This window comes from Pieris brassicae, chromosome 1, assembly GCF_905147105.1.
Source record: "Pieris brassicae chromosome 1, ilPieBrab1.1, whole genome shotgun sequence".
In the NCBI taxonomy this organism is placed as follows: Eukaryota; Metazoa; Arthropoda; class Insecta; order Lepidoptera; family Pieridae; genus Pieris; species Pieris brassicae.
The window spans coordinates 8,391,194-8,442,790 of NC_059665.1; the positions used below are offsets into that span (position 1 = coordinate 8,391,194).

Here is a 51,597-nt window from a genome sequence, read left to right on the forward strand (position 1 = left end):
CTATAAGATACGGCAACCCATAAACACATAAAGGCGGTGCATGTGTTGAAGGAGGATGTCTACTACTAGTATTCCAGATCAGTGACAGATCACACTAACGAAATTCGTTACATCTCGTTTTTCTCACTTGGTTATATACTTTTGTCAACTGAACAAAGTTAAAATTGCTTTTAAATTAAAATTAGTTCCAAGTGCAGATGCCACAGACAGACATGACCCTTTTTGTTTCTAAACAGAATCATTAATTAAAGTACTCGTAAAGTAAAAGCCACTAGCACTAACTGGATCCAGATAAGCTGACACACGAGCTGCAATCTCGTTCTTCAATCGAAGGACTAATCTCATTCACCTGTAAGGTTCTGTACTCATTCCCTTACAGTGTTGTGAGTGAGTGAGTATTGAGTATAGAAATTAATGTTTTTTTCTCGATTTTGGATTATATATAAGACTACTTAACGTGTTTAAAGTCTCGTTCTGTAACACCTATGCAGATAGAATAAATAGTTTATTTAGAAATAATCTAAAAGGTATTTTAATGAGGCTATAAATAAGTTTAATGTCTATATCTTTTGTACTGATCTACGAAATGAATGTGCTACAACAGTGCTACGCGCTTCGTAGCAGCTTAAAGAAGATTAAAATTATTTTATGACAACATTTTCATTTAAACTACTCTATTATCTTTTGGAAATAAAGTTTAGGTAAGTATAAAAAATCTTCAAATAATTAAGAACATTTAAAAGTATAACTGAATATAATGATACAGTCATACTTTTCTTTCCTAATTTATATTTTATTGAGGTTATAACTTATCTTCTATGTATATAACTAATGTTTCAGAGATATTTTTTTATTGGTCAAAAATAAATTGGAAATATATTTTTTAATGTTTAATCAATAGCATCAAATGTAAACGCACCCTTAAAATGTAATACAAGTTGCAATTCTGTGACAGCTTTCACGGCCCATTTGTAGTTTCCTTGTAACGGAACGCAGCCAAACTGCAAGTCTTTGAGCCGTTTGAAAATCGAACTCCAGAGCGTCAATCAGCAAAATTGGAACGCTACAAAGAAGAACGCAGTCCATTTGCAATCTCAATTCGAAATTCGAGTTTCAAATTCAAATGAATGACCGTTGAAACACGAAGCGCCCCCTATTTCGTTTCTTTTTGGAATTTTTAAATATTAGGCCTTAATTATTCTTTTCATTTCTGATTTCCGTTTATAAGGCATTTGGCTATCTATAAAACTTCATATTTTTTCTATTAATACTGCAATATTTTAATGCATATCTATAATTTTAAATCTTTTCAGTTAACAAACACACACCCTTTTTTATTTATTTCAAAACATAAAATAATGCAAAGTTATAGAAAGTATAAGAAAATAAATATATACGTAAATTTAATACATAATATAAATTAAATTTATATATGTTGTTCCTGTTATGACAAATTCTTTTATGTATCATATGGTAACACAAAGAGAAATAAAACCCACGCAACAGTCACGCATTAACTGATAGAGTAATCCAAAATGATTTCATTCAAAGAAATTAATCACCGGACAATTCAGAACGAAGAAACCATTAAACAATCCTCATTTCTCGAACGCTTCCAAATAGAACCGCGAATGACATTTCAATTTATACTCTGTGGTAAGCGCGCTACGGCGGATTTGGCGCGCATTTTGACGTATGCGCCATATTTAATCACCTACAAAGCTTGCGTAGCTACATACGCATTCAGAACTAACAAAAGAAAAAAAGCAATCTCCTCAGATTGGCATTTGGGGGCCAGCGTACAAAAGAGACCTCTTTTTGGGGGAATATTGTTAGAAGATTGAAAAACGTTTTGTCGTCAACATGTTATTTGGTAATTTAGTGTTGCCCGGTTGAAATAACGAGGGTTCTGATTGCAAAGGAGTTTAGCATGTGTCTGATTGATTGCTTTTTGAGTTGCGTTTGAATACGCTTTAAGATTAATTAATTGAGTGTTGCCATGTTAGCGTTGGCATTCGTGAATAGGAATTCTTCTTCGAATGCTAGTAATACTTAGTATAAGAGGTTGACTGAGAACTTCTATATAATTTAGAAACCACTACTAATTATCTCTTTAAGAAGGGGTCTTTATAGATTTAGACCCCGGTACGGAGAGAATATATAAATAATTATGATAGATTTGTCGATAATGAGGTGGTGATTACAATTATTTAATTATATTTGAATTATCATAAAATATTTAACTTTCATTACATTTTATTCATATTTTATTTCCAATGTCCGTTATGAAATACAATTTTATTACTTTACCGAGTATCAGATAGTCAGTGAAATTGAAGTGTATTTTCGCGGCAAAAGGCGATGACATTTACTTTTTTTTCTCACTCGATGATTTTTCCGTTTCACCAGACTTGCGAATGACTGCGTTCTCATTTAAGCAATGGCATTTGACGGCTCGGTCTTTGTCATTCGAGAAAAAAAATAGAACGCTCCATTTTGATTGAAGTCCGCGCTTTGGGGCGAAATCTTTTGGGTTCAGCAAGGTGAATAGAATTATGAATATCTTTAGTATGCCCTTTTTTGTTATGATCATAAAATAAAATCTGTATATATGTATATTTATCTAATTGTTTATTCCCAATTATAAAGAAAAACCTAACCTAATAATATACACTACGTATACAATTTTCTTCATAATTATGCAAAACATTAAATATATTTCCATTTTCAATGTGTAGTATTTTAGATTGTTTTAATCTAGTTTTTGCAAACAAAATATAATATATCCAATGTCTCAATTATTGTTCTGTTCGAAAAGCTAAGCTGATAAGTATTTCTTTTCTATGCTTCATATGTTCTCACAACAATGGCAGTCTAGTAAAAAAAAACACATATAACACATATCATGTTCGATTGAAATTCCATTTTTTTAAATATATATTGTCACAATAATAGACAAATTTCAAAAGCGCAACTTTATTGGAAACCAAACATAATAGACAATATTTACATAACTCACACAACTGGAAACGAAACTTTATTAATCAAAAAGCGCGGGAAAAGAAAATCCAATAGACTGAAACTCATTAATATTTATTGAAAAAATGGTTCGCATCGAATGTTAAACAATTTCTCAGTGGTATGTCAAGTTGGGTGAAAGATATTATTACTTTAATTTACTCCGAAACATAAAAAAATTAAGCAAAACGAAACCTTATCTGAACGTATTACGACTGTATTTATTTATCGTAACTGTTATTGGTTGTTCATTGGATGGTTTTGATACAAACTTCCGTTGCCTTTGACTGAAAACCGTGTACTATTTTCAATCTTATATCCTTACAATTAGGTTTATTTATTAGAGAAAACGCAATGTAAATGTAAAAATAGCTTTGTTTGGTTATGATAATGGCATTTTTCATATTAAAAGTTATCCAAGAGATTCGTATTCCCTGTGGTATCGAACAGTGTGATTTGAAATCAGAATGGTTTGTAAGTCTATCATTTGTGACAATTTCCTATGGATTACGGTAGGAATTGTAATCGCGTTAAAATATTTAAATTTAACTTAAAGATTTATTTAGATTAATGTTAGCTTGATGGCCTTGGCGTGCTCTCATCTCAGAGGTCGTAGGTTCGAACCCGGCTGTGCGCCAATGCTCGTACGGTGAAGTAAAACAACGTGAGAAAACCGGCAAGCCTCAGACCCATAAAGTCGACGATGATGGGCACAGAAGACTGATCACCTACTTGAAATTAGAAAAAACGAATGATCATGAAGCAGATATAGAAACCTGAGGTCTAGACCTAACAAGTTGTAGCACCGCTGGCTTTTCATGACGATTTAATTTACACGTCAGGTAAAAGTCGTTCCTAGGCATTATAACTAATATTTCTCAATATTATTAAAGCTGAAACAAAGTACCTGTTTCAGTAATTCCATTTTGAATTAATATCACAGATAAGCATTTGTATGTGTTTCACAAAAATATTCAAAGAAATATTTGGATTCAGATTGACGATAAACATCTCCTGGGACATGGGTTTAATGGTAATTAATGGCTTGATTAGTCCTTATAATTACTTAAAATAAGTTTGCGCTGTTAAGACTTTCTTGATGCGGGTTCAAGCGAGATTTGAGACTAACGTTAGATTAAGTATGGATAAGTATTTTTAGAAATAACTGCAATATATAGTTTAATAACTTAATTTATGTGAAGTTTTAACGAAACTAACTACGACGGCTGTAATGAATACGAAATGTTAAGTTTAATATACCTAAGTTTAATTTCCATACCAATGCCGTCTGCGACTGACGTTGTGTTTATGCCCCCGAAACAGATCTATATTTAATACTTGTCAAATATAATCTTTTTTTTAACATACGGTTCCCTTTAGAGTAGCGACCTTAGGCCTTGAGGTTTAATTGCACAGGCGCTAATTAAAGATTTAAGATAGTACTGGTGACCCAAAGCTGGTGCTTACCTTGTATGACTAATTAGTACAACAATAGAGCAAGAAAACACATTAAACGTAAACTGCCAAAGCAACCAAACTTTTTAAATTTGTTTTAATATTCTATTTATCAACTTTTATTATCTTCATTTCAATCTTTACGTTATATAATTCCCATTACTGCAGGTTCACTCAGTACTCTTCCACCAGGTTACATCAGTCACCACAACAAGTGTTAACAGCGTAGAGATATTTCGATAACGTAGACATTAGAGATGTCAAATACTGTAATATAATAGTGGCTCTACAACCATTGGTTTTGGCCATGAACAAGAAAAGCCTTCTATAGGTATCTGATACACACCGTTAACTTTTTTGGACTTGAAGCATTCCTCACAATGTTATCCTTCACCGTACAATGTTTCGAATCTTCGGTGTTAGGAATGAAAGTTGCACGCTCAAACCATTTGCCAATACTGCTCATTACTATGTATCGGAGGACATATTTTTTTTACGAGCAATACAAATTTTAATTGATCAAAGACTATGAATGTAGTTTTTTTTTTGGTTAAATAAGTTAACGCCGTAGGTCCCCAATTAAAGACTAAGGTTTTACATTCGAAACATAATCTAATTAATATAATATATTTTTTTTTGTAACACTTATGTTTACTTCAATTGTCATACATTTAAGATGGAAGATTTTGTAAAATATGCCGTAGATTTAGTATGATGTGTTAAACTTTAATAAATAAATAAATTTACTAATATATGAACGTCAAAATACACTAATATCCGTAATTATAAAAAAATATTCAAACACTAGTATAAAATCATAAATTCTTTTTTAATTTGATGAAATCTACTTCAAAAGCAACGCAGTATTAAAATAAGGTTCTTTATCCTCACTAATCCAAGAGGGGAGGAGGCATGATACAAGATTTAAACGTTAAGAAGCGACGGACAAATTTGCGGGAGACAAGCATCTTAGCAAATATACTGTACGCTCGTGTACATAAGTTTATCTTATATATTTGGTTTATGTATACGTTAACATATTATTGAAGAAGTCTATCGCAAGAGTAAACGTTTTGATAGATATCTGATCTTACTAAAAATATCAATTGAAGGTATCTTCCAAAATAATTATTTTTCAACATAATAATTTTTAAAGATTTAAGGTTTAAACTATTCTATATTTTATTACTATCTGGTAACAATCTTTGACAAGACAACTAAAAATCTCACTTAATTTACATTTATTTTGTGTACACGACTGTACATCCATATTGTAACTTAGCTACACCTTTGAGATATTCTTCTTAAGAGCATGAATAAACTCTTATATTATAACGCGACTCGCTACATTGATATTTGTGGTCTAACAATGAACTATGTTCGATTGAACTAAAGATACTATTGACCCATTGGTCAATTGCCATTGCAACACTCTAAAATACCGCTGCCGTTCAGTTGAATAGTACCTGTCACTTAAAAACGTCGTTCAATGTGTATAGAGCGCTATTAGCATTTCCCACGATACAATTTTACGTAAACAATAAGTTACCACGAACTAGCTTTTCCTTTACCAAAATAATTTTTGATTCTAACTCCGAATATATTAAAGACTGGCCTCAGTGACAAGTAAGGCACATAGCGCGCATGGACAGGAACTGATATATGTAGACCCTGGCAGAACAAAAGACCGCGCGGCGACCAACTAGGTGGAGTGAAAACATCGTCACGGAGGTTGGTCCCAGTGGTTACAGAGTGGCCAGTTCAGGGCTCACTGGAGGGAAATGAAGGAGGCCTACGTCCAGAAATAAACCAAATAAAGAGGCTGATGATTATGATGATAATATATAAAGAAACAAAAGAATTTGACCAAACGAAAGAACTGTATAATATAAAATATATTTTTACCAAATATCAAGACGTTCCAATCCACGTATAGCTCTTAAATGAAAGCTTTGGAATAAAGTTGCGTCACGAGCCGTCCTCTAATTAACTGCGAGAGGTTTGCGCCATCTCTGAGTTATTGCTAAACTTTCTTATCGAAATGTTTTACCTGGGACTGTACATACTTTGAAGTTGTATATTCAATGGGAACACGTAAGAGGAAGATTCAGCGTTGTCGTTTTACAACATTAGAATTTAGATAGTTTTACGAAATGTAACCCAAAATTTTCAGTATTATATGTGTTAGATAGAAAAGACGATGTTGGGGAATTAAATGAATGCTAAAGGAAGAAAGACAAGGAGTTGAGCAGTTGTGGCATGATGACTTGACCAAGTAAATATGTTGTAGAAGCTGTTCGTTTATGATTTTAAAAATAAAATACACGAATATAAAACATGTTTAATTTTCTCCTTCCTCTAGACAAACTTCATTACTGAAGGTTGTGCTAGTCTTGAAACGCCCTAAGCATTACATCAACTTGCTGCCAGCACCACATCTCGAATGCCTCTACACTTTTTCGGTCCGCTGCTCAAAGTGCTCCATATAATATGGAAAATACCAAAGTTCTGACGAGACGGCTCTTGGTAGCATTCGAAACATTTCTGTTTTGATATATTCTGGTCAGTTTTCTTCATTGCTGCTGTAGCCACATCCTCCCTAGGTACCTATGAGTCATTCCAAATAAACAAAATTTGTCTACAAATTCAAGATCTCAAGAACGTGTGAAGAGTCCAACCCAATCCACCAACATTACGAGTACTTTTGTCTTTACCCCATTAATATAAAGACCAACCATTCCGCTAGATTGTTGCACTCTAGTATTTTCTTTGGTTAGCATAGCTTTTACATATTGAAAGTAAATATTTTTTTTAACCGGATTAACGCTATTATTACTATTATTATAAACTTATAATAATACAAATAGCTTTAAAAAATGCGGTTAAAAAAATTGTTTTCTTGTTGCACTCTCGTAAATGGTTAATTTACTTAATAACACTTAAATATAGATAATTTTCACTATTCTGAACCAACATAATAATAATAAGAAATGGATTAACGAGCTACTAATATAAATTTATTAGGTTTGGTCCCTGTGGCATTCTTACGCTGTATTGTACCTACTCATACGTTAAGCAAGAAAAGCACCAGATCTAAAGTCACTGGTCCTATGTATGTTTATTTCCTGCTCTGTGGCCGTGCCAGTTATTTTGAGCTTGTCCGAAGGAGGTGAGACAGGGCTAAGGTGTACACACAAGTAGCATCCCATGCCAAAGCCCGTCCCATGCTCCAAGGTATCAAAGACATCCCATCCGGCCTGTCAGCCCAAAAATCGCTGGAATATTGACGGAGCCATGAGAGTGGCGTATGATGATGTCGAGCGCGCCGTGTAGAGAAAATGGTAATGGACGCCATCATTCCCAAGGCTACTTACTTCAATGCTATAAGAATGAAGTAAGTGTTATCGGGAGTATACGGGCATGACTTAGCGAAGTGTGATGGCAATTCTATCTGTTTCTGTGACCATTAAGCCAATGACCGGCTTCCCTAACAGCTACCAGTGTGTAATTGAGGTGACCTAATAAGTTTGGAAACTTAGATTCACAAAGAGGATTATTCCTCCATAGCTCCTTTAAAAGTTAACGTTAGAACTCAAGCCTGGGCCGGATGCCATCCACGCCTTCCTCACATCTGTTATATCGGCAATCCCGTAGTTTGTAGAACTACCAGCCTGCTAAATCTGACAGCTCAGAGCCCAGAGCTCATCTGCTCACAATTATTAATCACTTTGAGCACGTATTCGTGATCAATATGTTAATAATAAGGTCATCAATATCATCATTAAATTTTATGTTATGTAACTTTAACTGAAGTTTAGAACTGGTCATGAGACCTTTCTAAAAACTTGCATTTAAACTATATAGTTCTTTCCATGCAACATTCATGTTTTTGATTTAGATAATCTTTCGTCATTCATTAATAACAATCTTGATTTTGTGCCTTGTTCCTCCTCTAGTTAAACTATTAGGTTTGTTTATATAATAAATACAATTGCAGAATTAAAAAAAATATCAGCTCATTTTACGATACAATCTTTTATAAACTTATCATGTTTAAAAGTGTACTTACCAACATTTTATTTCATGAATATTGTAAAGATTACTCATGCCATAAATCCAATGTGAACGAAAAAAGCGGGAAATAATTAGCCGTGACAGTTGACAGTTCTCGCTTTGACAGCTCCAGGCGAAGGAAACTTGCCATACAGTCACTGCATTCTATTATCATTGAATTTAAGTTACAATTTTTGAAATTGGAATAACTCGTTCATTCGGAAACGCTTATGCGCGGGAAACGGAAAGGCGGGAAGTAATTAGCCGCGTCCCGCGTTTTCAGCCTCGGGCTAAGAAGACTTGCCACAGAGTATAAAAATGTTGGGCAATAATAAAATATTGGCAATATTACCAATAATAGTTTTGCAACAGTTTTATTGAACTTTTTCACACTGTGAGATGTTGTAATATGCCTATTACTGCATAATATAATGCTCGACAGTTATGCTTATTTTGTTTCTCAGGTGTGGTAGAAAGGAAAAATTGTTATTCCACTGAAATAAAGCAATTCAGATTTCTGACAAATTCTGTCCGAAAATAATGCTAGCAGGCCGGTTTTTTATAATAAAGCAAAGTATATATTTTTTGCTACGGACCATTTCATTTATTCTCAATAATGAAATATGTAACTTTTATTTAAACAAATTAAGTATAAAGATATGTTTCGTCGAACTGTAATAACATAACAGTTAAAAGTCAATATAACAGAAAATGTAATAGCGACCTCAAGCGTTAGAGTTCTATGTATTTTGCATTAATAATTCCTTTTAATTAATAAATATTATTTTTTTATATTTGTTAAAGATAAACATGTCAATTAATACTATTACCTTAATAACTTGTTCTACTAATACACTATACGCATTCATAAAGGGATACAGACAAAAAAGAATCACCGGTCGTAAAAAACGCGTTTAACAACCGTGTTGCCGGTTTCTGCGCACAAATTACCCCAACGCAATTTCGCCCTAAGCCCTGAGTCGAAATTACGACGCGGGTTCCAATTTGGCTGGTAATGTGAAAGGCTTTGAGGGAAATCAGGTGTTATTTTATAGAACAATGGTTGTACACATACAGGACCAACAAAACAATTGTATTTATAGGAAATAATAATAGTTTTATTACCTAATAATTAGAGTTTCGTAATCCAGGTAGAATTATCACAAATTATTTGTGAGTGTGGATAGTACGTACGTGTTTCTCCTACAAGAAATAATGATCATGGGCAAGGACTTCAGAGAATTGTTAGCATGGGATCGTTTGATTAAGGCTATTCACAATTTTGTTTACCAACAAATACTTTTTTGTATTTTATTAGCGAAATCCCCTAATTTGTTTAAAAAGTTATTCTATGTTTTTACTTGTATTTAATGGCAAAGTGTTACGTAACCATCTGTTTTTTATAATCAGTTAATTTATAATAAGTGTTTTCTTTTGAATGTACTACAAACTTAAATGGAACTTTTCAAAGGATTTTATTGCGTATTTATTACATGATTGACATGACATTTTCAATAAAACGTTCTCTCTCGTTTAAATCCGTTAAAGAACATTAATTTTGTTCTTTATATACCTTTAACATACAGTTTGCTTGGAGAATCGCATTTTTCAGTATATCGATTTTTCTGATAAAAACTTATAACTAAATGATCCAAAAAAGGGAAAGTTAAATAGGTATCATATTATGTACACGGTTCAAATAGACTCGAAGCGTTGTAATAAACTAGTTTCATTATCACGATATTTTCTTTGCGAAACGCAAAATCCTCGACTTATTTTCATTTATTTACAATAATTTTCCGGTGGCTCTTTTTATATTTGCGTGATAAGCATACATTAATTAAAGTCTTAAATAGTTTTTAAAATGAGGATGGGTCCTACTTAGATAATTTTTAAATTAAAAAAAAACACTTGTTAAGTTTTATTCTAGACTCTAATGTTAAAAAATTATGCGAGTAACCTCTAGATAAGATCGTAATAGTACGTTTGAGGATAAAATCTAAACCTACAAACCCACTCAAATATAAAGGATCCTCTACTTCATTACAATATTATATTCAATTTGATAAGATTAATATTTCTATACAAATACAGAAACCAATATCATTTCTACACTTTGTGAGCATCAAATAAAATGAGAATCGAATAAATTTCAAGCCAACCGAGCGGCGACGGTGAAAGTTAATTTGAAAATGGAATAAACAGAGGCCGACCAATGGCATTCGTTCTCCTGGGACGGTCATCCAATCGTGTTCGAGGGATTTTCGCGCGCTGAATTTTTATTAGCACAGATAATAACACCATTTTGTGACAGCTCCCTTTTTCGTTCTACGCATTCGGTGTTGCTATACGTGAAATGGAAAATAAATGGGCAAACGTGTCTGGCTTTGTTGATATCTTCGACTATTTGGTAATATTGTTTCAGTGTATTTGAGGGTCGGTAATGATACAGCTTTGCGGTTCTAGCGTGATTTCGTTTCTTATTTCTTAGGGTACATAAATGCTTTCTTTTTGTATTAGATCACAAATCCTATTGCTACGGATGGATACTAAAAAGGGGGCTAGTTGCACTATTGGTATCTACGTTATATTTAACATTTATTAAATAATATGCTAAAATAAATAAATCATTTTGAAAATGTTTGAAACGAGAGAAGAATGTTTTAACTGTGTTCCCTGTATTGTATGTATATTGTAAAATACAACTATTTTATGAAAGGGGTTACCTGGAAGTAGGGTTGTCTGGAAGAGATCGCTTGTTACGGGTAAGGCCTGTTGGCTCCGTAATAATTTATGTTCCCTGTTAAGACCTACTATTAATCTATCGAAATGTAAATAAATAATAGCGACGCCGTAAGACGAGCCCAAAATACAGATTTTTTATCACAGATAATAACACCATTTTGTGACAGCTCCCTTTTTCGTTTTACGTATTCGGTGTTGCTATACGAGATAGTATTAAGATAGAAACATTTTAATCAAGTATTATTTATTTCTGGAATTACAAATAAGCGTATTAATTAGCGTATTCTAGTAAATACTTAATTCATTCCGCTGCAAAAAATAAAATTATTAGTTTACACACAAATTACACACAATTTTCCCATACACTTATAGTACGGAGAGGTAATGTTACAAGGACCCTTGTCTAAACATGGTTGTGGCACGCGGCGCCTCTCGATAATTTGTTAAGCTTAATTATGGGGTTATTTTGAAAATGGAACGCATATTGTGACTACATTGTTAGGATTTCATAAAAAAATTATACGAAATAATAATTTAGATGAGAATTGCCATTAGATAAATAGTTATTTTTACACTTTACATTTATCCTTATCTATTTTCCAAAATTAATTTCGGACCTTTTTGAGAAAAATTAAAATTAGAGTGGTGAAAAGAAATAAATTAGATTATTAGTTTATTATGATATTATAAATTATGATATTTTTGGCAACGCAAGCTTTAAAAAATGATTTGAAATCGTAAATTACAAAAAAAAACATATCTTTTATTTATAACCAACATTACAGTAATATATTAGTGTCACAAGAAACGTACCAATTCTTAATAGGCCGGCCACGTACTCAGGAGCCCTCTGCATTTGAGAGTGCCCAAAGGCCGTACCCCGCCCGATCACACGACTTTAGCTAAAAACTTTCTCTCTCTCTCTCTTTATCACAGCGAAAACACAATTTGGCAGAAAGAGACAAAAGTCTCTCTCTTTTTTATGTCAGCTTTATTATGACGCACCTAATAATTAGTACAGAGTCTACGATTCATATTTAATTGTATATTATTCAGGCTAGACTAATTTTTATTTTCAATCAGATCGTTTTATTTAAACATAAAGAACGAACATAATTTTATTTTTAATCTGTAAATAAAAATTAAAAATGGAATATTCTAATGAGCACAGATTAAAAATACAAATAAAGCCATCAAAGGTAACACAAGACCTCTTTAGTATAAGTTACATTACCAAATAAAAGGCATAAGGGGCGCTCTCATTAAATTACTCGACTAATGGCCGGCGCGTGACCGTGTTAAGTATCGATATGAGTGGGTTGCTATTGAGAATGATTTTGCCCATTTCTGTGATACAATATAAGTTCTCTTCTTATTTTTACGTGTTAAAATTATTTACTTCTATCTACCCTTACAGATAAATACTTATGATGCATGTTTGTACTTTTTTTATATGTATGTTTTTGTATAAGGTTATTGTGATTAATAAATAGATACACATACGGCTTGTAAGACTTAATATATTATATCACATTTATAGGTTATACTGGGCACCTCCGTTTTTAAAGATAGTTAATACTGATTATATTATTTGAATTTCAGGTAAATTAGTTTACATTTGGACAGGATTTTCATAAAATTCAGTAAGATTAATTTAATACAAAAAAAATCGAATTACTGTAAAACGCAATACAGATAAAAATAGAAAATCGAGCGATTTTCAACCAATTGGTCAGGTTTCTGGCTATGCACCATTACAGGCCTCAATAGGCCATTGAAAGCATCATACACATACGATACTTTAATTAATCAAATAGGTAATATTTTGTAATATTAATTTAGGTTTAAAAGAAAAAATATTTAAAAGCTATTTGATGTTACGTATATTAATAGGGATAAGTTATACGATTGTACTATTACCTAGTACTAGATAAGGGACAAGTTAACCAGTTCCGGATTAGGCCAACGCGGGGTCTGTAGCAAATTCTATGAAGAGGCCGATCTCAAGTTTAGGATTAAAACAAAACTGTGACAAATAAAGTTATTTAACATCGGCAAATTTAGAGATAGTAACACTTCTTTAAGCAAATCATGCTCTATATTCAACAAACTGAGATGATTAAGACGTTCTTATATAAAAATAAAATGGCCGCTTGATAGGTAGATGTGGTATAGATGCTAGTCAAAATATATCGATTTTAATTAAACATTACGATAAAAAGTTTGTAAATTACCAACTTATTATTACGATTTAACGTGTCTAAATCGAGTTTAAAATTTTTAAATGGAAGTGAAGCAAGATATAGCGATAGATGTTACCAGTTTTATTACGGATACCTTGGAGCCCCTGCCTGCCTGTATACAATACCTGCGGGGCCCCCAAATTCGCGGGGCCCGTAGCATTTGCTACTCTTGCTATGTGGCTAATCCGGCACTGCATAACCGAGGACCATATGGATGTATGTTTCGATGTGTGCCAAAGTAATCCGTGATATCTGCCTACGATTATGGGAAAATGGCGTGAATATATAAATATATTAGTTAATATATTAGTTGTGAAGGAAAACATCGTCAGGAAACCATGGCTTTTGTCAGGCACAGAACACTACACCAGAGGGAGAGAAAAACGAAAGATCTCGAAAAAGATTTTTCATTATACAAAGGTTACTAATGTACATTACATACTTACAATCAATATCATATCAGTTTAAGCTACTAAACATATATACTATATGGTTAACCGCCTTCATAGTAGTTAATAAGCGGTATAAGATAGAACCCTTTTAAGAAATGGGTAAATTCCCGAAAACAATTAACGACTTTTTCATTTTAATATTATAAAAAAACATTTATCATTATTTTTTCAACAATAATGAAAATCTGTTGTACAATGTACGTTTGAATATTGTAAGACACTTAAAATTATTTGAATGTTAATCCTTAAATCGCATGAAATCGCTGGACGATATAATCCCTCCACTTTTACTTTTATTGAAAAAATGACAATGACATAGAATCGGTGTTGCATTACCAAATAATATTGTCACTAAAAGTGTTTCTGGTAACACTGATCGTTATAGATAGAGTACTGCGAATAGATTATAGATATATGTGTCAAGTAATAGTGTTTAATCCTGGGGTCCGTACATTAATATCTTTCTAGCAAGAGTTGAGAAGAAACTATATTTAAATAAGTTGTGTGGAAAAATGTATAACGACTGTTTTACTTTTAAGGCATGAAGAGCTGCATCGTCAAGTAAACGTTATTAAGTTTATTATGGGCGTTAATCCTCTTGTAAGCCCATCCAAAATTGTTCAAAATTGTTAAGAAACTTGCCTGTATATACATGATACATGAGCGATCCAACACGACTGCGGGTGCCCGTGTTGGATCGCTCATGTATCACTAGGATGTAGTAAAAAAATTGTTACGCTATGGCTATTTAAATTTTTAAAAGCAAGATGCCTTTATGGCGTGGGCGAGTAGATCATAAGTTTTGACAACAATTATAAACAAGTTAACTTATTATTATGACATTTGAATACCTATTTAGAATTTTATTGACCCTTGTGTTGTTGTACTTTCAATAATTCAAAACTTAAGTACTTAATTCTAATTCACAATAAAAACATAACACATTATATTCCTTATATTTGTTCAATTCATAGGGTTTTCTGTAATACTAATGATCCCTAAAACCGTATCAAACTAGCCGAAAGATATCTTTGTGCGCGCGCGCAGAAGCGTTATCAGTGTTTAGCAAACTGGGTCATTGTCATTGCGTCAGAGATTTAAAGATAATGCATTCTTAAGATAATCCCGAAGACAGAAATTTAAAGATACATTTTAGTTATATATATAGTTTCATTTTAAAATGTTATTCTTATACAAATTCCCAGACGATACCATAGACAAATATATTTATAATAGTTATAACTAAAATGTTATACCTACTTATACCTACTAAATTAAACTATAAGCTGTTTTTATAGAATCGGGCTGGAGACTCATATTATGTTAAGTGATACCGCCTCCCATGGACTCTCTCTCTTGGCCAGAAGGCTTGCGAATGCGTTTCCTGACTTTTTGGAATTGGTACGCTCTGTTCTTGAAGTAGTAGATACGTTGCTGTTATCCACGCGTTCGTCGTAAATATTTCGTCGTTTCGTAGTGTAAAGTAAGAGTGCACTACTTTAAAGGCTGGCAACGCACTTGCAAACCTCCTGGTGTTGCGGGTGGGTGTCCATGGTTGTAAACACTTAAAAATGACTTGCCTGTTCGTTTTACACCAGTCCCATAATCTATTACGAAATATTGTTATAGTCGGTTAAAAATTGAATCCGAATTATGGCTATGTAGAAACTATAAGTATCTTCAATTACGTCAATAACATTTAAAACATTAAACGACGGCGATTAAATCGGAAATATTTTTTGAAATAATACTTTAATTTTATTTTAATCTTGCCACAAAGTTTACAACACAAATTAGTAATAAAGATTATGTACAGAAGTTGTACAATTTAACACAATAACAGATCAAATAGACCGCAATGAGTATTGTAAGTTATTGTAAGTCAGCGGTCACTCTGTTGTTAGCTAAGTCCTTACAATCTTATTGATACGGTTTTTTGTTAAAGGTACTTCAGACAAACAACGTCGCGCGATTTTTCAAAACACTCGTAACTATTTTAAAGCTAGTTTCAAATTAAAAAAAATTACAGTTACACATTATTAATTGTATGAAATCAGTTATCAATAATAAAATACTAGCGGACCCAACGGACGTTTTGCCGTACACACGTCTTCAATATCACAAATCAACTTTCGAGAAGTTATAGATCACTGCCGTGTAATGCTTTCAAGGGGAAGCTGATACAAATTTTAAAGTCAAGGTACCTTTATAGCGTGGTCCAGTATTTGGCCCATAAGTTTGATAATTAATTATAAACAAGTTAACTTACTATTATTACGTTTGCATGCCAATTTTTGTTTGGCTGATTGTGCGGATTTTTATAATTGATAACTAAATTTAAACCAACTTCGAATTCTCTTAATCACATACAAAACATGTTTTCAAACCATAAGAGGAGCTTCAAATACTCACAGAATATTTTTACATGGTTTATATTAAGATATCAGTTATTAATTGTTTAATTTTTATCTCATTGGATATGAAGCTTGACTGCTACATTATATTTTATATAATCACAATAATATTTCAATAGGTATGCCGATATAAACACACCATGTACACTTATTAAGTAGGATAAGAGTAAATCCGAAAATATCTAATGTTTCTAAGAGAACGGAACAAAACATCGTCAAGTAAAATGTTTAAATTTAAAACGCACGATACGCGCATACAATCTGAAAGTCCCTTAGCGCAGCACAACACAGTATTGTGCTATTGTATCGGAGGAGTGCGAGTCTAATACGATAAAACCACTTAAGTACTATTCAAGAGTTATCCAACAATTGATTTGACGCTTGGTTGGCTAATCGGTCAATATGCTAAGATTATGTAATATGGTGCATCGTTTTCGGCGTCGTCTTTGTGGAATAGATTAGGGACGTATCAAATATGTATGGCGTTTGTATATATTTGTATGAAAAAACCTTACTTTGACCGTTAAATTTTAAATATTAAGATCTACGCGTTAGTTGTACTTGGTTCAGCAGGATATATAACCAAGGAAAACTTTCGTAATAACGATTCACCAAATCGAATCACGCATTTTTATTAAATTTTTTTGAAATAAATTATGGCTTAGTAAACTTGGTAATCAGTTTATATTATGTCGTAATGAACGACAATAAAATAATCCACATAAAACCCATCAATGAATTGCCTTAGAAAATGTATCAGCCGTATTAGTTTTCAAATGCATTGAATGCGAGCCAATCAAAAACGAGTCAATTAACATTGCCCTCGTCCCTTAGATAATTTTCACCATTTACCATCTATATGAAGTACTGTACAAGTTTTATAGAAATATGTAATGAAAATGTTACATATTTCTATAAAACTTGTACAGTATTTAACACTGTGCAGTGGATACCCATGATTTCTAAACAGAATCGAAGCTTTCCTAGTAACGTAACTTCTATTGGATCATAATTAAAGCTTTCAACGAGGTTTTAGGGAAATAGTACTCCCTGGTACATTCGCAATGACGAACTCCATTGGGACCTTAATGTAGTCCTCTACACTAATCAAAGATTGCTGGAGCCCACAAACAAAGGCTCCACCACCATTTAAACATTTTGCCGCGCATTACCACTTTGTGGAACGAGCTACCAACTAAAGTATTTCCGAACCAATTCGACTTAGGGTCGTTCAAGAAGGAGCATACCATTTCTTTAAAAACCGCCAACGCACTTGCGAGCTTCCTGGCAATGTGAATGTCCATGGCCGGCGTCGTCAATTATGTCTATTACATTAAGAAAATAAATCCATTTTGGCAACGCAGATTAACAAAAGAAATACTCTAAGAAGTTTGTATATTAAAGTTGGTACTCGTGTAATGTCTTACGAAGATTTAAAGATCCTGTCCGTTTCATAGGACTCACTCTGAGTTTGTTTTGTTGTAAGAGACTCTTACAACAAAACAAAATATAAACTATTTTATACAGTAAGTACACGAATAGACTTTTTTTAATATATGTTTATTTTTAATGTATTCATAGTATTACGGCGAAAGTTTGTAAATGTTTCGAATATGTTTGTTAAGCTTACATTGCTATATCAGGTATCTGGTGCGAAAGCTCGCAGTTCAAACTCCGTACATTATTCTACAACTAGATTTCGCTTAATTCACGACGCGGGAAAACTACAGAAATGATTTTTTTATATCTTATACGAAATTATTTCATTGATTCAACTACATGTTCTTAAAGTTCAACCTTACGTGAATTAGGTAAGTTTAAATTTTTAGATGTGTACTGCTAAATCATATAGTTATATATATATCTATGTGTTTCTATAACACACATTCACATTTTAACTGAATACAACGTTTGCAAACGTTTACTTTGTTTTTATTTCTAAATTAGTACGTTAAATTTATAAATTTTAAGGCAATTTAAAAGTTAGATTTGATATACAGATTTTGTAACTCAACGCCATATTTCCAAGTTAAAAATGATTTCAATGCCTGTTAATTTTCTCTCCCCTTCACTGTGCACATCTGAGTATTACTCAAGTAAGTTATAAAGATAAGTCAAGAAGCGGATTCTGAGGAATCTGAGGGGCGGCAAGAGGGGCGTATCTCACAGTTATTTTATATGGAAATGGCTTTTTATATGAAAAATAAGTTATAAATTATTTACACTTCAAATTATTACACTATGCATATATATCGAAAATCTTAAATTATTATTAATAATACAATTATTACTATTCCTTAAAATATTCATCCTCATTTACAAAAGATACACTTATGAGACATAAGACAAGTTACACGTACACATTTATTTTCAAGAACTGTCTCATCTCTCTTCGTCACCAACTATTTTAAACTCGTCAATCCACCGTTCAATACAGCGACCTCTCTTTATTTTCCCTGGTGGTCCTTTCCAACTTACGTTTGTCTTTGTCCATCTTCCATTGTTCAAGCGGTGCCCAAATATTTTGGTTATAAAAATCATTATTATAAATAAAATAAAATTTTGCTAATTACTTTATAAAATTTAGGAAAAACAATTAACATTTATAGCATCAACTAACCTACCTGCTTCGGGATCGTAACCCCTCTAGTGGACATATAAGTCGGCGATCATGAAAATTATTGATTTAAAGTATACTAGATAAAGAAACCTGTATGTTACAGTGTTAACATATCTGGACTCCTAATAAGATTAATGTTTATACGCTATTAAAATATAAAATAACGGATATATTGTATATCAAGGGGAGCAGAAGCGAAGCCCAAACCTGGCCGTCGTCAATTGTTTTCAATTGTTTTTAATTTATCAAGATTAACGGGTGGGTTAATATTGTCTCATATTTTTGTTACGCTTAAATATATAAATAAAAACTTTAGAAAAAAAAATACAAAATTGTGACAAAATTCATCTATTTCTAGTTCATATTAGGTCCCTGTGCTGTGCCTAGATAACATTTATTACGTTCAAAACATTTTTCAAAGAGAAAGTATTATTAGTGTTACAACTCATCAAACACAAGTCGTTTAAGACATTAAGAATGCGTGAATGTACGAGTTTTTTTTTTTTAAATTATGGAACAGTAGGAAAATGGGCAGGAGTTGGCCGGAGTAGAACGACAAACATCGAATTGATACGGATGGTATTCTACCTTGACCTCCGATGATTTTTTAACGATTTGAATGGGTGTGTGCGTATGCGTATAATATTTAAAAATGTAGCTGAAAGTATGCAGTCTGTGTTAGTTATTGTAGGCTCGGAGTCATTTTTAAAAGCCTAGTCCACAGTAGCGTCTCCAATTCGCGTCACCTCATCTATATTTTTCACGGTGTCAGTAAATATAATAAAAAGCTTCCCCTCATACGAAGGCATTTTGTGTTATATTATTTATATACCTTCTGTATATGAATTACAGGGATCACGAAGAAAATGTAATAAACCATACTTTTCTTTTATTATCTATATGAGCGGCTAAACATTTTCAGGTGTAGGTGGTAGGTTTTCATAATTGAAATGGTTAAAATATACTATATAATTTACTATTACATTCACTACTTATTAAACTTAACTTTATCGGCGATGGAAAAAAAATTCCGTCACATTTTTCGGTTACGCGCCATCTTTTTCTTGTCCCTACCACGGTTGATTAGACGTGATTCGAAGTCATTAATAACAAAAATATATAATAACGATAACAATTCTATCACAATTAATGAAATTCTGTAATAATCTTAGTAGTATTAAGGTAAAAGGAAATAATTGTATTATTTGTATTCTTGTCTATGATAATTAAAGCCTTTTGTTAAACTTTATCTTATCTTATTTAACTTTATTTAACCAATTTCTGTAAAGTTGCATATTGTCATATGTTCATTTTTCTAAAAATAAGGTCATAAAGAAGATTTACTTCTTACGTGTGTAGTACACGCACACATTTGTTTTTAACGTCAGTTCAATGTTCCCGATACAAATTCGCAGATATATTAATATCAACGAGTAATTTTACATATCTCTAAGAATCAACAAATTCTTGGACTTACGCGGATCAGTTCTCTATACTTATATGTTATTTAAAATTTAGCGCATTCTCACTTGCAGTAACAAAATCTCACAAAGCACTTAGACAAAAAAAATCGATCACTTTCGATCGAGTTTTATATTATCCCAAACAATTACATGGAGTATAAAGAGATTATGTAACAATTTATCCAGCTAACAATGGTTTATCCAATTTTTACACTCATTATTTACGCTGCTTACTCATTACAATAACTAACAAAAAATAGTACAAGGGCCGATGCGATTTAAAAAAATCGCAAACTCAAAACAGACGCGGCGGGTGGCGGCCTATATTATTCTAAGGGAAAATGGTATTAAATCTGAAAGCATAAGGACTATTTTTATATAACGTAAATTACAAAGGCGTATGTAGCTACCGAATTCAAAGTGATTCCCTTTGGTGTTTGCGTAATGCTCTTATTAATGTTTTGATACAAATATTGTATCTATTAAGACGTAAAAGTGCCGCTTGATTTGTGAGTGACTGGAGGACGCATAGTATTTTAGGATTAGAGCATTAGTTTGCTTGCATGGGAAGAGTTAAGACTACTCAACAAATTCGTGATGCAATACAGTCCAGTAAATGTTTGCTCCTTACAAGCATTTTGTAAAACAATAGAATTACCGATTAAAAAGAGTGGCGGAGAATTTGTTGACAGTTTTTCTCGTGAGAACTAGTACTAAATATAAAATTAGACTTTTTTAATATAATTTAATTTATTTCCAATAATTTATTAATAGTCTTAACCTACATAGTAATAATAATAATTAAAAATTGATAGAAATTTAAAATAAATTTTGAAAGTTTTGTCCATTTGGCGGTGTAATGCTGGCTTTTACTCGCTGTGATTATAGATCTATGATATTAGTTGAGCGAGAAAATCATCTCTGGGATAATATAAATTAATTAATAATATATCACACTATAAAACATGAATCACTGGATTCCCAACTATATGCCTTGTAAATATATGGGGCTCTACCCTTATTAACTATCATAAATAACTCGCGTACCTAACGTTGTCTTGAATCTAAAATAATAAGATGCACAATTTTATACAATACTTACTTAATATATACAGTTTTAAAATTTGTTAACAGGTTGTCTTCGAAAATTATTTAAATGACTAAATATATATATATGTTATATTGTTTTTACGGTCATAATGGTTGCTTGCTTATTACACGGGGTTTGCCAGTTTAAGCCCAAACTTAAATGTACATATAAAAATCATATGACGTAATGTATAGTATATAATTATTAAGATTTTAAAGTTAAAAGGTGTTATTTTGTTTATAATTTAAAAACCAGGCAAAATCAGAAATATGAATTAATAAGAGCTTTACTGTCTGCTCCCATGGTTCATAGGGATATGGGGATGTATATAATAAAATTAAAGTCACGATTCAGTGCTAAAACGCATTAACAAATTTTTTCTTCCATAAATCAGCTTTACAGTCATTAAACACTATGAAAAACAAATATTTTTGTAAACGTCAATACAATTACAGACACAACGTTAATAGGTTCACACTTGTAGAGGGTAAAAAATACAAGTAGTACATAATTTTAGAAATAAATGTTTACACTTTTGTGTAGCGCTATCTATTGTCAAAAAGAAAAATGAATTTGTGCAAAAAGACATTTATAGTTTGGATTAGCGCCCTCTAGCGACAAGTAGCTGTATCATCAGAATGAAAATTTGTTCTATATTAAATTGTTGAGTGAAACACATCTCTGTCTAAACAATTTGAACCTAGAACTATTACAAAATAAATTATTATTTCTTTTAATATCAATTCCACAAATATAAAAAATGTATTGGCTGTCTTAGCGTAACTTCAGCGTACAAGCGCCACCTAGCGAGATACTAGTACACAATAGATGAATATCGTGTTTAACTACTTAAAACAAATAACATGCTTGTTTCTTTTTTATGCACTAGATGACGTTGTAACTAAAACTAAATAAACAATGAAAAAAAAAATGTACATTGAACAAATTTGTTTCTATTAAATTTTTATTATAATGTTAGGATATATAAAAATAAAGATCATATAACTTAGTAACACTGTAATAAATCACTTATATCTACAATTCATCTTTTTTCCTCCTTTGTGTTATAGATATTTTCCAATTATCTGGTTCCCAATCCTTTTCGACAATCCTCTTTTGTATTATTCGTTTATACACTAGTGCTGACAATCTAGCTGTCCTCGTTTTTTCTTCAGATTCAAAATCTACTTCATACAGGCCGAAACGCTCACTGAAAAATTCAAATTTAATAATTACACTTGGAATTTACCTACTCTGTCTACGGAAAGCTATGTACAGTTTTATATTGACCATATGTGTTTATAGGGTCTTCTATTAAAACTATAGTATAATAGTTTTACTGGTATTCCTTCAATTTCTAATAATAGATCTATTTTTTCAATTAAAATAGTTTGCGTGTATCTATAAGTTTATATCGGCTTCCGAATATTGTGCTAAGCTCTCATATCTCACACAACTTTTACAAAACCACACTTAAAGTACCTCAACGGACGTTTTCATAATAATATATTACTCAAGTACAGAGACAATAATAATGCGTAATATGTCATTGATTACAATGTATCTTGGCATGTCTCTGTGGTTTCAAAAAAGTAACACTGCGCACGCTTATAACAACTTACACCCACTTTTAAATACATGCACAAAGTCTCATTCTGACACACACACATTCAAACATACTTAATGTTTTATAAGACTTCTGTTTGATTAGTTGTAACACTAAAACTAGGTACTTTTTCTCAAAAACATGTTTTAAATATGTACCATAGAATAATTGATATCTTGTTACCTACAACACGGGGCTCCCTAATGTGGTCACAAGCAATAGATGAATTTTGTCAGAACCTATTTGTCATGAATAAAGTATGTATTATGTATTACTTAAAAAAGAGCCTCTTGGTGAACATTATGATTGATGGATACTTTTTTTTTAAATACAATCAAATATTTGAATCGAACTGTATGGCGTTGCTAAACATCGCACCGTAAAAGTTACCAATTCCAATTGATTAGTATATATGTCGCAGACAACTAGCACAGCTCAGCCGCAGCGTTTGTTGCAACATTTGATAAACTGGCTGGCTAATGTTTTGATCTTACGTTCGATACAGTAATTATTTGGCATAAAAACACATGAAACCTGACATTTAAAAAAATATTTTAAAATTAACTTGCTTAAGTTAAATTCTCATTATTATTTGCACTTCACTCTTCCATTGTCAAAACACCATCAAAGTTGTTCCCGACGCCATATTGACAGTTTGAAGAGTTTCGTTTCTAGTTTCAGAGTGGCAGAAAGTGGAATGAAATTTAAAGTTACAGTCAACAGGCTGTGCAAGTAACGAAACGTCATTGACCCAAGTCTTTAGCCTAGCTGTTTTATCAAATTGCTGAATATATTCATTCAGGCCGCTAGTTAAACGGATAGGCTGTGAATTGAAGGCCTAATTAAGCTAGTTGGCTGCGATATTTAACCTTTATATTTTAATATGCTATTAGTAAAGTCGCACTCATAGTGTCATACATCAACGTCACGCCGAAATAGGATCGGGCAACGCCAAAGTAAGTTGGATATAATAATAAAATGCTACTATATTTGAAAATTTAGATAAGTTAACATTTGTAATCATAGTAACAGAACATCACATTGTATATAATATTCATTGACTTTTTTGAAAAGCAATAATTAATAATTTTAAAACAATAAGAAATATTTACTGTGTACTCCGTATGTATAACTAATTACACTAACCTCGTTCCAGCAACCCACTCAACATTATCCATCAAGCTCCAAACAGTGTAACCCTTTATTTGAGCTCCATCTTCAATAGCGTATAAAACTGCGATTAAATATTCTCTTAAATAATCTACCCTCGTGCGGTCGTTGAGACTCGGCTCGGAGGACCAGCCTTGCTCGGTTATAAATGTTTGAGGGTAGTCGTATTTTTGGTTTATGTACATATATAGGCGGTAGATACCGAATGGGGAACTCTGAAAATATTGAAAAAATAATTATTAATATGTTTCTATCAAATGATACGAAAAGGGATTAATATTTTTTAAACTACCCTAATATTGCAAATAAAATCTTACTTTCAGCCATGAACTCTTAGATTGTGGCCAAAGAGCACTTTGCGATATTTCAACGCCTATGTCGTCTTCAAATGACGGTACTTCAAATTTTTCGGTTGTTTGAGGTTTGACTAACACTGACGTATAGTGATTTACACCTAAGAAATCAGCTGAACCTGGAACATTAATTCAGATTATTCATTAGTATAACAATAGAAATACAATCAGTAATAATCATCAATCAAAGTGACGCTGCAACTCTCCTCCTAGCTTGGCCTAAGATTGTATCAGAGTCCGTAATGGTTTTCGTGTCTGTGTGTAGGGCTAATACGCTATCTCCATTAATTATCCATGCTTTTTGAAGTAAAACTTCTTTTGGCGCGTTAGGGAAAAATGAGAGTAAATTTATATGATGCGCGTGCGCACCGTCACAAAAAACCGACACTCTGAAGTTAGCTATAGTAAACATTTTTTATTTCATTGTTAGTGTCGATTTTCTACAAACGTATAATAAAATGTTTGGAAAGATTTTTGATCTTGTTACGCCAAAGAAGTATAACTTCTAACGCGTGTACATAAGTATTTTATTGTGTATAACAAAGCTTTTTTTTCTTTATTTCGTGATATAGAAATTGCAATCTATTGGTACCAGGACTTCACCTACTATCTCAACTAATAGTTTAGAATCAAATGGATATTGATTGAGGAAGGTTAAGAGAACATTGTAAAACTACCTTTCAAAAGTTTAATTTCCTCCGGGCTTAATGTGGGTAGACGCGAAATTTCATATCCCTGCTCTTTGCTCTTTTTCAACACTCTGCTTTTCACAGTTTTTGGGAAATCGCCGTATTTCGACCAAATTGGGTTCATGTACATACCGATCTGAGAATTATTTCAAAAGTACATACTTTGATGTACAGAATTACAATTCTGAAAATTTCCTATCATGCACTTTCTCTTACTTCTTCTTTTTGATAAAAAAGTACTTGAATACCGTATATTTAAATGTCTATATAAATAAACACTTTGCATCTATAAACAAAAATGTATCCTACTTACAGTAAAATCTCTATAAATTTCAGCTGCCTCTTCATTTTCTGTTTTATTGTCGTATCCGAAACCGTAGTTCAAAGATAAGGCTATACCGACGGAACCTGAAATTTATTAATGGGGTGTTTTTCCTATAAAAAACTATAGATGTAACATAATTGATTTTCTTGTTTTTTTTTTTAATTTTAACATAACTTAATGTTGGTGACATTATCTGTGATCGCTGTATGCTTTTGATAAGTTTACAAAATGTATATTTATCCCATAATTAAAATTGAATACTTTATAGAAAATCCAAAAATGTCTTCAAGTATCGAACAGCATAGCGTTTAGGTTCATTTCTCAATCTAATAGGCAAATAGATCAGCCTCCTGTGCCTGACACACGCCGGCAACCTTTTGGGTCTAAGCCAAGTTGGGCCTCACAATGTTTCCTTCACCGTTCGAGCGAATGTTAAATGCGCACATAGAAATTAATCCATTGGTGCACAGCCGGGGATCACAACTACCACCTCAGGATAAGAGGCGCTCGCTAAGGTCACTAGGCAAACAATTCGACATAATAAATAACATACCCTTATATGTCTTCTTATATTCCCTTTCATAAAGTCTGTAGGCCGTCGCATGCGCAAGCAAAACGTGTTTCAAGCACATGTAATCTCCAATTCCTTTAGAATTTATTGCAGGAGCCATTATACCTCCATAGCCTAAAAATAAAAAGTTAAATAACCTTCTCCAGACCTGGAGCATGGTTAAGATTGATCGAGTGTTGGAAGTATAACTGTCCGCGATGGACTACTAAACTGGCACACCGTGAGCAGTCTGGTCCAACTTAAGAGATAGGATAGCTTAGATCTTTAATTATAGTCGCAATTTTATTTTATTGCAAATTATTTGTCTATAATTAATTGACAGTCACAATTATCTGTTAACTCCAAAGGATTCTAACAGATGTCGATACTTTTCGACTGGATTGAGTAAGTAATCAATAGATGGCACTGCTATGGTAAACCGACAAACGTGTCATATAAGCTACAATTCAATATCATGATTGCCACGTGTTATTGAGGCTAACGTATAAATTAAATTTATTTTGTAGTAAACGAAATACCGTGAAATTCAATTATTTCTACTTTTTTTAATTTTTGGTGTTAGCATAGCCAACCACGTGTTACTTAGACCGAAGTGTAAATCAAATTCAAATTATAATGACGATAATACAGTGAAATTATTCTTTCGTGTCACGGTAACTAGAACCACACTAAGGAGAAACGAAGTTCGCGGGGGCAGCTAGTGGATATTATATATCCATATTAAATTTTTTGTTTCAGCTGAGACATTTGTTGAGTAGCCAGTACCTATTTCTGTAATGTTGAATTTTTTTATTAATATACTTAGTGATATCGATAAGATTATATAAATAATAAACATATGTATGTGATGGGTGTGTAAATGTATTACATTGCAGTATCGAAGATGTACCTATAATGTATATTACCGATGTAATCGTTTTTATTTAAACAATTTTTTTTTACAAGTCTTCACTAAGACATCATGGAACATGGAACGGTCTTGCCTAACTTCATACTAATAAGTAATTTAAGTTTAACCTAATTTACTAAAAGGGATTTTAACATAAGGAATTGTCCAATAACACTACTTACAGTATCTCTTAAAAGGAAGACACTATGCTCTTGTGTTCTAAAGACAAAATATTTGTACACAAAAACATATATAAAAAGTAAATAGATATTTATAGAAAAATATTAAAACGATGCCCTATTATACCGACACGACCAGACAACAGAGGCCACACCAACAAGATGTACCTATACCTATACCTAGTATACACGTAAGAGTGAAACTTCTTTATGCCCTTATTTTATATGCAACTTTAAAGAAATTAGTTAAATAAAATTAAATAAGATTAAGATTAACCAAAGACTTTTATTATAATAGACATGAATACAAATGATATTGATATTCATTTTATATTAGTAATACAGAATTACAGAATTTAATTAATTGCAATAAAATTATTACTATCATTGTTATCATTATTTATATTTTTGTTATTAATGGCTTCGAATCTCTTCGAATCAACCGTGGACGGGACAAGAAATAGATGGCGCGTAACGAAAAAATGTGACGCGTAACCGAAAAATGTAACTGTAATTTTTTTTCAAACGCCGATATAGAAGTTTCACTTCAAAAAATTAAGTTAACACGAAGAAGCAATCAAAATAAAGACCAAAATACACACCTTCAAAACAAAACGATGGCTGGTTTATAGTTATCCAGTACTTGACTCTATCTCCGTATCTATCGAACAGGACTTTAGCGTAGTCCTCAAACCACTGAACCACTAGAGGACTGGCCCAACCACCCAAATTTTGTAAGGTTTGGGGCAAATCAAAGTGGTACAATGTGACCATTGGTTCTATATTGTACTTGAGTAATTCGTTTATTAAATTATCGTAGTATTCGAGACCTTTTTCGTTTTTTATGTTTGTAAAACCTGAAAGAAACAGTACTTACGTTTTATAAACTCTCGAAAGATTTATATTTGTACATTGTATATTTATCATATATAAATACCAGCCAAATCCCAAAGATATTGGCATGCTATAAATATAATTTTTATGAATTTTTTATTCTGATTAGAATGGGAAATGGGAAATGGGAATGGGAATTATGATCTGTTTTTCAGGTCTTCCAAACGACCGTTAAATATCTTATTCTAGTTAAAGGAGTACAACGCAATTATTATGTGTTATTTATGTGACATAAAACAAATGAGTGGAGGATATTTATATAAATAACTACAAACGAGTAGTCTCCAACAACACAATAACTGAAATAAAAATTAAATGTTAAAATCAACTTAAATGAATGAAGGTAGCAGGATGAGTTTTTCTATTACCCTATAAGTGGACACTTTGAGGACGCCACGCTAAAAATCATCTCAAAAACCTTCAAAACATGAACACCTAGTGTGCCATCTGCTTTGCGTGTAGTATGGATATTTTAATTACACGCAAAGCAGATGGTACACTAGGTCACACAATGCGCAGGAAGGCAACCCACACAGATAGGTACCTCAATGGTGAATCCCACCACCACCCTTCACTACTGCTTTCAGTCGATAAATGTCTGTTCCAGAGAGCCCAACGTCTTTGTGATGCTGCCTACATGTACAACCGAAAGTACTTGCGAAGAGAAAAAAGATTCTTCCCAAGATTGGTACGCGAAGCCATTGAAATAAAAAAAAACATCCCAATTTCAATAGAGAAGACGGCCTAAAATTATCAAACACCTGGGATCCAATAATATCCAAATTAAAACCCCTAGACAAACAATCCGCGAAAACAGAGGACACCGTGAGTCATTTTAGCAAAAACCCGTCATCTTTTAGTCGATATCAACTTCGGGGCAATAAATACAGATAAAACAACTTTCTCTGTAGCTGTGATACTTTTGACATTCAACATCTTTTGTCTTCAGTCACCGTGATCACGCACGCTGAAAAGCACGAGAAACGTCGGAAAAAAATTTAAATTTAGAATTATGTAAATAATTATAAATAACGTAGCTTTAATCCGTTCAAAAAGTGTTTGTCTTAAGTATTATATTAGTATTTATAATTGATGTAAACCTTTCCTTTAAAAATTTAGTCACCTTCCCCTTGAAAGCATTACGCGGCAGTGATCCATAACTTCTGGGAAGGTGTTAATAGTTTGATTGCCAACTTGGCGTAACTATTTTTTAAATGAAGATATAAGGCTGTTAAGTAAAAATGGGATCAAGTTGAAGAATTTACTCAACCATCTTTCCCAATAGAAATAAAGCTTGAAAAATCAGAAATAGAACCGACCATTACAGATCGTTACATAACTCACCTGTAGGAAGCACCCTCGCCCATGAAATCGAAAACCTGTAGTGATCTACGCCAAGTTCGCGCAACATTTCGACATCTCGTTTGTATTGGTGATAGGAATCACTGGCGACATCACCGTTCCTAGCATCAGCTATCACGTCAGGTTGGGTGTGAAGGTATCTGTCCCACATACTTTCACCTTTACCTAAAAAAAAATTAAAAAACCTATTTGTATATAATTAATTGTTTAATTATTTGTTTTAAAACTGTCTCCGGTGACACTAGCATGAAGGTAAAAACTTCTGGATGTTTTAATTTATTATAAATAAAGTTATTACAAAAATGACGTTTATAGTCCAGTTTTCTTGGAAAGTCACTAACTTATGCCATCGTCTACGGCGACTTATTTCATTTCATTTCTTTTAAAAACTAACATTATATTCATATACCCACAGCTTAAAAAAGCCAATGGCGCCACAACTTGGCTTTTTAGATCTGGGCCTCTAGATTTCTGTACGTGTCATCATTTGTCGGATGCTGTGCCTGACTCACGCCGTCGCCTTTTTAGGTCTAAGGCAATCCGGTTTCCTTGCAACGTTTTCCTTTACCGTTCAAACGAATGTTAGATGCACCTAGACAGAACACAACTGGCACAGCCGGGGTTCGAACCTACGACCTCAGAAATGAGTTTCGCACACTGAAGCCAACAAACACTGTTCTGCACCCGTAGCTTTACTCTCCCAGAAATTTCGTGTATGTAAATCCGTACAAAAAACGTTTGTTAGAATTGAGTTTGTCGTTCATACGATGCGCTCAGTCCTTCATTTCATTTCGAAGGAAATTCCATACATAAAAGATAATGAGATAAAAACGAGAGTCGTAGTATAGTAGATATATACCTACTCATGATCCAAATGAAAATGTTTTGTCAAGTATAATATTATAAGATTAAAAAGACCATCAAACATCGATAAATTATTACATAATGACAAGAAATACAATTAATATTATAACTTTGAGAACGAGGTCAACTTATCCTCACGCTATGTACTTGTATAATAAATGTGTAAAGTAGGTATTGAAAACGTAAAGGATTGCAGTCTTGTCCGTACTTTGGTAAGAACGCCTATTATCATTTCATCCATTCTAAATTTTCAAAGACAAATGCGCGTGTAATTTTTGCTTACCATCGACATTCCAGGCACCTTCCACTTGATAGGCGGATGTTGCAACGCCAAACATAAAATCTTTGTTAAACCTTCGAAGCCTGTTGTCGGACCACGCATATGTATGTACGCTGAAATACAGTTTAATATCGGTGTGCCATCAGTTCAATAACTTCAGATCGAATATCCATGAAAAAGTATGAATGTAGAATATATATTAAATAATTCGTTATTGCTTGTTTAAATAACATAGTTAAAATATACTCATTCAAAACAAATCTATGGAAACTACCTATATCAGTTACATTTATAAGTCTTTAATACGCAACATTTTGGAATTACGAATTCTATTTTTGAATTTAGAAATGGATTTATGAATTAAATTATGAGCGATATATTTACAAATGCTTAAAAGTACCTATCTAGTTGAAATAGTTAAATATCATTATATATTTTTTATATTTACACGTAAAGTTTTTTGTTAGTATTCGTACAATTTAAATTAAAATCGTATTATGAATAATGATTTTGTATTAACATTGTTTCAAAATTCAATCTTCGAACACAAATGGAAAACTCATTAGATTAGATTTAGATTCTTAAGTAATACGATATTACTAAGTAAAAAAATATGAAATTGTTGTATCGTTTTTTCCAAGGTCTTTCCTTGTTATTAATAGTTGTAAAAGAAATATAACTTACCAAAGCGTTAAAATAAATAAAATATATTTTAATCCCATTTTAAATTGCGTACATAACCACAAACGCGAATTAATTCTGAATTAACACAACTATTAATTATACTGAATTATTGTAACCCCACGACATTGACAATACAAATACTATCAACTGATAATTGTTTAGATAATGACTTTCGTTTACTTATCTGCACACATACATTCAAAAACGATGTAATGAAATATACACAGTAATAAAATATCATGTTCTATATTTAATCAATGTCAAGTTTCATTTTTTTTTAATTTTATGGTCTGGTAACGAGTTAAAACAAACCTTAAGTTTCAACAATTATAAATAAAAATACTTAACTCGGGGCTAGGCTATTGGACCGATTTTTTTTAAGTAGCTTTGGCTAATTAATTAGTTTCATTATCTCTCGGGTCTCATTTAATACGTATTGACAACCGCTTTGCGCCAAAAATTAGCACCAATGTCTAATAATATGTCATTAGTCATACCCCTGCCGCCTCATGAACTTATGATTGTCATAATTCATAATATTGCCATGTCTTTTAAATTATTTATGAAGCTCGTAATTAAGAGAAAATACATAACTCAGATGGTCCTGCGAAAGTAAAGTAGTATTTACAACAACCAGAATTTTGATGGGTGTCCGTAGGCATATTACCACAAAATTTTAGAAATCGAAGCTACCATCTGCTTCATTGAAACGATAATTTTACTTTCTTAATTGTGAATGTCAACGTATAGTCAAACAATCCTCGACTTGATGGAAGAAGTGTTTTGCTACTCAAACTTGGGGTTATGAATTCAAATCCCGCCTATGCCTCAACGGATTTTTCTTCGGCTTGTGTAAGTTACCTCGTACGGTACGGAAAACATCGTGAGGAAACCGAAATGCTTAAAGCAAAAAAATCTACATGTGTATTAGCGCAGAAGGCTGATCACCTACTTGCCTATTCAGAAAAATAATCAAACTCAAGAAACAGACCATGACCAAAGGTTGCTATGCCGTGGGGTTTTATATAACGAATCTTTTACGTTAAATAGGTTATATAAGGAAAATCCCGTAAATTTATTTACCTTTGTTTGCATTCATTTATAAGTTAGTATTAGAATTGATAAATATTAAATTAAAAGTGGTTTTTAGAGCCGCCTATGTTTAAACTTCCTCCATTCCAGCCTTTTCCCATTAGCCTGGTACAGCTAGATATCTTTTCGACAATATCAATGCCATCATCAACCTGCCTTCACGTTCGTTCCAACATCTATTTTCCAAACCATTCCAGCGAGTCGTCCATACGGTCCACCGTTGGTGTGCCATTTAAGTTGTAAAGCCTTTTTTAGTCCGTCAGTCAGTCTTCTTACAACTATTTTTTCCAGTATGAAGATATTAAACATGCCTCACGTGCCACCGTGACCTCCCACAGTTACATCATTCAATTTAATCGACTTGCTTTATGCCAAGATGCTGACATTGTAGAATCAATTGGCGAGTCAAGATGAAGCTGCAATCTTGAATTATATTATCAATATTTTTATTTTGAATACTAGTTATCTGATTATTCTAAGTGTGTTTGATAGTTTGGTTGTATATAAGGTGATTTCAGCCCTACTTTAAACAGAGATGAGGCTAATCGTATTAAGGTAAGGAAAACAAAATTTATTGTGTATAGTTTCATGTACCTACTTGGTTTTGCTGAAAATGTTCAGTATGATCAGGATGTTTGACGTCGGTTTAAATACTTTTGTTTAGAATTTGAATATTAATATAAAACAATCTCTTCGATATAATATGTATTTCTGACGTCAAATTTCAAATTTTTCAAAATATATTTATTTATATCTTATCATATGTTAGATAAAATTTTGTTTCGTTTGTAATTTTTTAAGGACATCAGAGCCCTCTGTTACTTCCAATAATTTTAGCGACAGCGATCCCTATTCTGAGTTTTTGTACCACGCGATAGCAATGTTGCAACATCAGTGCAAATTTAGAAAACTAATCGATATTTCATACAAAAACGTCGGGATCGCTATTGTCATTGGAGTTATAGACGGCAAATCTGTGTGTCTGACAGATGTCGTAAATCTTTGATTCAAAGTTATGTTGTTTTCCTCACGATGTTTTCTTCTACAGTACAACCATAAATCGTAACTCAGTGGATTAAGGTCTATTTAACTAATCTCTTCTATTTAACTAATCTTTTTTTTATATTTTACAAATTCTACACGACGTGTTTGTTAATATATTGAATATAATTATTTTCATTTAATTTATCTGTACTGCGTGACGTGTTTTTTAACAATTTATATATATATAAACCAGTTATGTTAAATAGTTAGAAAATTAATTCTAATATAAAGTATACATATAATTGTTTTCTAAGGTTTATAGAATTAAAATAACTAGCAACTACAGGATTTGAAAGAGGCCTCATGTAATGCAGATTGCACCTCATTTCGCATGGCAAACATAAAATATACAAGAATAATTTAATGAATCTTACAACTTATATCATTCAGTCTGTCTCAATAATATGGTTATTTAATCCGAGAATATAGGACATTGCGTCAATAACACAAGGTTTAATCTGCAGATTTACTTCTTGATTCTGATCGAGAAAACAATAAAAACTGCTTTTAACAAACAATTACTCGTAATATATTTAATTTTGATTTCATATTTTTTTACAGTGTTTTGTTTGCGAGCTGCTACGCTCATCCGAAACATGAGAGGAAGTTCCCTGATGACTTCCTTTTCGGGACTGCCACAGCGTCCTATCAGGTGGAGGGAGCGTGGAATGCTGACGGTAAATATAAAAGAATATTTATGTTGTATTCGAAATAAATATAATTGAAGCTATATTATAAAGTAGGTACCAAATTGTGTACATCAAGAAGCGTCTAAATTGTAGATGTATATCAGAATATTTCTGACATCATTTTCGTGTTCGACAATGTAATCTATGTAATGATGACGTTACTTATGAATTTCCAGGCAAGGGTGAAAATATCTGGGACCATATGACCCACACAATGCCAGAAGTGATCGCTGATCAAAGTAACGGTGACGAAGCAGCTGACTCCTACCATAACTATAAACGCGATGTCGAAATCATGAGAGAACTTGGCTTGGACGCCTATCGGTTCTCCCTTTCCTGGTCAAGAATACTTCCCAATGGTCAAGCTAATATCGTAAACCAAGCGGGTGTTGACTACTACAATAATTTTATTGACGAAATGCTTAAATATAACATTACTCCACTGGTCACTCTCTATCATTGGGATTTGCCCCAAAAACTTCAAGAGTTAGGTGGCTTTGTTAGCCCCTTGTTCCCCGAATGGTTCGAAGATTATGCTAGGGTTGTGTTTGAAAATTTCGGAGATAGAGTAAAGCATTGGATCACATTTAATGAGCCGAGGGAAATTTGTTATGAGGGTTACGGTTCCACCTCAAAAGCCCCCAGGCTCAATGCAACAGACGTCGGCACCTATCTTTGCGCGAAACAATTGGTTATAGCGAATGCTAGAGCATACCATCTATACGACAAGGAGTTTAGGCCCATTCAAAACGGCAAGTGTGGTATAACTATAAGTGTCAACTGGTTTGGGCCATTGACAGATTCTGAAGAGGATCAATTCGCTGCGGAGATAAAGCGACAGGCCGAGGTATGGTGACACATTTCACAGATTAGATTGCTTCTTATGAATTATCTTGTCAAGTTCAAGTGTCTTATCTATTGCCTTGATCTTATTTATGTGGGGTCCTATTATGTAACTAAAGTTGACATTATTTTTTCTAATGTTGCCATAAAAAACGACTTTATATAGAACTGTTCAACAATTAGCTTTTAATTATCTTATTTAGAAGTTTTACGATTTTAGTGGGGTATCTATGCCGAACCAATTTTTTCGGAACAAGGTGGATTTCCAAAGGAACTCTCTGAAATCGTGGAGAGGAACAGTAAGGCGCAGGGCTACCCTAGATCTCGTATGCCAGAATTTACCGACGAAGAGAGAGATTTAGTTCGAGGCTCCTTTGATTTCTTCGGTGTTAATCACTACACAGCTTTCTTGGTAACGGCGAATGAAGAATATAAAGAATGGCACCCAACGCCATCACTTCTTGCTGATGCTGACGTTGGCGACTATGTTCCCCCGGAGTGGCCTAAATCAGCATCCAAGTGGCTTAAGGTATTAGTAAATTTCAGTTTTATTTAAATATATATATATATATATATAGCATTATAATAGCATTTTTCATCCTATTGAATGATTTTAGCATGTCTCCTTTTAATACATTTTTGGATAAAGTATGGTCTTTTGTAGGTATAACAATACACACATACGTACACGTATGTACAACATACCGTCACAGCGGGCCACGGATACATTTCTTCTTTTATCTCATAGAATACGTTTATAGTTGGTAGTTGATAAGACAATAAATTATTGTTATTTAAAGAAGAGTAATTTTCGAGCTTTACAATTACAAATTTTTTTTTAGCTTGCACCAAACAGTATCTATAATGTATTAACCCACCTCAAGAGTAAATACAATAATCCCATTTTCTACATCACTGAGAATGGCTGGTCAACAACCCCTGAAACTGGTCTGGAAGACGAGGACAGAATCACCTATTATAGAGCAGCCTTAAACAGTGTTTTGGATACCTTGGAGGCAGGAGTAAACCTAAAGGGCTACATGGCCTGGAGTCTTATTGATAACTTCGAATGGATGGAAGGATATCTGTAAGTATTTACCAAAACTCGGCCTAAAGACGTTTGTAGGTGGATGAGCTTTCTATATCAGACAAGTATAAATTTTGCCTCAATCCAAATATTAAAAAATTATAGCATTTTATTAATAAGATCGCAAATAAGGTATAAATTCCAGATATTATTTTAAACACCTAAACAAACTTTATTTGTTTAATAACTTTCATTACAGTGACATGAATTTATTACATTATTTACACAACTATAGGTAATTTGATGTTTCAAATGCTTATTTGTGAGTAAATGCTAAACATCATAAAAAATATATATAAATTTACATTACGGTCTGGCTAAATTCTTTCGACCGTATTCTTCTCTCGTTATCAGGCAAATTACACAATAACACGTGACAAACATGGCAACATATCCACACTTTAAGTGTCAAGACAAAATAACATGATTTTTTATTTGTAATTGAAAAACATTGTGTAATTTAAATTTCCGCGCCTTTTAATATTTCAGAGAACGTTTCGGTCTGTACCAAGTTGACTTTGAGAGCCCAGAGAAGACCCGTACACCAAGAAAATCTGCTTTTATTTACAAAGAAATCATAAGAAGTCGAGTTATTGAGCCTAACTATGAGCCACCCAGCAGAACAATGTGGATTGACGAAGGACACTAATACTAACGAATTATATTTTAATATTTGAAGATATGTTCATTCAAAGAGACAATTTAATAAATGACTAACTAGCTATTTAATTTGCTTCTGAGTTAAGTTCTATGTATTTACACATATTCTTTATAATACAATTTTTTCCCTAAATTATTTGCTATCTGAACAATATTATAAAGAATACTATTAATACAATTTCGTAAGTATCTTTTATATTTAAACAAAAAGTATGATTTGCTCGTATTTTCTATTGATAGGAATTAAAGTTCGGATCAATACAACACAATTTTCTTATTGAATTAAAGTAGTATGTTGCTGCGTTTTTAAGCTACAGGGGTTTACATCTGTAAAAAAATCGATCGAATCGATACTCAATCTTATGTCTGCATCTGGGGTTAATAGTCAATACCAATACAGCTTCCAGGTCTCAGCATTATCACAGGAGGTAGATGTAAAAATTTAAAGAAAGCTATACTAAATCATTTGTTCGAAGACCTGTAATTATTAGATTTTTAAAACCATCTGAATACAAAAAACTAAAATTGGCAGATATTTACTTACTGACTTTAACTATTACAGTTGGTGTAAATCCGTGAATCTGGGTATTATGAAGAGTAATAAAAGTAACGTCATTTTTTTGGTTTTTATTTTATTTCTACTTTTCATATTTAAAAAAATGAAAAAAAAAGTACAAACAAGTTCAAATGATTTGCTTCCGGAATATTAGTGGCCTGCGTGTCTGCCTCATTTATAAGCAATGTAAACAATAGTCCGAGAAACAGACACAAGTAAATGATATGATTGATAAACCTGTTTTTTTAACATTTCAAGGTGGTGTTAATTGACAACGCAGCGCTACCACGGTGGCAGGTGTGGTACTTAAAATTGTATAATTATCGCTATTTAAAAAGTCTGCCACTCGAACTACTCATATTGATATTTTGCTCGCCAGCGGCCCTAGCTATTTAGCAAAGTAAGAAAATAAAATAATTTAAATGCGGCTGGCAGCACTGTACTGTAGTCTGTGCGGAAAGAGAACTGTATATATATTATTTGTATACATTATTTGTAATGATAGTTTAAAAATCATCATGTTGATAATAATAAGAAATAAAATGATTCTTGTATTGTATTATCACACTGGTTGTATGTCAGCACAGACTCCATACTCTAACCGCACATTAGTACACTCTTCTTATTTTGTGTTACCAACACAAAATTGAAAAGCTCTCCTTGATCTGTGACACTCAATTCAAAAGCCGATGGCTATGGGTCGTGTACTTACTACTTGTGATTGTGTCAAGCCTTTGTGAAAATTGAGAATATCGATAAGTGTATATATTATTTCAATTTGTATAACAATATTCTATAAGCAAAATTAATCTTTTATTATTTCCCTAACTGTGAATACAAAGTAAGTAAAAATGCATGCGAGGCGTAGAGGACCGAATTTTACGTATGTCAGTGGATGTGTAAAATACATGATTTTTGTATTAAACTTTATATTTTGGGTAAGTTTCTGGTAGTTATGTTAAATTAAAATTGTTAAGGTGCTTAATTCCAACAACAATTTCTAAAAATATCTCTCAATTATCGTATGAATTGCGTCCATTGTTCTCAGATCTCGTGTGATTCATTCATTCCATTTCTATGTGTGATTGTATAATGTATACATGTTATGTTTAGAGAGACGAAGGATGTTACTAAACATGATAATAATTGGTTCCGTTGTCAGTTGTTGGAACTAATTTGAATTATCTTTTAAACAATTTAATGCATTTTTTAAATATTTGATATGATTTTATATCATGGTATATCACAATGAGATCATCAGCTATCAAATTTGCCTTGCTGATGAGGTTCATTGAAACCAAATTATGTAAAATAAGATAAAGCTTAAAGATATGGTCAATATTTTTTTGCATAAATATCCAACATGTTCATGAAAACTATACTGTTTGTAAATATAACTTTGCAATCTACTTAAACTATTATCTTTTATTCCCATTGACAATATTAACAATATTTCAGCTTTTAGGAGGTTTAGTAGTTTCTGTTGGACTCTATGCATTCATAGATAAGTGGCAGGCAACTGGACTCATAAAGGTATGTTACAACATCAATGTTTAGAACAACATACACCTTATATTGACCATAATCAAAGATGGGTTAAAGTATTTAGGTACTTAATAACAACATCATCGGTTTTTACAACCAAATATAATCCTTTCCATGTCATTATAACAGATTTTGACTATTTATTAGAAAGTAATCAGTATTCTGTCCCAAATAAAATATAATAAATAAAAAATCATTCCATGGGGAAGTTACATTTATTTGCATTATGAGTAATAATTGAAAACATTGGCAAAGTGAAAATTCTTCTTTCATAGCATTGAAACTAAAAAGTAAAGGGCCAAAAAGTATAACTTGTATTTCTTCAAAACAATTTATTGTTTAATATTTGAATACTATCACCATGCTTATATATTAATTTCAGTTGGACACTTTATATGACTTAATATTAAATGTTAGTCTCTTGATTGCATTGATGGGAGGTGTGGTGTTCATTGTCAGTTTTGCTGGCTGCATTGGAGCTTTAAGAGAAAATACCTGCTTGCTAAAGTTTGTAAGTTAAAACTATATATGTTTGATCTGACTAATTCTGGTGTTTTCAGAATTTTCCATCTGTCAACTGGGATTTTAGACTTAATTTACTTATAAATCAGGAGATTGTTGAAAAGAATTTTCCTAGTTATTTTATCATTAAATCAGAAAAATTAAACTGACAAAAACTTTTTGTGCAATAATTCAAAACTAGAAAAACATTGGGATCAATAATAATAATAATAAGCTAAGTGGAAACAAGTACACCTCATGTTTCTGAGAATTAGAAGTAGAAACACACTATATAGATATTGTTTATACCTGTTTATATTATAATCAAAAATTAATTATATTATTATGGTTATCTCTTTATTAAAACCATACTTGTATAAATTCCAGTACTCCCTTTGTCTACTAATACTATTCCTAGTCGAAATGGGTGGGGCAGTGTGTGGCTTTGTGTTCCCAAGATCTCTACATGGCTTTATCGAGCAGAGCTTCACAGAGAGAGTCGTGCACTCATATAGAGAGGACCCTGATTTGCAGAATTTCATAGATTTTGCGCAAAGTGATGTAAGTATTTTATGTAGCCTCTAAATTTTTGTATTTTATATCCAATCAAAATGATTGTGTGTCCAATCATATGAACAATTGTTTTGAATTGCAAAAACTATATCAGTTGTGCTAAATACAGTTATTTATGAATTGTAGTATTGCCCATAAATATGAGAGTTTATTTATTTGTACAAACTAAAGTCTTAACACATTGACATGACACAATTCTTTTTTATAATAATTTTATATAACTTGAAGCATCATCCTTATTTTTAATATGTAATACTTGACCATAGATACATGGTTTAGTGAGCAATGCTCAGAGTATAACCTGGCCGTCCTGGGTTAGGTCAAGTTAGATACTTAGGTTTTTTGTATTTTGTTATCATTTAAATGAAGGATATTGCGAGCTGACATTAAATGGTATGAGATGTTATTATATAATTAATGTGTATTCAATTATTAGTTTCATTGCTGCGGTCTCACATCAGACGGTTACATGGACTGGTCAAAGAATGAGTACTTCAACTGTACTTCCCCATCCGTAGAAAAATGTGGAGTTCCTTACTCATGCTGTATTAACCCTACTGATATAAGTTCAGGACTAGTGAACATTATGTGTGGGTATGGGGTCCAAAACTATCCGGTAAGCAAATTTATTTAATCAAAAACAGATTATATGAAGAAAAAATATATTAATTCCAGACAAAACTTAACAAATCAAATATTCGCATGTAAATATAATGAATTTATCCAAAAACTACTGTGAGTAAATTTCGTCGGTCAGTTTATCTTAATACTATTATGGGGATGGCATTATAGTATTTAAAAACAAGTTTCGCTTATTATACAAATTTGTTTGGGCTTTGTCTAAGCCAAATTTTAGGAAATGAATCATTAAATGATTTAATATATTAATTGTCTATACAGATTACATACCAAAATGTCTTGAGAATAATGGTTTTCAAAGTTTGGAGTGTTGAGCACTAATCCCTAATTTATAAATTAATTTTGGACATATATGTGAAGTAGAAAATAAATTCACATCTGTGTGTATGCCATACAGACGGAGTCCGACCGATAAAATGCTTATTGGGGTTTTCATGAGTATATAAATGACTCAACTACTATTTACCATTTAATTTACCACAAATTGTATTCATAAGAGATCTCTACACATCCGTCTGGTAGTTTTTGAAGTTATCGGTCATTTGCTTCCGCGTTAGTCATTCTATTCTATCAAATTTTTCACTGTTTTTAGTAGTATAAAGTTTAGTTTATTTTTATGCTATTTTTTAAATATTAATACGTTTTAAATAAAATGAATTCGAAAATAATTATTACGTAGTTAGTTTGATGAATTGAATTTAAGCTATATATTAATAATACATAGCTTCAATCCGTTTAATGAATTTAAGCTGTTGTAGTAAAGCTATCAACTCAAATGTCTCGACAAGTTTATAATAATTATTTAAATTACATTTAATATTACAAATAAAAACACCTTTAATCCTTCAAGTATTACGTCACGCAATGTTTGGACATTCTTGAAATCCCCCCCCCCCCCATGTAACGCGCCGTAACATTTTTGTATATCCAAAAGTAAAATGTTTCGTGACCATCCAGAGACTTTATACTTACCATCTAGTTACCAATATGCGGTTCGGAAACCAGAAAGTCGAAAATTATAAGAATAACGTGTAATTCCATCCCTGCCCCGCATCGTAACGTTTTACAAGAAGACCCCCTAACCTAATCCGTTACATAATACTTGAATACACAAGTCATTTTACATGATGCAATAGGAAAACGAATAATAATTTGATCTCATAAAATTTCAGGTGGCAGAAGCGAGCAAGCGTGTATGGACAAGTGGGTGTATAGAAATCGTTCGTCTATGGGGCGAAAGGCATCTCTACACTATAGCCTCCGTAGCCCTTGGGGTAGCATTATCACAACTATTTGTGATATACCTCGCTAAGACCCTTGAGGGACAGATTGAGTTGCAAAAAGCCAGGTACAGGTATAAATATTTATCATATTTTAATTATGGATATACTATCTAAGTTTTAACCTCTAGTTGTGTATTGTCAAATATTTAAGTGACACTTCTAATAAAATTCTTTCACAGCTGTTTGAAATTAAAGTTTTATACAGTGACAGTATATCCCTATATTGACAATTTTTATCCATGGTTCCTGTCCGAATATAGTGTGTACTAAAATAACGTTGTACATAGTCATTGTCTTTTGTTAACATAACTTTTACACATTTAAAGAAAACACTTTTTTACCGGATTGAAGCTGTGTATTACCGTAAAATTATGTAAAATAATTATAAGTTTATAATAATACATAGTTTCAATCCAGTAAAAAAGTGTTTTCTTTTAAAGACAGTATTGTAACTTACAGATGGCAAACATGAAACCGGGGCTCGGCAGGCGCGTACAGGGATGAGTGTAGACGCGCACTGCTGTAGCGACCGGAATCGAACCCGGAGCCTGCCATTCACATCTAGTGCCATATGGATCCGGTGTTAAGTGTTAAAGTGTGTTAAACAAAGTGTAAATGGAACAGTGATTTAGTGAAAAGGTGACATCATGACAAGGTAAGGAATGTATATGGTAACATTGACACCAAATTTATAAGGGTCACATGTAACAACATCTACAAAAATCTCATAATATATACTCCTTCAGTTTAAAACAATTATCAGGTCTGAAATTAAAAAATTGTATATTATTACTTGTGTAACATTAGTTTCTTATCTATGATTTATGTAGAAGCATTACCACAAACAAACCGTACTATCGTTTATAAATCACCAACAATATTTTTAATAATCTTTAAAAAAAACTGCTGAGTTTAATGACATATATCAAAATGAACTGGTTTCTGAAATTTACTAAAAGCGTTATTGGGAAAATATGCAATAATGTTGGTATTTCAAATTAAGTATATATCTCTATCAATTGTCAATGTTGTTTTGTTTTATTACCAATATAAAATAGTGGCAAGAATTTTTGTTGTCTTTGTCTATAATATGTACCTGTTTCGAAAGTTATCATATATACAATTTTACATTGTAAGTGGACTTGCTTACCACAATGTTTACAACAAACAAACAGTTGAAGAGAGAAACACAAAAAAAAAATTGCTATTAATATTTTCTTCTTTAATTTAGATCTTCGAAATACTTTTAGTTAGAAACCTTATGCATAGATGGCGTTGTAACCAGTATAATACATTTACAGTTATGTAGATTATAAGTATAAGATATGCTAATATAACTATTCGTGCATTTATTGTAGGTATTATATGTAAATATATATATGTTACTGGGAGTAAAATCTCATTTTTAAAAGGGGCTTTTATACTATTGGCCAGTTAAATTTAGTATGATACTGATGTAGATTTTGTTTTCGATTGGAAAAATATATGAATTTCCTTAGTATTAATATACGTCACTGCCAAGTAAAATAAAAATAACTATTTATACCATACCATATAACGGATACCATAATTGTTGTGAGCCTTATATGTTTCGAATTAAAAATGTTTGAATCTCAGATTGATGGACTCCTATGTAAGGCCATGTCTTAATTTCGACTGGTGCTATTATAAAAAAATAAATAACCTATGTAAAATGCTCGCTTCTCTAATTATTTTTGCTTGTAAATGAAAATAAATAAATAAATGGGTGTGTTTAAATTTGTTATAACTTGTCAGCTTTCTATGACGAGCTATGTATTTCTCTGGTTTATGACATAGTTTTCACTCATGTAAATAGAAATCAATTACCAAATCTAATTGTCACAGTTCCCGGTAGAAATTTGTTTAACCATAATGCTATCAGAAGCTTTACATGGAATTCAAACACATGATTGTAAATATTTATAATTTGGAAGCTGGTAAGGCATTGTGACGATACTCAGCAACTATGGTATTTCTCATATAGACTGGATATTATTGAACTGAATTGGGGACACGAGATACTTGCAAGTGAAATATATATGGGCAAGTGTAGTCATGATAGTAATGTCTTTTGTTAATATAGCATTAGAATTTACACATTAAGAAAAACACTTTTTGAACGGATTGAAGCTATGTATTATTATTAAAAACTTATAATTATTTTTTTTCGTTTTCTTTATTCATGATGTTATAAGTTCACTAACTGAGATAATTATGTCTTACTTAGGCGTTCTCTCGTGCCTAACCTGTCGAAATATTATTTAAAAAAAAATCTCAGTGATATGGAGAAGCCGAAAGTATTGAGTAGTTAGTATACATAATAATTATTGAATATTATTTATTAGAGTAACTTATTTATATATGAGTAGACAAATATGGGTCGAAAAATGTTTATAGTTATCTAATAGCCACATTCCAATTTTAATTTGTTACTAACAAGTTATATGTTTTTCTATTTTTTTTTTATATTTCCTTGCTTTAAGTCGAATATTGTGTGTTGCTCAATATAAAAGACCAAATGTATGTGATTGTCTATTAACCAAAATTAGTGTAAGTTTGTGCTTTGTAGGTACAATTTCATAATTAGAATACGCACATTTTCGCCAATAACGAAATAAAACATGTATTTATAACGTTTCTGTAATAAAAATCAGTTTTCATCGACTTTAAATACATATTTTAATTTGATTTTGTTAAGGTACACAAGATAATAAATTTTGCCATTGTTGTGTGGTTATCCGTAAGATTTTGTGAAATTAATACTTTCAATATCATTTAGAGTTTATATAGGTTAGACTTTTTCGTAATTTACAAAGTAGCGCCTTCCTTTATAGTAACAGGTAACAGCTATAAATAGATTTTAATTTAAAAATGTATTTTGTTCATAGTATTGTCTTTTGTTAACAAAGCTTTTACACATTTAGCATTTAGCTTAGCTTTTACAAGATTGAAGCTATGTTTTAGAATAAACTTATAATTATTTTACATAATTTTAAATTTCTCCCGACGTTTCGCGTGGTCACTCTGACTGAAGACAAAAGGTGTTGAATGTCAAAAGTATCACAGCTGTAGAGAAAGTTGTGTTATCTGTATTTATTTCCCCGGAGTTGGTATCGACTAAAAGATGACGGGTTTTTGCAGAAATTTATGTTTATAAAGTTTATAATAATGCATAGCTTCAATCCGGTAAAAAGTGTTTTCTTTAAATCTATTTTGTTGCAAGTGAGCTACAGTTAGATGCGTAGGCGTCGTTTTTGCCTTTCAAACCAGAATATGTAAAGTAACGTGTGGATACAAACAGATGTTTTCAATATAATAAAATGACTTTGTAGTAAGGTGTTCAATTTGTGTAGTTTGCAACTGTCTACTGTAGTATAAACTCCAAAATATTCTTCTACATTGTGTATGCTGTCGATAGAATAAATACCATTATTCCAATAATTTGTTTTATTAGACCACCGTTTTAAGATGAAAAAGAAGTTGAGTTTACACTTAAGTGATCAGATGTTCAACATTTTCAGTTCAATGGAAAACGGCATGTCTTAGTCCCAAACATCGACAGAAATGTATCTGCTACGTTCCCCATGCGACTCCACCCATTCATATACATGGTTATAGGTACAGATACCGGCAAACTTCTTAAGAATTAAACAAGGGAGTGGGGGAATGTTTGCGCATCGAACACAGCGCGGGACACAAACGTCAACTTATTTACTAATCACTCGATCAATACGTCACTATCTCGCCGCGCGCTTCTTCATCTTTGCACATTTGTTCAAGATGTTTGCCGGTATCTGTATGTCATACATTGATAACATTTCTAACAGAAATAAATACTCTTCTGTGGTAATCCTAAGTAATTCATGACATCAATTCAAACCCACCAAGCGCTAAATTTCCAACAGGGGACGAGTCAAGTCCGTAAAGCATTTGTGACTGACGGAGTTTCTTATTGCAATAATTAACGAAAATCATTACGATATTTGTTTTTAAATAGTAAGATGTATTTTAAGTAATATTTAGTATTCATACATTTAACATACTTGAACACCACTGTTTTCTTTTCTATTTCTTCCCCTTTCCTTTCTTGCCTTTTGGCTCGGGTTCTGGTTCTGGTTCAGGCTCTGGCGGTGGTGGTGGCCAGTACTTGTCAAAGAACGCGTCATCGGCCGCAAACTGCAATGGCAGAATGTGCTGTCGACGATGCCAGTTCTCTCTATCTATCTCTTCCTGTTCATCCTGAAGTTTTTCATCTCTAGCTCTGAGCTGGAAAAGACATTATTTTATATTAATGTGTTTGAGAGGTATATTATATAGCGCTTCTGCTGAGATAAATCATCGAAACATTTGAAAACAAATTGGACATTGGAAAGTCTGTAACTACCCGCTATATTTATACCTCGAGCAATGCCAAATATTCCTCAGTATCCACTTCCTTTTTCTTTCCTTTCTGCGGTTTCACATCCTTCTTCGGCTTATCCTTCTTAGGTTTTATTTTGAGAGGTGCAAACAACCGTTTGGGATTTTGTACTTGATATGGCGTGTCAATTAAATTATATTCAGGACTAAAGGTGAAAATTGAGCGAACTAAGTCGTATTGGTAGTCTGTACTGAATCTGAAATACATTTAAAATGCTAACAATATTTTTATACAGGTATACTTTTAATATGTAAAAATTAGGAAGTATCAGTCTTGTGGTTTATTAAGAATAGTTTTGCCTCACATTAAGAAATTAAACAAGTCAATCTCTCTACGAATGGACGTTTACATCTGAGACGATTGGACTTCGAACACATTTTCTATGCTTTCGTATTTGCTTAAAACATTATTTGTTAGATTTACAGTGTAAACTCCATGTAACGTCCTTCGAATTAACAACGAACTCCCTAAAGCCTCGAAATCAATTGGCTGTGGTTGGTTTAGTCTTCCATACAATGATACATTCTACATAGCATTACAGCCAGTCCCAATTAAGCAACTCGATTTAGAATCCGTAATAAACACGACTTTCCGAATTTGTTTACAAATTGGGATTGCTTGCACGTGTAGTCTACACGCTGCTGACCATGACTAATAACTAGGAGTCATTGATTATCTATATGTTTTTCTACTTTCCATTTAACGGCATCTCTCTATAGAACCATAAAACCATATGTAGAGTTTACACTGTATATCAATTATTACTCATAACCAGAATATAATCAACGTTGTACGCAGGACTGATAACAAAGTTTCGTGAGGAAATACGCTAGCAAAAGATGGCACACTCGCTATAGTAGTTTTGTTTAAGCAAGATAACGCCTCCGCGCACTATACCAGAGATGTAAAGAAGCTGCATTCAAATTGATAATCCTCCATATTCACCGGACGTACCTACCTGTAGTGAGTTTACTTTCTACCCATTTCCACGATTAAGGGATCATAAATTTAAACATAAGGCTCTACTCACCGCGGTACAGGATTTTAACGGGTTCAGGAATAAGATTAAAATAAAATATCTTTAGAAAAAAATTATGTATAGATAGCGTTATTAACCTGAAAAGTGTCTACGTCAAAAAAAAGTTAATTAAAGATAATTGCTTCATACTTATTACTTTTTATTTAACAACCCTAGTATACTTACAAGTCATAAATATAATGCATAATGTTTATCAGGTCGCGCAGTGAACATTCATAGGCTGCATTCTCAAACGTGACCAAATGCCGTGACTGGGGGGAAGTCACTGATGTGTCAACGCTCACTTCTTCCAAGGGCTTATAGAAAACCCCAGCATCGAGCGGGGTTGGGAGGTGTTCTTCATCACCAATAAACCTCGCTGCTGATAGCATGTTGTGCTAGCGGAAAAAAAATCCACGACTAGATATCGTAGCAAAATTGAGTGGAGGGGGAGTGAAGGGGACGGGGGTAAAGTCGATGCTATTTTTAACAATGGCAGTGAACAAGAAGAAACCTTTGATGGTTTGGTCTTTGGGAACTATAATGTGCCTAATTAAATGAATACCAAACCCTATTGTAACGAACCAGTTTCGTTATTGATAGTTTTAAACGTTTACAAAAAAAATAAAGTATTAAAAGTAATATCAAATAAACAAACTACCTAATGTTAAATTAAGATAACAGCTAGGTTAAAATAGTATAGTATATAGTGTACCTATCAACCAAAACGAAACCATTGTTCTGGAGGGCCTTAATCGGATTAAATTTAGATTTTTGTAGAACAAAGTTTTTAGTTCCACCTGGAAGCGTTTTAGCATTCGCTGGCGATCGGCTGCGTCGAAGTGCTGTATCTCTTTCATCCATTCGCAGAACCACAGGATAAGGACCGCTTGAGATGCTGCAACAAAGGTAAATTGTTATAGTCAAATATTTTGATTGAACACGCTATACAACATCAAGGAAACATTCCTTACTTCAGGAAAGATTAAGTTTTGTATTCATTCTACTATAATAGATAGACATATATATATATAGGCGAGCTAGCGAGTAGATATTACACCGAATTAAAAAGTTTATCCATATGAACAACATTTAAAATCAAGATTAAGATCTTAATTCCACTAAAGACGTTGTAAATTCAGATTGAAAATCGAATTCCGAAAGCCAACTGAATTCTATTTGTAATATTAAAATTCTTACGTCTGTCCATTTCGTCGTCCTGGGCACGCCGGAGCAGGTTAGCCAAAGTGTCCAGAAACCAGAATTCAGCCAGACTCTTCTTGTATTGGACGCAGCCTGTTAATTCACCTGGAATATTTCGCGAATATCCTGTCATCGTTATCTATAAAGTAAATTAACGGTATACTGTAAGAGCTACTTGATATAGTTCTTAGGGTAGACAATTAAACACTCCAATAATGATTTGATTCACAGGTGCCAATGATCGAGATCAGTAGCGAATTACTGTAGAAGATGATTGATGAAGATTTAAGGGTCTAGTCGAGGAGTATTTTAGAGGAAAATCAAGGGGTCCTCTTAAAGAAATGGTAGAGTTAGAATTTTAAAAGAAGTGCTTATCTTTCGGCTTAGGCCAAGTAATCAGATTAACTCACCTAGTACATCAATATATCTTTGTTGCGGCGTGGTAGCTATTTTCGGGATGAGAGTCAAGTCAAAGTTAGTTTTGAACTCTTCTGGAAGCACATGGATTCTGTTTTGCTCTTCAATCTAGAAATAGTAACATTTGTGGATACCGTAGTTGATTATACAGTAATAAAACTAAAAGGAGGCTTCTCAATATCTGTAAAGCATTTGCAAATTGTTACAAGACATGTCTAGTTGTACGTAGAAACAGGTCACTTGACCCTCTGAGGTAATGCATCACCCAAACCCTACCGCGGCATGACTGCCATGCGGTGGAGGGTTAGACGAGACTCGTTACTGTGCATACCCACTACGGCGCCACCAGATTTAGCCCGATGTAGGACACGATAACACCGCAGCTACAAGGCTATGCGGACAAGCGCATAGTGTCTGAGACTGGATCAACTTAGCTATGGCGAGGGCGCTGATGGCTGGCCATGCGTCATACTCGTTAACGGGTGCTACTTGTGGTGACTGGTCGGAGTTGCATTCGTGTATTCGGTGATGTTAGTTATTTCGACTACGTTTATATATATTTTAAATTATTATAGTTACTGAATTCATGTGGAACATGGTGTAATGGTAGCAGCTCCTTACAAACATTGTGTAAAACAAAAAACTTCTCGATTAAGAAGAGTGGCGGAGAATTTATCGCCAGTTCTTCTTTTCCGTTCTACGCCCTTGATTTGAGAACTGGCAGTAAATACTTAATTATATAATATGTATTTCTTTATTAACGTTCATATGTGTACATTGTGTTACCTATGATGATGAATAAATGAATTTGAATATGTATCTAATATGTAAGTACAAAAATTCAAAGTCAGATCTTCAAGAGCTTTATTGACTATTCTTTTATTTAAAGGAAATATACCTTACGCAATCGATCAGGTAGAACCCTTCTTAGTGAGGGTGTTGGAAAAATCTCTGGCTGTTCTTCAATTATTTCCTCTTCCTCGTGGCTTTTGATGTCAGCTATTAAGTCTGGTTCCACTACTAACTCTTGTTCTTCTTCTACTTTGCCTGGAAGGTATAATTTCTGGTATCTGACTAAAATTACTATTCTGTGACGTGTCAATGGTCCATTGTTATCTATTAAGCGTTTATTTAGAACCTGAATTCATAATTATTATGGCCACGTCTTCAGCCCCTGTTAAAATATTTCTAAAGCGTTTTCCTATGTATCATGGGGACTCATTTCTGCTTCACTTTCATTGAAACTTTTTCTACAGGCAAGTACTATTTTATATTAGTGTTTGTGTTGTAAGGAACGTGTCTATTATTAATCTAGCATGTTGTTTTAGAAGACAATTCATTTTAGTCAAGTAAAGACGCAATAAAATACATATTTTAAGAACATACCCAGTTCCTCGGCCTCTCCAGATTCAGAAGACGATTCTTCAGACTCAACAGCAGACCGCAGACACTCCAGACCGGAGTCGGAGAACAGCTGGTTCAGTTTCTCTATATGACTATCTTCCGTTCTTCGAGATGACATTTTCCTTTCACGATTACAATCTACAAAAATAAAGAAATAAGATATGCCATATAATTATTTTATCCGACCAATTCTTTTTTATAATAGTATCACTCAACGACACCAAAATTTATGTAAATTTGTGTGTCAAATTTCAATCACGTCAATTATTTCGATAGATAGTATAGAAATAGTATCTATGTCATATAACGGCCAAAACTAATATTCAATCTCAATCCCATTTTAGCCTACTTAGATCGATAATTCAATCCATTTCTACAGAAAAGCATGCCAATATTCATATCATAGATTGAGTTACCAAACTATTTTTTCAACCAATCCTTCAGAGGACCGATCAGAGATTGAAGATTGCCCTCTGTATGAAAATTAGTGTTTACACATGCCAATAACCTATATGTCCATTTTGACAGTTGCTCAGATTGGCCAAATCATTTCCGGATAGCTATCGGAGAAATTTGTAGGGTTATGGCTTATGGAACGGTATTACGATCATCCAACTTTATATTCATTAGTAAAATGTGTTCATTTTCGTCGTTCTCCAGTTCTCGTGATAGTGATTTGGAAGTTTTAATGCAATTACCCGATTGGGATAGTGAAGTTGTTGGTGATATATCATCTGCAATTGATAAGCTAGCGTACGAGTATGTTTTTATACACCAACAGAGTACAGAAAAATTACATGAAATTGCTGGATTTCCTAGAATTGTTGCCATTGATTGCACTCATTTACGAATTCAATCATGATGTAAGTAATTTATATATTATTTAACATTGTACATTATAGTATGAAGTTCTAATAATAATTAGCAGCATTATTTTCTTTAGGTGACGTAATTGGTGAATAATATCGTAATTGAAAAGGATATTTCTCTTTAAATGTACAGGCTATGTGTGATGCAAAAATAAAATTTATTAATGTTGTGCCCCATGGCCTGGTGCCGCTCATGATGCAACAACTTTTATAAACTCAGTTCTACAAGTTAATTCAAATTGATTGATAAGAAGGTAGAACTTGATAAATGTGCCAACTAAATTAACAGGTATATTTGTTTATAGCTTAATATC

The 51,597-nt window shown here is 32.6% G+C and overlaps 4 protein-coding genes across 5 annotated transcripts; 2 read left to right on the plus strand and 2 right to left on the minus strand.

Annotated features, from left to right (window-relative positions):
* Positions 1-22,555: 22,555 nt before the first annotated feature.
* Positions 22,556-31,572, minus strand: LOC123713864 (myrosinase 1-like). Its single transcript, XM_045667762.1, has 10 exons — positions 31,420-31,572; positions 30,739-30,848; positions 29,574-29,756; positions 27,938-28,192; positions 26,250-26,381; positions 25,685-25,779; positions 25,360-25,507; positions 24,647-24,801; positions 24,306-24,544; positions 22,556-22,763 (listed from the first exon to the last, which is right to left on the minus strand). The coding sequence occupies exons 1-10, from the start codon at positions 31,455-31,457 to the stop codon at positions 22,589-22,591; spliced, it is 1,530 nt and encodes a 509-aa protein (XP_045523718.1). The 5' UTR covers positions 31,458-31,572; the 3' UTR covers positions 22,556-22,588.
* A 1,343-nt stretch (positions 31,573-32,915) lies between these two features.
* Positions 32,916-36,903, plus strand: LOC123720811 (myrosinase 1-like). The gene is made up of 6 exons (XM_045677585.1): positions 32,916-33,066; positions 34,117-34,232; positions 34,421-35,091; positions 35,308-35,616; positions 35,930-36,174; positions 36,664-36,903. Exons 1-6 carry the CDS (start codon positions 33,047-33,049, stop codon positions 36,821-36,823), a joined length of 1,521 nt encoding a protein of 506 aa, XP_045533541.1. The 5' UTR covers positions 32,916-33,046; the 3' UTR covers positions 36,824-36,903.
* Positions 36,904-37,550: 647 nt separating this feature from the next.
* LOC123720819 (tetraspanin-33-like) lies at positions 37,551-44,998 on the plus strand. Of its 2 annotated transcripts, none has more exons than XM_045677596.1 (7): positions 37,551-38,328; positions 38,849-38,923; positions 39,318-39,446; positions 39,824-39,997; positions 40,446-40,625; positions 41,821-42,002; positions 42,391-44,998. In XM_045677596.1, exons 1-7 carry the CDS (start codon positions 38,242-38,244, stop codon positions 42,401-42,403), a joined length of 840 nt encoding a protein of 279 aa, XP_045533552.1. In that variant the 5' UTR covers positions 37,551-38,241; the 3' UTR covers positions 42,404-44,998. The 2 variants fall into 2 exon arrangements, with proteins under 2 accessions (XP_045533552.1, XP_045533560.1); XM_045677604.1 differs by having other exon boundaries at positions 41,821-41,996; positions 42,391-44,996.
* A 936-nt stretch (positions 44,999-45,934) lies between these two features.
* On the minus strand, positions 45,935-50,603 carry LOC123712093. The gene is made up of 8 exons (XM_045665041.1): positions 50,397-50,603; positions 49,909-50,057; positions 49,004-49,118; positions 48,591-48,698; positions 48,191-48,288; positions 47,577-47,788; positions 46,352-46,568; positions 45,935-46,218 (listed from the first exon to the last, which is right to left on the minus strand). Exons 1-8 carry the CDS (start codon positions 50,530-50,532, stop codon positions 46,018-46,020), a joined length of 1,236 nt encoding a protein of 411 aa, XP_045520997.1. The 5' UTR covers positions 50,533-50,603; the 3' UTR covers positions 45,935-46,017.
* Between the last annotated feature and the right edge of the window lie 994 nt (positions 50,604-51,597).

What these genes read in the sequence shown, in the direction of transcription:
- LOC123713864 (XM_045667762.1), bottom strand. Translation starts at nt 31,457, where the DNA reads ATGGGATTAAAATATATTTTATTTATTTTAACGCTTTG. An exon ending in ATATAAGAAGACATATAAGG is followed by an intron (nt 25,780 to 26,249) that starts GTATGTTATTTA and finishes AATAAATTTCAG; the next exon opens with GTTCCGTCGGTATAGCCTTA. An exon ending in GGAAATTAAACTTTTGAAAG is followed by an intron (nt 24,802 to 25,359) that starts GTAGTTTTACAA and finishes TTAATGTTCCAG; the next exon opens with GTTCAGCTGATTTCTTAGGT.
- LOC123720811 (XM_045677585.1), top strand. Translation starts at nt 33,047, where the DNA reads ATGAGGCTAATCGTATTAAG. An exon ending in ATGAGGCTAATCGTATTAAG is followed by an intron (nt 33,067 to 34,116) that starts GTAAGGAAAACA and finishes ATTTTTTTACAG; the next exon opens with TGTTTTGTTTGCGAGCTGCT. An exon ending in AGATAAAGCGACAGGCCGAG is followed by an intron (nt 35,092 to 35,307) that starts GTATGGTGACAC and finishes TTACGATTTTAG; the next exon opens with TGGGGTATCTATGCCGAACC.
- LOC123720819 (XM_045677596.1), top strand. Translation starts at nt 38,242, where the DNA reads ATGCATGCGAGGCGTAGAGGACCGAATTTTACGTATGTCAGTGGATGT. An exon ending in TATTAAACTTTATATTTTGG is followed by an intron (nt 38,329 to 38,848) that starts GTAAGTTTCTGG and finishes ACAATATTTCAG; the next exon opens with CTTTTAGGAGGTTTAGTAGT. An exon ending in ATGGGGTCCAAAACTATCCG is followed by an intron (nt 40,626 to 41,820) that starts GTAAGCAAATTT and finishes ATAAAATTTCAG; the next exon opens with GTGGCAGAAGCGAGCAAGCG.
- LOC123712093 (XM_045665041.1), bottom strand. Translation starts at nt 50,532, where the DNA reads ATGTCATCTCGAAGAACGGAAGATAGTCATATAGAGAAACTGAACCAG. An exon ending in TGGAGAGGCCGAGGAACTGG is followed by an intron (nt 50,058 to 50,396) that starts GTATGTTCTTAA and finishes TATACCTTCCAG; the next exon opens with GCAAAGTAGAAGAAGAACAA. An exon ending in TACCTGATCGATTGCGTAAG is followed by an intron (nt 49,119 to 49,908) that starts GTATATTTCCTT and finishes TACTATTTCTAG; the next exon opens with ATTGAAGAGCAAAACAGAAT.